The sequence below is a fragment of the Mustela nigripes genome, chromosome 6, assembly GCF_022355385.1.
Source record: "Mustela nigripes isolate SB6536 chromosome 6, MUSNIG.SB6536, whole genome shotgun sequence".
NCBI classification, from domain to species: domain Eukaryota; kingdom Metazoa; phylum Chordata; class Mammalia; order Carnivora; family Mustelidae; genus Mustela; species Mustela nigripes.
Genome location: NC_081562.1, coordinates 24567585 through 24622430, shown reverse-complemented (window position 1 = coordinate 24622430; position 54846 = coordinate 24567585). Strand labels below are relative to the sequence as shown.

The following is a 54846-nucleotide window of genomic DNA, read 5'->3' as shown; positions in this document are numbered from 1 at the left end:
ATAGCAGGTATCTGCTCTGACTCTATCTTTTCAGGAATTCATAAAACATGTGAATGGAACCTGTAGTCTCTAGAAGTTGTTATACATAAATATGTACTTTCATACATTTTTATCTCCCTATTGATGAATGAAGGGTTGGTGAAGAACCCAGGGGAGAAGAAAAGAGGCAGCTATTTCTAGAAGGGATTGTAAAGGTCTCTGAACTAAACCAATATAATGGGCCAACCAGGAAAAGAAAGTCAAAGCCAGTGAATGTCTTAGTTGTGTAAAATCAAAGTAGCGTGACTAAACAAAGTCTCTGTACTAAAATAGGGGGGGAATGTCATTGGATTGCATAGCAAATGCCAATTCACACCAAAAATATATGTTAAAAACATGAAACATATGTTCAAATCCAACTTCTGGCAGATGAAAAAGATGAGGGGCTCAGAAAAAGGAGGGCCTTAAAATGGTGATGTGTGACTTCAGGCCGTCATTTTCAGAGGTGGCAGAGGTCAGTTGTGAATAGCAAGGACTGTCATTATGCTCCTTAATCCCCATGCCTCAGTTTCCCCATCTTTCAAAAGGTCAGGTGAGAATGGCGCCTACTTCAGGTGATGGTTAGGTGAATTAACATGTGTCCCCCCGCCACTTTGGACAGTATCAGGGGCTCAGTGAGCACCACAGCAGCGTTAGCCCATGGGGAAAGCATTCTAGAGAGGAGGATGCCTGGTGTGTACAAGGAACAGCAAGGAGATCCGTGGAACTTCAGCGAGGTGAACAAAGCACAGAGTGACAGATGAGATCGGAGAGATGGCGAGGGCCCTGTGGGCCATTTCCTCGGTGAAATGAGAATCTGGAATGAGCCACTCTGCCTGCTGAGCTGGGAAGAGACTGTACAAGGGGGTGAGAGTGGAATGAGGACCCCTGCTGGGAGGCTACAGTCCCTGGGAGCAAGAGACCATGGAAGTGGCGAGAGGTGGTCAGATTCCAGAGAATCTGGAAAGGACTGGCTGATGGTCTGGGAGTGGGGTAGGAGATAAAGAGCCTGGGAAAGAAAGGATGGAGTTGCAATAGATGGAGACAGAGCGGCTGTGGGAGGAGGGGCAACTGGGAGCATCAAAGGTTCAGTTGGGAACATGTGACATTTGAGATACGTTAGACATCCAAGGGAATGTGGGTGTAAAATACACTGTTCTCCAAAGTGAACGCCATACTGGTTGATTTAATGAATGCTAGCATTCCTCTAACATTATGGAATTACTCGTGGCCGCGGAGTCAGATGTTTGATGTGTATCATCACAGGGGGGCGTGGATGACACTTTGGAAAGCACTTTGGAAAGAACATGGCCTTGATGGCAAGCAGGTTTGAATCCTGCGTCTTGCTCTTACCAGTCCTTTCTCTTAGGCCTATCTGAGGAAACTCCGTGCACCTTAGGTTCTTCTATACAGTACGGATGTTTTCAACCACAGGTAATGCATGCAATGTGCCTACTCACTCTGTAGGCTGATAGGGAAATAATTGCCTATAATTTCCTAAAGTAGATATTCCAGATCTGTCTTCTCTCTAGTCTGCTCTGTCTTGCAAATAACTACAAGCATTGAAAAGGAGGGATAACTGACAACCAATTATTGTAAGAAACCCTGAACTCAGAATTCTCGAAACTAATTCATTTGCGAGGAATCTCAAGCAATATCGGTGCAAGTGTGGGGAACCTGACCCACCTTTGTGGACATTCTTAACATTCCAAGCTTCGTGAAAGCAGAAAAAGAAGAGTAGGGTTTTACAATGCTCAACCCCAAAGTCCAAGACCAACTCCAAATACAATGAACCATAACAGTATCTACCCGATATTATCCGAAGCAGATTCTGTTTGATTTTCTCAACAACTCTCTCTACAACTGAGGGAAAATGGATTTCCAGTCTCTCAGTAGGACATAAAAAGTTTTGTTGATCTCCCATATACAAAGAAAGATTAGACAGATTCAGACCAAAAGCCTTGCGGTTTTTGCCCACCTCTTTTCCACCCACTTGGACAAATACTAGGAGAAGAGGCTGTAAACTGTGTCCTTGGATGGTGTGGAGAGACCAGACTTAGCAATTTTTTGTTTACCTGAGAGCCAGGAGCCAGTAGGTCCTTGGCCTGTTCAATGACCTGCCTCTTTCGATTAGGTCAGAAGCAGAGCACAGTGATGAGGAAATTACCTTCAGCTTGACCTTTAAGGCCCTGCTGGCGTATTTTGTGTAGACTTTCCTGTTGACATTTCTGACTGCCCCTTTTGCAAACTGAAAAAACAAAAAAACAAAACAAAACAAAACCAAAACCCCCCCTGGGGGTTGTAAAACATACTGTGTTAAGTGCTATAGGGATGTTGGTAATCACTGAGGAAATTTTCTATAATTATGTATTTTAAATTATCTATAATTATGTATTTAAAAATGACCAAGGAGGAGAGAAGCCCACCCTTGTCCTTGCTTGTGCAAACCTCTTGCTTGCAGGGGCTTCTCAGGCCATGTCTATGTCACCCACAAATCATTCCTGTGAATAGAGTGACCATTGACTTCCCCAAAACGTATAAGCTTTCAGTTCATGGTACATTCTGTGAACTCAGAAGGGGACCTCATGGCCGGAATCTTCTATTGAATTTAATTGACCAAGAAGAGAAAAAACAGGATTAAAATAAACTAGCTGCAGCAGCAGAATAATAATGATGATGATAATAACACCTATTATTTAGAGCTAGTGACTGGGCGAAGTGTTTTCCATTTCATCTTCTCTAAAACCCAAACAAGACCATAAAATAGAAAGAAACAATTACCCTATGAGAAGATGGATGGAAAACTGAGGTTTGGGAAAATTAAGGACATTTCCCAAGGTCAAACAGCTCATCAGTGACAGAGTGGGATTAAGACCAGTTTATGGAAGACCAAAGCCTTCTAAATTTCTATAATGACACTCCCTCCTTTACACCTACAACCTCTTAAATCTGCAAATATGCCTGTAATAGCAAATGGAACAGTTCAAGTCTTTAGCAGAAATGTTAGAGAGAAAATTTTAATATTTCTCTATGAATTAGTGACTTTATATGTTTGTGTTTCACTATTTCTATTTCTCTTGCATTATTTCTCTCTATATACCTTTCTCTTTAAAACTGTGTATAGGCACACCCATCTGTTTGTGATTTTATGTCTGAGCTGTGAGTAACGTATGGATTTTTTCCGCCCATCTGGTCTCTTTTACTCACATCCTCTACCGACTTCTTTTCCATTTTTTCCTTTCTTCTCTCTTTCCTACCCATTGATTTCTCTCTTGTAAGACCAAAATACGAAGCTAAAGTATATTCTTATTTATTGTGTTCATCTAGAGGATTTTTTTGCTTTCTCTTATTTTTAAGTGGCTTTTAAAATAACAGTTGACTTACTTTTGTATTTTATGATTTTACAGGCCTCAGCCTGCTTTGATGGTCTGTTATTCCTGTTTGTGAAGTGTCTCCCTTTAGACTGGCAGGGAAAGTGACTTTCCTGTCTCTATGTTCCACAGCCTAACACAGAGCTGCTACTAAAAGTGTATAAACAGAATAAAATAATTGAGAATTAAAACCCAGTGCCTGCCAGTGTTTTCACAGCAGCTGATAGGTGAGAAGAGATCCAGGTGAAAATTACCGACCATCTTCCTTAAACAAGTTTGATGCTGTCTCCAATCTTGGTGGCAAATTGAGAGTAGCACCCCCACATACACCCCCCCCCCAGATACAGTTGGGGTGAGGATGGGGGCGGACACCGAGCTGAAACCACTTTTACCTGCAAGAGTTCGGATTCAGGAGCCGGTCCAAACCTATCCTTCAGGAAGACGTTAGGGGACACCGGGCAGAGGCGCCAATGGATTCTCTGGTCTCGGCTCTATCCTCCCCCGCCAGGATCCCCCTTCATCTCGGGGACCTTCTGGTAGGGGGTTCCGGAGCGGAGCTGGCTAACCGAAGATTGTGCGCGGCACCCGTCACCCTGCGCCACGGCCGCGCGGACCCGGGGCAACTCCCCCCACGGCACCCCCCTGATCCCCACCTTCGGGTTCCTTCTGCCGACCGCCCGTCCCGTTCGAGCCGGCGGGGTAGAGGTTCCCCCACGCTGCCTCTCCTGGGTCTCTACGCCCGGTTCCCACCCCAGCTCCTGGGAGAGGTTTGCCCCTACACAGCCCCGCCTGGGCACCCCGGCCTCTCGGGGACCCCCCTCCCGCCTGGCCTCGGGTTAAACGGAGCCCACCTTCCTCTCTCCCGGTAACCCAGCGTCAGGTTCCTAATCTAGAAAGTAGGGACTACGGTCTCCCATCACATTAACCCAGAACATCGGGCGACCAAAACAGGAGGCGATTCCAGGATCACGTTTATTACGAATCCCCCGCGGGTCGTCCGCCCGGGCTCTGCAGCCGCGCCGGCCGGAGGGAGGCGCGCGCTCCTCCGCGGACGCGCAGGGCGGCGGCGGGGGCGAGGACCGGCCCCGACTCCACCCTCCCTGCCCCGCGGCGCCGCCCGCGGACCCGCACTTTCCTTCGCCCCGCGCTCCCGCCCGGCGGCCTCCCGGAGACCCGCGGCGCGCGGCGACATGGCCGGCGGCCACCGCCTCCTGCTGGAGAACGCGCGGCAAGTGGTGATGGTGTGCGCCCGCGGCGAGCGCTTCCTGGCGCGGGACGCGCTGTGCCGCCTGGCGGTGCTGGAGGGCGCCAGCCTCGTGGTGGGCACGTAAGTGGCCGCGCGCTGGGGGCGGCGGGCAGCCGCGGCCGGGCCTGGCCCCCTTTCCCTAACTTGGGCGCTGTGGAGGGAACCGCGTAAAAGCTTTCCTGCATCCAGGGAGCCACCGCAGGCCTTCTAGGCACCTGTGGCTACCTACCTTCGAGGAGCCATTCGGTGAAAAAACGCTCTCAGGCTGAACCCTCCACCCCCATCCCCTCTCCCCAGATCTTTGGAATCAGCATCTCTGTGGTGGAGTGCTCGGACTTTAAATTTTTTTTTTTTTAAGATTTTATTTATTTATTTGACAGAGAGAAATTACAAGTACACTGAGAGGCAGGCAGAGAGAGAGAGAGAGAGAAGGGGACAAGCTCCCTGCTGAGCAGAGAGCCCGATGCGGGACTCGATCCCAGGACCCTGAGATCATGACCTGAGCCAAAGGCAGCGGCTTAACCCACTGAGCCACCCAGGCGCCCCAGGACTTTAAATTTTTGACAGAACACCCTCCAGCCCACCCCACTTGGTATGCTAAATTTGAGAACCATGGAAGACGTTCAGATCGTTTAGGGTGAAAGGACTTTCAGGAAAAGAGGACATTTTCTGTTTTTTTTTTGTTGTTTTTTTTTTTTTTTTCATTTAACCCTCTGTGCTTCTTGCTAGACGTGAATAAAAGAACAGCCAGAGTTTGAGGTGGGGGGCGAACCCGCAGTAGGAGTGGGGTTTGGATGCTGATGTGAATTGGAGAGCCCCACGGCCCGCGGTTGTGCAAGATGGTCTCAGCCCATATCTGACGCTGCTTAGGGTTGTGCAAGAGCCCAGCTTTGAGGGGCCATGTGTTTTTAATTAGCAAAGGGGTAAAAACATTCTCAGTGTTACTGTTGAGAATTTGTTACAAACGAGTTAAAAGAACTGCACAGAGGCAGGAATCCAGGGCTAACTGAGGCCATACTCCATGGAGCTCTGAGGCTCTACTGTCCCGCAGCTGTGCCCAACCCTTTCTCACTCCATCATCCAAGATGGCTGCTCCACCTCTCCGTATGGAGTCTACCTTCCAGACGGTGGGAACAAGAAAGTGAAAACAGTCCTATTGGTTATAATTTAGTCACATGGCCCACCTGGTTGATGGGAAACCTAGAAATGTAGATTTCATTCTGGGTGTTGATGTGTTCAGCTTAGATTTAGGAATCTAGCCCTGTGGGGAAAGGGGAACGTTGATCTTGGGGGACAACTAACATTCTATACATATGAGTTGACTTTTGGGCTTGCATGTGGCTGGAGTCATTTTTTTTCTTCAATAACACAGATGCAAGAAGGACATAGGATAAAGTTGACTGATAGCAAAAGACATGGACAACATATTTTAAATCATTAGCCAGCTTTTCCATAGTAATTCCCCAAACTTTAGTGATTATTTCTTGATTTTTCTTCAGGGATGGGTTTATAAAAGCCATCGGTCCTGCTGATGAGATCCAAAAAATGTTTTCTGAAGAATCATTCGAGGAAAGGATTGACTGTTCTGGGAAATGCATCTTGCCAGGTATTAACCTCTTTTTTCAGTAAAGCCCTGCAGCCAGTTTTAGTAATGTAAAGAGGAAGAGCTTGTTTTAAATAGGGTGTCAAAATCATATTAAAATATAATAATAGCTACCATGCTTCGCATCTCTACTACTGAATGTCTAGCTGCTTTACAAACATGTTTTCATCTTGAATTCTTCTAACTGCCCTGTAAGGTAAGTATCATTATCTACATGTTACAGATTAGAAAACTCCAGTTTAGGGATGAAAAAATTACCCCAGATTGCCAGACAGGGAAAGGACCCCTGCTTCCCACTCACATGCCGAAGAGAAACCAGTTGTGTTGTGTTTAGGTTCAAAAGCTGTTGAAGAACTTTACGAATCTACTTCATATGGAAGGCAGCTAGGCAAGCTACTGTTTCTAATACCAGAATAGATTTTAAATTTACATGGAGTGTGAAACAAAGAACACATCTTTGGGCAGAAAAGTCGGGGAAGAGGGAATCCCTAGAGATTTTACTGAAGTTTATTTATATCTTAGTGATTGACACAAAATCACTTTGTTAACCATCATCTCCCACATTGTTTTATGGCTTCATGAAATCCTCTGAAACAAGTTTCACAAATTTTGAGTTCTACATAAAACAGAGAGGCTAAGATTTATATTTTTAAAATGTTTACTATGTGTATCTGATAGACCTTCTATCTTCCAGCTCTGGGAGTCAGAAAATGAAGTCAGAGTGAAATGTTATGAAAAAGAGCAGAAAATACTAGAAAACAATCTGAACAGAGATTCTTTTTTTTTTTTTTTAAGATTGTATTTATTTATTTATTTATTTGACAGAGAAAGATCACAAGTAGGCAGAGAGGCAGGCAGAGAGAGAGGAGGAAGCAGGCTTCCTGCTGAGCAGAGAGCCCGATGTGGGGCTCCATTCCAGGACCCTGGGATCATGACCTGAGCCGAAGGCAGAGGATTAACCCACTGAGCTACCCAGGGGCCCTGAACAGAGATTCTTGATCTTTGTCCAATTGCAACCACTAATGAGACATTTAATCCACAAAGTATTTTAAATATTCTGGAAAGACACACTTTACTTGAGTTGTATCTGGATAAACAAACGAGTCACACGATTACTTTATAGTTTCTCTTCAATTAAACTGCATTTCTTTTTTGAAGAAAGATTCATATTCCTGATTCCATATTTTTCCTTCTCATAGTTGGGAGAGATTATATTCTCTTTTCATACCCAGATTATTTCTTGGCGATGTAGTCCTTGGTTTTGCTCAACTAATAGATATGACATCCTGTTTCCAAAAGCTTGTTTAGTGGGCGAAAGGACCTGTCTTTCTTTAATGGATATTCTCATCATGCCAAATCACACTCTTCTGTTAAAGCCTTCTAGACCAGCCATGCAGAGAGTGTTGTTGTTTCCTGTCTGTGGAGGGAACCCATAGACAAATTCTTCTTCCTCCCTCCTCCTCCAAGATGGCTGACCATCATCTTGCTTTCCCAAGAGTGGCACGGGGTAGTCTGCCTACTATCTAAGGGCTTTCTATTTCTCAGCTTCAGAGATGATTTGATTTATTGATTACAGGTTTGGTGGACGCACACACACATCCAGTATGGGCTGGCGAAAGAGTTCACGAGTTTGCAATGAAGGTAACTGCCATAAATGAGGACACATCAAAATAAGGCACAAATACAAATCTTTTTATAAAGACTTGATAGGCTAACAGGCTTTGCAACATGTGTCTACATTTCTTTTTTTAAAAGATTTTATTTATGTATTTGAGAGAGAGAGAGAGAGTGAGAGAGAGCATGAGAGAGAGGGGCAGAGGGAGAATCGGACTCCTCAGGGAGCAGGGAGCACCATGCGGGACTCGATCCTGGGACTCCAGGATCATGACCTGAGCTGAAGGCAGTTGCTTACGCAACTGAGCCACCCAGATGCCCCTACATTTCTTTTTCATGTATATTTTTACTGGCTTGGACTATGGAAGATAAACTGGAAAAGAAACTAACTTATAACTGTCCAAATACTATGCACAGGCCCAGCAATCATTTTAGGTATAACAGGTTTCAAAAATGTTTAGCAATAGAATCCTTATATATGTATATATGTATGTATGTACATATGTATGTTTTAGAATCTTCCCTTAAAAAAAAAAAAAAAAAAAAAAAAAAAAAAAAGCTGAGCTGCCTTTGAGCACCTGGGTGGCTCGGTTGGTCAACTGTCAGACTGGTTCAGGTCATGATGTCAGGGTCCTGGGATCCAGCCCCAGGTTGGCCTCCGTACCTGGCAGGGTGTCTACTTGTCCCTCCCCCTCTTCCTCTGCCAGTCCCCCCGCACTTATACATATACACACACACACTCTCTCTCTCTCTCTCTCTCAAATAAATAAATAAAATCTTACAAAAAAACAAAAACAAAAAAAAAACACAAAAAACAGAGCTGAGCTGCTTTGCTCACTTTCTCCTCTCTGCCCCTGGGAGCCTTTCAAAGGGCTCCACCATACAGTTAGAAATTCACCATTCATTGGTTCAAACTTGGAAAAATATATTGCTGATCATAAAAATAAATTGCCTTGTATTTTTCTCACCCTCCCCCAAAAAATGACTTATTAAGAAGCATAAAGTGTAGTCTATGTCCTGAATCATTAATTAGCCAGGGCCAACCCTCAAATCCATGGTTGGAGCCATTTTCACATTGTTTCTTTCTAATAGATTTAATGTTTTAGAGCAGTTTTAGATTCATAGCCAAATTGAGTGGGAGGGACGAAGACTTAGTGGTACACACGGGGGCCAGTTGGGTTGTTGGAACACTGAGATACTTCTGGGCTAGTTGGTAAGTTGCTGCTGCTTCCAGAGACCCTCAGTGCTCTCCCATTTGGGCCATCCCTGCCGTTCCTAAGAGGCCCTGGCAGGGGAGGGGTCTCCATGGCCCTGCTACCCCAGCATCCTTTCTGGTCTGCTGGTGTCTCTGACCTATCAGTTGTTAATCATTTTGAACATCACCCTGGACGGGGATTCTGTGGACCTGCCCACAACCTCCCGCATTTGCCCAGCCTAAAGGCGAGCCCTGTGTTCAGTTGGCAGGAGCCACGTACATGGATATTCACCAGGCTGGAGGAGGGATCAACTTCACGGTGGAGCGCACGCGCCAGGCCTCGGAGGAGGAGCTGTTCTGCTCCTTCCAGGAGCGGCTGCAGTGCATGATGAGGGCGGGGACCACGCTGGTGGAGTGCAAGAGCGGATACGGCCTCAACCTGGAGACCGAGCTGAAGATGCTGCGCGTGATCGAGCGCGCTCGGCGGCAGCTGCCCATAAGCATCTCCGCCACTTACTGCGGGGCTCACTCGGTGCCAAAGTAACCTCAGCTTGCGGGTTTGACTGGGGGCATTGAAAACAAAAGAAGGGGTCAGGTGGTCCCTAAGTGGGGACGCACTGTGGGAGGGGGGAGGGCTAGGGAGTCAGACAGGGTGGAGGTGTATCTATGCTTCTGTTCTCGCAGAGAGTTCAGTAGAAGCTGTTAGAAAGGTGTTCTGATTGTAATAGTCGTCTCAAGGGTGGCTTTTTGTTTGTTTCTGTTTTTAAGATTTTATTTATTTGAGAGAGAGAGAGAACACACAAGCAGAGGGAGAGGGAGAAGCAGACTCCCTGCTGAACAGGGAGCCTGAGTGAGGCTTGATGCCAGGATCCTGGGATCATGACCTGAGCTGAAGATAGACACTTAGCTGACTGAGCTACCCCGGTGCCCCTTGCAAGGGTGGTTTTAAGGAGGCAATCCCCATCAGACCCAACAGTTTTACTGGTCTGCTAATGATGAAGAAGGAAGTGGAGATATTCAAAATTCTTTTGGTTAACAGAAAGCAATGTCCTCTACTAGATCCTTTAAAATGACAGATATTACTAAAAAAAAGAAAAAATTAAAAATTAAAATGACAGATATTATTTTAAATAGTTGCTGTGACCATATAATTGCACTTTAGAGATTAATATAACACTCCGTAGGTGATAGAGCAAATCTCTAGGTCAGGATGACTCAGAATAGTTTTTATTTTCATTCATCTTTTTGTTTAGCAGCAAACATGTTTGTTCTCTTGTTGTAAATGGTTTTAAGCTTTCCTTTTATCTAAAAAGTGTCTCTGATATGGCTTTTTTGTAGAGAATTCTGTCCTTTTCTGCATCTGCTTCTGCATCTTACCTGTCCCGGAATTTCTAGAGCCAAAGGCCCACAGTTCCAGAATTAAAAGGTTCAAAGGAAATCCAGGACTTGGGGGGCGCCTGGGTGGCTCAGTCCGCTAAGCAGATGCCTTCAGTTCAGGTCAGGATCCCAGGGGATCAAACCCCTAATTGGCTCCCTGCTCAGCAGGGAATCTGCTTCTCCCTCCCCCTGCTCTTGTTCTCTCTTTCTCTCAAATAAATAAATAAAATCTTTACAAATAAAATCCAGGACTTGAAAATTAACAGGACAAAGTCTTAGTGAAGTCTTGAGTTTTGATAACTTAGGTATGTAAGTACTACAGGCTTATTTGAAAGTTTCATAACATATTTTTACATTTACTTAGTTTCGTTCAATTTGGAAAACAAGTTTAATGTTAATTTTTTGTTTATCATTTCAGTCAGAGAAAATAAAAAAAAATTTTTAAAGATTTTATTTATTTATTCAACCCAGAGAGAGAGATCACAAGTAGGCAGAGAGGCAGGCAGAGAGAGAGGAGGAAGCAGGCTCCCCACTGTGCAGAGAGCCCGAGGCGGGGCTCGATTCCAGGACCCTGAGATCATGACCCGAGCTCAAGGCCAAGGCTTAACCCACTGAGCCACCCAGGTGCCCCGAAAATAAAAAATTTTAACATTAAATTTATGATTAAGAATTCAGAAAATTAAGTAGAAAAGAAAAATATTTAATATTTCCAATGATGTTTTTGTACATTTTTAGCATTTGTACTTCTGAAATTATTAAAGCTTAAACCGCACTGAGACTTGTGGGACATCCGTCTATGAAAACTTTTTTTTTTTTTTCCCCAAATGGAACATAAGGTGAATGATAGGCAGTGTAAGGTGGTAGAGAAGTCGTAGGCCTTGGAGCAATACCAGACCTGGGTTTCACTCCAGCTTTGCAACTTTCCCAGTGAATGATTTTGAGGGCATCACTTAACATTTTTGAACATCTGTAAAACAGCTAAATAACACATAATTCTTTATGATTGTCTTGAGAATTAGGGACAACATACGTGAGCGCCTGTCTCCTCACAGTTCACCTCTGTCTTCCCTCCAGTACGGTTTTTGCTGAGCAAGAAACTTTGGCGTGCCAACTACAGGACTAAAGTTTTACAGAAATTTTCTCCTTCTGCCAATGAATCTCTCAGGTCTGATCCCCAGTGACACGGTCTGAGCTCAGAGTATGCCAAATGATGGCTGCGTGACCTGCCCAAAGTTAGGTCGCCAGCAAGTGGTGGAGCTCTGTGTCTATCTGACTTCAAAAGCCCAGCCCTTTCCTATGTATAACTACCCTAGAATCTTAGAATTTCAGTGCCTCCCACAACCCTCTTTCCCATGCTTTTACAAATAGTGTGGAAGAAGAAAAAGGCAGAGTGATCACTAGGACCCAGCAAAGGAGCCTGCAACTGGATAGTTAGGGAAGCATTCAGGATGCCCTTTACGTGTCCTTGGCAAGCAGATTCAGTGTCTCAGCCCCCATGGCCTTGCCGGCATTCTCGAAGGCAACATGGCTGGGCCAGAGATGGATGAGCCCTTTGAGTCTCCATGTACAGGGTCAGTGCCTATAGTAGTCTTATCGACATCTCTGCTGTGTCCTCATTGTTAAGACTCTTGAGGTATATTTTGGATTATTTCTCTACTTTTTGAGGCTTGAGGTCATTTGCTCATGGTTCATCAGATTCTTCAAGGGCCAGAAAACCAATTAAATTAATTTTTTAAAATTTTAAATTAAAAAATTAAAAATTTTAAAATTACATTTTAAATAATTTTTAATTAAATTAAATTAAAAATTTTAAAATTAAAACAATTTTTTAATTAAAGAAGTTTTTGTTTTGTTTTGTTTTGTTTTTGCTTCACGTAATCTCATTTTCTCGCCCAGGGGGAAGACCGCATCAGAGGCTGCTGATGAAATCATCAGTAGCCACCTCCCGAAGCTGAAGGAGCTTGCCAGAAGTGGGGAAATCCACGTGGACAATATAGATGTGTTCTGCGAGAAGGGGGTCTTTGATCTCGACTCCACCAGGAGGATTCTTCAAAGCGGAAAAGAGATGGGATTACAGATTAACTTCCACGGGGACGAGCTGCACCCCATGAAGGCTGCCGAGGTGGGGTTGACCTTCTTCCTTTCACGCTATGGAAAACTTCATTAGTGGGTTCAGAGGTGGGAGGAACCTTACTGAAAAGACAGAGAAATGGGAATTTGTTTGAACAATGTGTGGACCGGTCCAGTCGAGCCTCAGAATCCCTGACCCCTGTTAGAAATGTACTTTTTTGCTGGTCGTTTACTTTGAAGATCGCCTGCTGGTGGTATTAGTGGAAAAAGAAGTACTTCTGTGATCTTGTTTAGCAAACCCACACCCTGTTTTGGTTGGAACAGAAAGCCACGCTGGCAAAGCGGAGTAAAAATTGCTCATGTCGTGGCTAGGGTCTCCTGGGGCAGCGGTCAGGGGAGTGTTGGGAGAGCACGCTGGTCATGGTCACGTGATGCTCTTCTGACCTGTGTGTCTTGCCCAGTTCATTTATTCACGCTTTCAGCAAATACATGAGTGTCTGCTCTGTGCCAGGCTCTGAGAATTCAGCCGTGAATAAGACAGACACAGTCCTCACAGTCGCGAATCTAGATGTCTCTCCAAACCCCAGAGCGAAATAAACAGCTGCCCTTGGGGCATAAATACAGATGTGTATAATGTGGGCATAAATACAGACACCCCAGATGTGTCCAGTGTGATCTCTTCACATCGCTTCCGGATCTTGGTCCTGTGTTTCTTGCCCAGTGAATGACCCCATCGTCTAGTACTGTCTAAGCAGAAAAACTTGGACATCACCTTGTCTCCTTTCCCCATCCCCTGTCACGTTTTGGTCAACCAGCAAGGCCTCCAGGTTTGCCTCCTGATTATGTCCAGGTCCACTTCTCTTCCCCCGACCACCTCGTTCAGACCACCATCAGGGGCTCTCAGCAGGATCTCCTGCAATGGCTTCTCTCCCCGTGTCCAATCCCGCCCGCTCTTCAATCAGTTCCTTTAAACCCTGCCTTCAGTGCATCTTCTCTTCCTCTCTGTTGCTGGAAAGCCCTGAAAGGCTCACCCGTGCCAGCAGGACAGATTCCCAACTCCGCAGCCGTAAGCTTACCCGGATCCCCCTCTTGCTCGCCTGCCATGTTCCTCTTTGTCTCTTCCCCCTCTCGCTTCCCCTGCCCTCTTTTCCGTGAGCCAGCCACCATGAACTGTGTTAAGACACTCGATCCCCCATGCCTCTGCACGTACTTTCTCTTGTCTGAACACCCCTCGGCTAACTCTACCTCCCCTCCATGTTTCTTCTTAGCTACCACTTCTCTGGGATCCTTCCCAAACCTCTGCAAGAGTGAGTTACAGAGCCTCCCCACACCTGTCCCACCATGTTCAAATTGCCTCTGCGCTCCCTCCTGGACAGTAAAGGGGCTGACAATTGTCCCCGCGCCTTTGCAGCTCTGTCCCTGGAGGTTAGCACAATGCCTGGCGGACAGGTGGCCTTTAGTGAGGACATAAATGGGGCATGTTTGTTGAATGAATGTGAACTAGGTGGTCAACAAGACACTTTTGGTGGCAGAGAGTACACTGGTGAATTAAACAGAGGTCAGTACCCGGGATGACCAAATCGAATCTGGGAGAGTGAAGGTGATTCCAAGGTTAGAAGGAAGCTCCACTTGGGGAACAGAGTCAGTCTGTGGGGCATCCCACTCCCCGGAGCACCAAACCAGAATTGCCCTTAGACCCAAGCTAGCTGCTGACGAGGGGCCAGCTCCCTCCTGCCCTGGTATGGCTGTGCTGCCTCCCTGGGCCATTGCTTAATGTCAAGAGTGAGTCTACTTTCCCTTCCCTCAGAATGCTTAACACAATCACCTTTCAGCCTGGGGCACTGTGTATGTGTGTGCATGCATGTGTGTGTGTGTGTAAATGTATCAAGCTGAGAAGAAACCCACTTTAATGCCATGTTTTCATTACCATCATAGCATTACCTCCTAGTTTTCTTCTCACAGTCGAGCCCAGACTTTTCATCTGGAGAGAAATCAAGCTCAAGTGCATATTCTCAAATGATACATATAATTTCACATTTTTCCAAGTTTGTTTTCTTAACTGATCTGTTTTCCCTGAGCGCAATGGCACTGTAAGATACCTTTCCTTACTGTGTTTTTGATGATGCTGTAAGAATCAGACTTTATTACCAGTGTCAGTCTGCATGAAGAATATCAGTGAGCACTTGGACATAAGGACAGTTGTTGAAGTAGCACACTAGCTAATTTTCCAATGGATGTCCATCACAAATCTTTTGCCCATTTGGGGGCTTGTGCTTGGCAGAGGCAGTTGCCAAGGCATTTTAGTAATAGATTGGTATTTATTTTTGCAGGAAAAACAATATTCTGGCCCTTTATTGATTGTTGTAGCTGTTGGTGAACTCTTCTCTCTCTGCCCATTCTGCTTAGCTCGGGGCTGAGCTGGGAGCCCAGGCAATCAGTCACCTGGAAGAAGCCAGCGATGAGGGCATCACTGCCATGGCAACGGCCCAGTGCTCGGCCGTCCTTCTGCCCACCACGGCCTACATGCTGAGGTGAGCTGCCTCAGTGGGTGCCAAGTGGGAGGACACAGACCCGGAGGCCTCAGTCTTATTTCATTGCCCTTCCACATTCCTTAAAAATGCAGATCAGGAAAACTGAGCTCTGGAAGATGCCAGTCCTGGAGCGAGGTTCAGGAGAGAGTTTAGACCCCAGTGACGGTTGAGTGGTGGGATTATTGGGAAGAGTGGAGCTGCCCTTTCCTTTTCCCACCTCATTTTTGGAATTTTCCAGTTAAAAAGTCAATATGTATTACTTTTATAATTACCAAGTAATGAAATAGGCTCTCCACTTTAAAAACATGCATCAGATGTTAGAGATACTGGACAGTGTTCGGAATGTGAAGGAGCTGTTTTCTAAGAGGGTGCAAGTGGGTACCACAGTCTTCAAAAATCCCCAGGCATGGGAGGAAAGAGGAGATGTGTAAGTATATTTTGCGAAATCTCCCCCAGGAATTTTGCTGTTTGCCCTCTATAGACTGAATACACACAGTCCATAGTCCATCTTTATGAATGCTGTTTCAGCTGTTGGACAGTGTCTGGAGGCAGTTTGGGTTGCTGCCCACTAGGGGGCACTACTGGCATCTAGTAGGTAGAGGCTAGAGACCCTAAACCTCCATAGCGCCCAGAACCATCTCCCACCACAGAGAATTATCCTGCCCAAGAACTACCCAGCCACAAATTATGAACTGTGACATGGTTGAGACACTCTGCCTTAGGCATTAGAAAAGCCAGGCTTGGAGTAACTTTTACATTTATTTATTTATTTTTTAGAGAGATAGGCAGTGAGGGCACTCCCAGGTGCCTGTGACCTGGGGGAAGGGGCAGAGGGGGAGAGAGAATCTAGAGATTCTTCATACCCAGTGTGGAGCCTGACAGGGGGCTCGATCTCAACACCATGACACCATGACCTGGGCCGAAATCAAGAGTGGACTCCTAACTGACAGACACCCAGGTGCCCTTCGAGTAACTTTTTTTAAGAGAGAAGAGAGGAATATGTCAGTGCTTTTCTCAAATATATTATGACGTTATACCCATACAGGTAATATTACACATTTCTCTTACTGTTACTGTTCTCTGAATTTCAAGAGTAAACTTCATGTAGATTGCAACCAGGACATATCATTCAATAGCCATTCTTGGTATCTTGGCATTCCCAGCAAATCTTAGTAGTCAGTCAGAGTCATCAATCGATACCTAATCCGGTTAATTTTCCATCACCAAGAAATAATGTTTGACCAAAAAAAAAAAAAAAAAATTCCTTTCCCTCCCCTTGAATCTCTTGAAGATGGAGCAAAAATCGGAGACTTGCACTGTGAAGGGCAGCTCGGCAGTAAAAGTCTGAACTTTGTCCCTGCGCCAGAGGTGGCTGTCATCTGTGCTCACCGCAGGATGGGCTGGCCAGCTGGACAACAGGAAACATCACCGAGGCCACCCTTCTCTCTCTGGCTTCTCTGTTCTCGTATTTTTCTGATCTCTCCAACAGGCCCAACCTGCAGGGCTCTCTGCCGGGCCTTGAATTCTCTCCTGACTCTCATTTCCAGAATAACAGTGGCCTTGTGCCGCTTCCTTTAATCATTAGTGTATGCATCTTTGTGTATACTCTTTAAATTGATTTAGGATCCATTCACCTCAGTTTTTCTGGAACTTCCTTGATACTTTTACAGCATCACTTTTTTTTTTTTCCTCCTTCAATATTTCTGGAAGAGGAGGGGAGGCCATCAGAATGAACTGTGCAGGGGCACCTGGGTGGCTCGGGGGGTTAAGTGTCTGGCTTCAGCTCAGGTCGTGATCTCAGGATCCTGATGGGCTCCTTCTCCCAGCACCTGGGAGAAGCCTGCTTCTCCCTCTCTTCCCCTCTTATGTTCTGTCTCAAATAAATAAAATCTTAAAAAAGAAAGAAAAGGAATGAACTGTGCAGAGATTTTAAGTTCTGCCTTTCCACACGCTTATCCCTGCTTCACCTACCTCCTCTCACGCATGAGGCTGATTGAGGAACATTATCTTAGGTAGTCCTGCAAACTGTCCGTCATTGACTGTGAATGTTTCAGGGGCCTCAGTCTTGGCCTGTAGATGTGTAGATTCTCAGACAACTGATTTCCATCTATCCCCCTCCCCCAAACCCTGGGAGCCTTGAACAAACACCAGCATAGTTTCTGACAGCTCAAAGTTGTCTGCCTAAGATGACCCAGGCCCCCTTATAGCGCCTGCCTGAGGAAGCCCAGCGTGCCAGGAGAAGGTACTGCTCATTCCCACAAAACCAGCTGGTTGGCAGATAGGCCCCTGGACTTCCTCTTAGAGCAGTTACTTTACAAAGCTTGCAATTATAAATCCTTTCTCTGCAAAGACTTATATCTAACATATAAGTCTTTGACCACCCAGGATTGCCTCCTCAAGGATCCGCCCCTTTTTCCTCCCAACTTCCTCTTTCTTTCTCTAAAACGCCCAGTTATCACTGCACAAATCAAAATTGAGTCCAGGCCACACTGGACCCTTTTCCCTTTCGCAGTAGTTATTACTGAATACTGTCCTCACCCTTTGAGCTAGTGTTTGGCTCGGTTTATCCCTGACATGGCTTTTGAGTCACGTCCTAAAGAATAATATTTTGCCAAGGAAATCAAGGAGACACGCAACCCAGGAAGAAGCGCAGCCATTTTACATATTAGAATCTTGGGCCTTCAAGGTTTTAAAGGCCCTACCAGAAATGTTTGAGGCCCCTCTGCCCCTGCCCAGGAGGGGGAGAGATATGAGTTTTAAAATTGCAAACTGGAAGTTAATAAAAACAACATTATTTTAACCTCATTATTTATATTTGAGAGTCAAAAAAAAAAGTGTTACACTTTTAAAAAAAATGTTAAGTTATGTTTTTCTTCCTTAGCAAGGATCTCTGGAATATAACTAATATAACTAACTAATAATAACTAATAACTAATATAACTAACTAATAATATAATAATAAACACTCCCAAATTAAAGAAGTAAGTTATGGGCAAGTCATTTCAGAAGCAGAGATAAAAATCAGGCATCCTGGGGTTCCACCTGACTTCACCACTCATCCCTTAACCTTGAGTGTCTGTTTCTTCTTCCAGAACACAGAGGGGTTGGATATCTTGAGTCGGTTTCTATTGCAAACATCTAGTCTATAGAAGCTCTACTTCCAGAGACTTCCATCTTTCTTTTTTTTCCTTCCTTTTAGATTGAAACAACCCCGCGCTAGGAAGATGTTGGAGGAAGGGGTAATTGTTGCTCTGGGCAGTGATTTCAACCCAAACGCATATTGCTTTTCAATGGTAATTATTTTTAATGTCCCTTTCCAAGTGGAGAATCAGTCTTCCACTGTGTGTATCAATAATTTAAAAATAGCTCCCTAACTATTAAAATGTACAAAAGATCTAAGAAACGATTTTCTCGTGCAACAGGAAAAAAAGTGTAGACAGCAGGGTCCTTGGCTATTTCCGTGCCACAAGAATGCCTCTAGGCAGAGAGAGAGGAGAGAAAGTTCTATGTGCATAATTTTTTGATTCAGCCTTGGGCGTGGTGGTTTGATGATAACTTACCTCCGTCTTGGAGGACAGCACAGGCTCAAAGAAATTTTAGTAAATAAGTGTGGAGGTGTGCTTTCATCTTACATAGACAGTGGTCTTGAAAAGTTGTAAATAAACACTCAGTACCCAGGGGTTCAGCTGGGGTAATCTCTCTAATAAAGGAATCTTTTCCAAAGCGTAAGAATCTTTACATGTACATCAAAATGTTCTCATACCAGTGTAGCCGGTTCCTCCCAGATATTTCATTTCCATTATTGGTTGTGCTGCGTTGAGAAATGTCCTAGGTAGCAGCTACCATTTTGTTCCTTTCCTCTACTGCGGTTCTTGCCTGCCTTAGCCGGTGGTCATGCACTTGGCCTGCGTGAACATGCGACTGTCCATGCCGGAAGCCTTGGCCGCTGCCACCATCAACGCAGCCTATGCCCTGGGAAGATCTCACACACACGGATCTCTGGAAGTCGGCAAACAGGGAGATCTCATCATCATCAATGCGTCCAGGCGAGTGTTCTCCCAACGGAGCTATTTTATTTTGTGCCCCTTGGGATACGTAGGCTAGGTTTAAATGGCTTTTCTGCTCGATATTAGCATCTGGTCCTGAAGCCTCTGCAGCTCCCCAGTCTCCTTTACCATCACCCCTTTCCAACCAGCAAGTCTCCCTGCGGGTCCTAGACCACACAGGGTAGACCAGCTTGTCCGGTCTCTTCCTCTGTCTTCCATCTGCCCTAGATCTCCAGGGTTTTGTTCCGTTTACCCAGACTTTGGACTAGGCTTGTGTTCTTGTTTTTCTGCTGGCGTTCTGACCTACAGCCGGTTCTGGGCGGTGCGTGTCCCAGCTCCTGCTGGCCACCCTGCATCTGATTCATTACCTCTCTGGCTTCTCACTCCTACCAGATCCCAAAAGCCTTGCTTCTGTTTTCCTGCCCCTGGGTTCTTATTACTCATCCACTGTCTGCTGCCAAGAGGGCCTCCAATGTAACAATTTGAGTTTTATTTTTCTCAGTCTGAAAGTTGTAAATCCTTGACCTAGGAAGCCTGTTGCATTCCTTGGTCCTCAAGTTCCACTGAAGAAATCGACTTTAATTCTACTCTTCACTCTCTCTATCGAAAATAATGCTGATGTCACCTTTTACATATTACTTGATTGGATCAAATATTTTCAGGTCAAATACTTCAGTAATACCATTAAACAATATTGAAGTTGTAGACTAGTTGTCATAGTAATCTAATGTTTTTTTTTTTAAAAGCCCTTTATCATTGACGAGGTATGAAGAAGTTTCTAGAGAATGTATTTCCACATTAGCATTTATTGACATAGTGATCATTTTGACATGTAGGCATTAAAATATGTTTGATTTCTTTCTAGATGGGAGCATTTGATTTACCAGTTTGGAGGCCATCATGAATTAATTGAATATGTTGTAGCTAAAGGAAAAGTCATCTATAAAAAATGAAAGATCTGAAAGGAAAGAGAAGACCTTTCGACTACATAAGTCAATGCCGTTGGAGTCCAAGTTAAAAGACCATAGTAATTTTCCAGAATGATGTCACTTAAATATATTTCAGTGCTTTGTTAATCCACTTGAAAAAACCCAAGTCATTAATTTCTTTTAATTTAACACATGCACCTGGACATCTAAGCAGGTAAATCATTTGGATCTCAATCTCAGAACATGAAATCCTTTCACAGAGATTTGCTACAAATATTTTGAAGATTCAGATGGTAGGGTATCATCGGAATGCCTTCATGGGGAAAAGCTGATTGGCAGTTAGGTAGACATGGCTTGAAATTCCCATTTTGTTTGTGCTTTTCAAGTTTCAGTTCTTAAACAGTACTTCGCAAAAATTAGGGGATGGTGAGAAATCCAAGTGATATGCCCCAAATTAAGCAAATGTAGCCTTCTGTTATAAGCAGGTAGTTTGTCCTTTTCCCACATGGTTTGCCTTTCTAGAAGCTCTTCGAATGCATGAGTGTCCCTTGAAGGAGGGTGTCCTTCAAGTTCTCATTTCTTCTGGACTCTACCAGTAGCGCTTCACAAGAGTTCAAGACCCATCGTTTTATACGTGGGGACGGGGACTTCCTAGAATGGATGCATTTGGACCAAATCTGATAATGTAGTTTTTAAAAATCTCTCTCAAGAGTTTGATTATTCACATTATAAATGTATGACAGAATGGATATAGGTCTCAATAAATACGTGTTGACACTGTTGTTGTTTCCAGTCCCAGAAGTAGATGGGTGGTATTACTTATTACAGCTTTTAAGGAAATGAACCCAATTACATAATTACACACAAAGAAATCATGGATGACGATATGAATAGGTGTTTCTAAAGCCATATGAGCTTCCTTGAAATCTTTTAAATGTTTCATCATCCTTATCATCCCAACAGCATTATTAAACTTTGTGCTCTTTATGAATAAATGATTTGAGAAGCGAAGATTCACCAAAGTCTCCTCCCTTTCATGTTAACAGAGGCTGAATCGATGAGGCTTTCCTGTGTTCCATTTTAGATGCTCCTTGTTGGGAGGTTATGGGTAACAGTGTGCATGGCTGTCACTGTCCAGTAACATGGGGCCATTGGAGCTTTGTCCCTCACAGGCTCAGTCAAGGAGGGGTGTGGCAGGCATGTGGTTGCCATATGGGTGATGCCTCCCCCATGACCACTGATACAGCAGTAGGAGTTTGGGATGCAGGCGATAACTACAAAGACCAAATATGAGGTCTGTTCAAACCCGCAAGTCTATCTTGATACCTCCGGAATAAGTAGGGGAAGTGCATCCTATTCTCTGTCTGGGAGACATTCGCTTGAAACAAAGAGCGTTAATGTCTTTTTCAACTGAAAGCAGAAGAGGATACCCACCCAGAACTGCCTTGGTTCTTCCAGGCCGGTGTCCTGTTAGTCCTCGCCACTTGGGAGCTTGCTGGAAATGAGAGCCTCGGCCCCACCCCAGACCTCTGAATCCGAGTGCGTTTCTTAACCAGCTGCCAGGTTATTTGTACCCTTGTTAAGTGCCGCAGTCTCAACCCTAGCCACACCGGCTGTCACACTGTGCCTCAAAACGGTTTGCTTTTGCTGTTCCAGGCTTTGCAGCCTGTTCCTTCTGCCTGGACTGCTTTCCTTCTCTTCTTTATGCGGGAAAGCAGAGCTAGTCCCTCCCCAACCCTACAATGCACCCATCGTCCATGCTAGCCTTCATGGCACGGTGTTTTAACTGTCTTTCCCTTTAGAATGGAAGTTGGTAGAGGGCAGGGCCCTCCTCATGCCCCAGGATCTCGCGTGGTGACTGGTTCATAGCAGGTGATCAGTAAATGAATTCATGGATGGCTGTACAAACATACTGGTAGTCACAGTGAAAATTACTTAATTAAAACATACCAAGTAGGCCAACCCAGGAAGACAGTGTTAAGGAAAATACTTGTTTTGTGGATTGAAAGGAGCATATGAGTTCCTTAATATAATACCAAAGGATGATGCTTATGGGGGAGTAAATTAGAAAAGCAAAACCAAAGAAACAGTTCCATGGTTAGGTGGAGAGGTGGGCTGCCCTTCTTAGCTTTGGGGGTTGGCAGGATTTCGATGAGAGAGCCAGGCTCCAGGATGGAACATTATGAGGTGCTCAGAAGATCAGTGAAGAACCCTACTAGCTCCTTGGGGAGCTAGGGCTGGGTCAGATTTCACAGGGCTTTGAATGTCAGCCTTGCTAGTAGGAGTCTCATTCTTCAAGGCAGGAAAAGCCACTGAAGATTTTTGAACAAATTAGGACCAGGACCAAGGGTACTGTAGGAAAAATGAGTCTGGTTTTAGTGTGCACAGTAGGCACTCAAACTTGTGTTGCATGAATGGACTCTGACAAGATACCTTGAGCCAGTCCTTTGGTGGAGAGAGCAGGAGGTATCAGGTGCTAAAAGTCCAGCTGGAAAGCCCTCGCAGAGGGCAGTGAGTGAGATGTGAAAACCGCTACTCTGTGCTCCCCAGTGAGCTAGATCAATGTTTCTTTTCTCAACCTTTTACAGTTGTCAGGCCTTCCCTCACCCCCACTAGGAGGAAACTTAAATTTCTCCCTAAGGAATAAGATTTTGTTAGATAGGGTTGAACTTTGGAAGACCACAGACCATCATAACATGCGAGTTCTTCTGCCTCCCAAGAACCAATTTTTGCCTCCGTGTGCACAATATTACCCCCCACTGAATTGAGGGGGGCACATGCCAGATGCCATGGGAGAAAGACGAGGTAACGTGGCATGCTGGAGGAAACACACATCTGGGGCTTGACATCTGGGCTTTGATTTCTTTCTTTCTTTTTTTTTAATAGTCTTTTTTTTTTTTTAAGATTTTATTTATTTCACAGAGAGAGATCACAAGTAGGCAGAGGGGCAGGCAGAGAGAGAGGAAGGGGAAGCAGGCCCCCTGCTGAGCAGAGAGCCTGATGCAGGACTCGATCCCAGGACCCTGAGATCATGACCTGAGCTGGAGGCAGTGGCTTAACCCACTGAGCCACCCAGGCGTCCTGGGCTTTGATTTCTTCCTGAACTCCTCATCTGTAGAAGTTGGATTCCTTCCATCTCTGAAATTCTGGTGCTAGACTGTCTCCTGCCTTCAGGGAATTTTTGATCCAATGAGGGCGGTAAGACCGGCATTCAAGAGTAGAGTCAAAGCCAGGGTGCACTGAGAGCGGGTTCTCCTAAAAGGAACTCTGGTGACGCACAGTACTTTTGAAATTGAAATATGTTTTGCCAGATAGCCCCGCAAGGATGAGCACCTTGGTCTTTATTACACTCAGCAGTAAAAGAATAAAGTCAATGCCAGCCCCTTAGATTTTGATCTGGTGGAAAGTTATTCCAAAATATGAAGGCACATCTTGTCCAAGTGGTTCCCTTGCAGCTACTGCTGGCGTCAGGAACCTGGTGCCCTGAGTGTGGGAACTACCCGTGAGCCACGGTGGTCCATCCTGGCCCACCCACCCTTGAGATCTGAGGTGTCCCGCGCTGGCAGAGTTTCGTTTCCCCTGCTGGACCATTAGCACGAGTTCTCAAGCTCTCCATGATGATCCTGGCCGCTACTTCCCAACCTTCCCATCTTCCTGCTTGCACATTGCCCCTGTTTGTTTAATCCTCTGGGCCCGCTGCCTACCTACCCTATACGCCAGGAGGGCAAAGACCAGGGCCATCTTGGTCACCGTTTATTTAATGATAGAAATGGACAAATGGAGACTTGGTTTCCTGGCACAGATGTCTTCTGACATTGATGTTTAGCTTCCATTTCTCCTTTTCCTCCCTTCTCTCTCTGACTGCCATCATTCAGAACCCAGCTCAGTCACCTCCTCCAGGAAGCTTCCCTGATGCTCCAAAGGGGCTGTGGTTATATGGACACACGCTTGGCACAGTAATGGCCATTTCGTGTTCCCAACTGGGTGAAGTCATGCCGTACCGAAGTACCGTATAGCCCCATACGGCACCTCAGAAATAGCAGTGGTAGGGACGATGCCAACAGCTATGGATTTCAAAATCTGACTAAGATCTGCTTGTAAAAATAAGGAAGCATATTAGATCACCCTTGGAAATTCACCAGACAGACAGGCTTCAGGACTGGTTTACCCAGCAGCTCAGTAATGCCGAAGACTCCGATTCCCTCCTTCCTTCTGCTTTGTCACCCAGCCTTGGCATCACCCCACGGCCGGATTCCTCAATGGGCTGGGCAGGCTTTCAACAGCCCTCAGGATTCTGTGCCTCCTTCTCATCCACCTCAGATAGGTGAATGAGAAAGCCTGGCTACCATGGCTCTCAGGAGAGAAAACATTCTCTCAAAGCTTCCAGTAAAAGTCATCTCCGTCTCATTGGCCCAAATCGCGACCTCAACCATTTCTTGAACTGATCACTAAGCCAAGGGAATGCGACACCTTGTGACTAACCCGGCCTATGCTGCGGCCTGAAACACATCTCTTGGCTTTGATTTTTGGTATATTTTTAATGTTTACATTTAGTAAGTTAACCCCTTTAACCAAATAACCTCCCAAATGCAAAATGACTGTGCTCTTCATGAGATAATGAGAAGGTTTAATAAAACAGTAACAATCCCATGACCAGATACAAAGATGAGGCTCAAGTTTAAAGTAGTAATGAAAAGCGTCTTGAAAGTTTCAGGTTCTGTGTTTGGTTTTACCTACGTGGTAGATTGTTACAGTGATGGACCGCAGATCACATCCCAACGCCATTGAGTAGCACTGTCCCTGTCTGGCTTGGGCTGGGCAGGGTGACTTGCTTCGGCCACCAGGACATTAGCAAGTGTGGCACTGAAAAGCATAAGAGCCCAAAGGCTCCGGGGCTTGCCCTCCAACTGCCCTGAGATGGCAGGGGAAGAAGCCCAGGTGAGCCTGCTGGGAGGAAATCGAGATGCTTCTAATCCTTCCTTCTACTCTCCGGGGAAGGAGAAAGGATACCGAAACCAACCACACTCTTTAAAGATGTGTGGCGATGTGCTAATAACATTCATTGTCTAAACCTTTCAGAAGCTTGATTAACTGCAGCTCAAATAGGCTTTCCCCAAGGAGGCACTACACTTGGTTGTAAAAATCTAAGAACATCGTGACAACCTAAGACAACAGACGGAGTCTTTCCACGGTTACCTTGACATTTCTTGGCGGCATGTGATAACCTGTTTCTCACGGAGCTGCCTCGAAAACTCGATCATAAAATGCCCGGGAAGACCACAGTGGCCTGTAGGGACCCAGCCCTCCCACACTGGAGTGAAGAGTAGCCATCAGACGGCTGGGTTTACTGGCCCGACTGGGGTTCGTGGCAAAGCATGAACTCATTGTGCCTGTTGATGTTTTGGCAAAGGACAGTACCCAGAACAGCCTTTCCATAAACAGGCTCTTCAGCCCATTTTGGTCACTGAATTGCTGTGGGCAGTGGTTTTCCCTTGGGTGTCCACCTTTTGCTGGAGTCCGACCGCCATCTAAAGAGAAACCCTATTGCGAAATACACTGTTGGACCCATTTTAGGCTGGAAGCGGGTAGGCAAGCTGGCAAGTGTATCTGGCCTACTGTGGTTGTTGGAGCCGTGGCTCTGGTCTCCTGCACGGGGAGCCCCTTGCACGCAATTGCACACGTAGGTGCAAAGTCACAGAGTTAGCTTCGCGCAGCGAAGAGGTCATCTGACTCATCTTTCGTTTGCGTGATTATACTTAAGTCTTCCCAGATGGTCCTTTGTCTTCTTTTTTGAGGAAAAAACCGATTGGGTAATACAGCCCAGGGCCCCGTGTACCTTTGTCAAGAGTTTCCCCTATTAAGAGTTACCATTACAGAGAAGGGGTTGGTTACTTCTGAATGTAAGATTCCTTATTTGTGAGACAGGAGGCTTCTCAACGCAGGGTTGTTAGAGGACTGTGAATAAAGTACTAACCCACGGGAAGAAGGTAATAATACTAACCTCTAACTCCAGCTTAAGAATCTGAGATTTCCTTTGAGATGTACAGTGTTTTGCCAGATGGCCAGATAGAGATGTATAGTGACATTTGACAAATATCAGTAAGGGCCACTCCAATAGTAATCCTTTACACAAAACCTCTCGACCTATTGACTACACTCTGAGGCGATTACTAGAAGAAAGAGACGCTTCAGGACAAATTATGACTTCAAAAGAAGTTGTTGATGAAGGCCTAGTGAGAACATTCATCATATCATGGTATAACTCAATCAGCCAAAGTTATCTAGTGGAGATCTGGTCAAACCGTAAAAGAAGAAGGAGGAGGAGGAGGGGGAGGGGGGTGCGGGAGGGTGGGGGAGGGGGGTGGGGGAGGGGGGAGAAGGAGAAGGAAAAGAAGAGGAAGAGCTTCATAAAAGTCTAATGTTTTTGGGAAAAAATGCCAATCTGTTTCAAAATTTGAATTCAAGTAATATGAAGTGGTCTGTGGCCTATTGATATTGTTAAGGAAGAGAGAAAACTATAATCTGAAAACAACTTCTGTGTCTCAAACCAGGTCAATAAGAACTCGGTGCTAGAGTGAGCAACACTAACCAGCCTAAGCAAAGGAGGTTGTAGAAGGACCGAACAACATAATGGGTTGATCTATTTAGGAAAGTCCTCAGGTCTCTTCTTCTGCATAATATTGCTTGCTGTTCAACCAAGGACCCTCTGATCCACTGATCCATGACAAAGCCTGTCAAAGATCCCCGGACTCGGGGATTTTGGTGGATTTCTTATGTAGAGATTCCAGTGAAAAGGCTGTTGGAGAAACCGGTCTGGATTCTGGAATATGTTCCATTCTGTATTTTTCGATGTATGGGGCAGCAACCTCCCAGACCTGAGAGGGATAAAGCAGAGTCAGAATGTTGACGACACTGTCCTCACACGTCAGTCAACGTCAGCTCAAAACGTGAGGAGCTGACCAGGCACCTAGCAGCTGTTTGCTTGCTTTCCTTCGACACACAATCTGTATCCATTAGTCTTTGGTTGCATTAATAGCTTTTAAAATACAAAGTCAAAGCCTTTCTAAAGTTTCCCGGGAGGGTTTTCAGCTGCTTACTCTTTGGAATCAAAACAAGCCAACACAGAAACAAAACCCGATTCAGTGTGGACAGAATTAAGGAGAGTTGCTCAAAGGTATGCATGTGCGTTTTCTAAAGCAAGCTTTGAATAGGGCAACAGATTTCCTTGTTTGCTGGGTTTCCATGGCACATGTGCTTTACTCCTTATGCCCTTTAAAAAAAAATTTTTTTTTTATTTACTTATTTTGTGAGAGAGAGAGCATGCATAAGCTAAGGGACAGGCAGAGGGAGAAGCAGACTCTCCGCTGAGTAGGGAGCCCGATGCAGGGCTGCATCCCAGCACCCTGAGATCATGAGCTGAGCCAAAGGCAGACCTGTAACTGGCTGAGCCGCCCAGCGCCCTACTCCTTCCACTCCTGCTGCTCCCACAGCCGCCTGTGGGTCAGCGGCATCGGCCTCCCCTAGAACCAGAGCCCCAGGAGATTCACATGCACAGGGAAGTTTGAGAAGCGGCGTTTCAGACCCTTGCTTGCTCTACAGCGCCACGCACCAGCCGACTCTGTTTCAGGAATCTGCTCTTCTGAAGTTCAAGTCCAGTTTTTGATTCACAGCTGCCTTTTTTTTTTTTTTTTCTTTTTTAAGATTTTATTTATTTGAGTGAGAGAGAGAGAGCCTGATTGGGGTGAAGGGCAGAGGGAGAAGCAGACTCCCTGCCAAGCAGGGAGCCCCATGTGGGTCTGGATCCTGGGACCCCAGGACCCCAGGATCATGCATGACCTGAGCCCAAGGCAGACATTTAACCGACGGAGCCATCCAGGCGCCCCTACAGCTGCTTTTTATCAGCTTGTTGCTAACAAGCAAGGAGCATTTCCTATCCTTTTGTATTACCTTAGAAAATGTATCCTTGCAAAGGCTAACTTCCTCGAAAATATCCCTGCACCTCCACGGTCTCTGCGGTGTTACTTACAAACTGCCAGACATGCAAGCCCCCTGGGTGTCCACCGAGGGGTGTATGGCAGCGCTCCGGCCGGTCTTCAGGTTATCTTGAGTCAAGGTAACACACTTCTTGCTTGCTGACCTAAGGCCCTTGATCTGTAACAGAATTAACTGATTTTCTTTGAGATTTGTGGATTTCTGGCCTTGGGGAATGAAGGACCGGAACTTTCCCAGGCCCCAGAGGCCAGTCAGTCTGTTGGGAACTGCCTTGGCTTTCGGACTCACCCAGCAATCTTCATCAAAATGGTTTACTTTTTTAAGGTCACACCCATAAATGACTTTCCTGACTGTCCCTTTGTGCATCTGTAGCTCTTGCCCTCCTTTGTAGAAAGAATAGGACACTCTTGCTCCACCTCTGGGTACCAAGGAACTAGACCTCTTTGCTCAACTGACCTCCACCCTGGGCACCAAAAAACTAGAATTTGCACAACCACCAAGCACCAAGATGACTCTGTAGCTGCCATCACCAAGTCTGCAGGTAGGCAAGAAATGTCACAGACCACTGTACTCCCTTAGCTGATTAAACCCCTTTAAATAACTCTGGGCCAGGCAGAAACCTGGGAGTGGACAAGAGTCCAGCTTCTCCCCAGGTGGCTGGCCTCATGAACAGAGAGCTCAAAGTCCTTTCCCATCAAAACTCATCTCTCGGGCGCCTGGGTGGCTCAGCGGGTTAAGCCGCTGCCTTCAGCTCAGGTCATGATCTCAGGGTCCTGGGATCGAGTCCCGCATCGGGCTCTCTGCTCGGCAGGGAGCCTGCTTCTTCGTCTCTCTCTGCTTGCCTTTCTACCTACTTGTGATGTCTATCTGTCAAATAAATAAAATAAAAAATCTTTGAAAAAAAAAAACAAAAAACTCATCTCTCGAGTCTTGGTCTTTCAAGGGATGGGCAGCCAAATTGGGGTTTCAGTAGCAGATGAATGGATAAAGACAATGCAGGGTGTGTGTGTGTGTGTGTGTGTGTGTATTATTCAGCCGTAAAGAAAAAGGCACTCTTGGCATTTGTGACAATCTTAATGGACTGTGCGATCAGTATGTTAAGTGAAATGAGTCAGAATCACAGATACTATGATATGTGGAATCTAGTGCAACGCCAACAAATGGAGCTCAGAGATACACAGAACAGACTGACGGTTGCCAGAGAGGGTGGGTAGAAGGTGAGCAGTATGGGTACAGGGTGTCAAGAGGTACAAAACTCCAGTTTTAAAATAAATATATCCTGGGGATAGAATATGCAACAGGGTGACTATGGTTAATTACACTGTATAGTCTATTTGAAAGTTACTAAGAGAGTAAACCACAAAGGGTCTCATCAGGAAAAAAAAGAAACTGTAACTGAGTATGTGACAGATGTTAACCAGACTTATCGTGGCGATCGTTTTGCAAAATACACAGATATCAAATCATTCTGTTGTTCTCCTGAAACAAATATAATGTTATATGTCAGGTCTATTTCAATTAAAAAAGGCTAACCTCTCACCCACCTCTCTACAAGCACCAAAGTTGGCAGCATACAAGGCCCCTCAAAGGGTGTATAGGGCACAACCTAGGAATGACAGCCGTGAGAATCAGAGGGAAAAGTCATTCCCCAAGAGCAGAGCAATGGTTCCAGGGGAAATCAAGAAATTCTAGAGAACATGAGGCCCACAAATCACAACAAAAGGCTCAAAGAACTTTAAAAAATATATTTAAAAAATAAATCAGCCTGGGGGTGCCTGAGTGGCTCAGTCAGCTAAGCATCTGCCTTCGACTCAGGTTATGATCGCAGGATCCTGGGATCAAGCCCCCAGTTGAGCTCTCTGCTCAGCGGGAAGCCTGCTTCTCCCTCTCCCTCTCCCCCTGTTTGTGTTCCCTCTCTTGCTCTGTCTTTCTCTGTCAAATAAATAAATAAAATCTTTAAAAAAAAAAAAGTCTGCCTATGAGGCATCTGTCTCTATCAGATAAATCTAGAGTCAATGAAGCCAGAGGAAATAAGCAGTAAAGAGAACCCATATCTCACCCAGGATGACGGCCGGGACACACCACAGCGCTAGACAGACCCACAGACCTTTGAAGTAAAACCCTAGGACTTGGGGTGCCTGGGTGGCTCAATGGGTTAAAGCCTTTGCCTTTGGCTCAGGTCATGGTCTCAGGGTCCCGGGATGGAGCCCTGCATCGGGCTCTCTGCTCGGCAGGGACCTGCTTCCTCCTCTTTGACTACTTGTGATCTCTGTCAAATAAATAAAATCTTTAAAAAAAAAAAATCCTGGGACTTTGTTTTGTCTCCAGGTCCGTTTCATCACTGGGTTCGGTGGAGGAGGCGGTGGTAACATCATGGAAATAGAACGTGCTTTTGAACAAAAGAGAATATTTTTGGTGAAGGGGATCCATGAACCTTTCATCTCATTTTCTCCTCAAGAGTACCTGTCCCAAACTCCATTTAAAGTCCTTTCAGTTTCTAATTGCTAGATAGTCAATGTTCGGATGCAACACAGGACACTTAAGAGTTTGTCAAAGAACTTTTTAGTTGCCTTGGAAGTTGCTCGAGTTCCTTTTTGTTCACTTCCAAGGAAGAGACAGGAAACAAAAGAATAAGGTAGTATTTCTGCATTCCCCACTCCCACTTTGCTTTCCCATAATGACCCCAAACTAAGAAGGAAGCCAAGTGGCCAACTTGCCTTCTGCTCGACGAGCAGCCTGTGTGCTGCCTCAATGTCTGGAGCCATGAAGCGATCTTTTATCCAGGGCCTGCACGGAAAGCACATCAGACCATCAGCCCAACACGAACTGCGGCCAGGGTTCACAGTCCTGAATGATGTCACACCCGGGGACCTGTTTGCCTTTACCTTACAACAGAGCGCACGAGGTCGTAGACCTTCTCCAGAGGAGTGGTTGTTCTCAGGGGGCGTAGAAATTCTATGCCCTGGCAGGCTGCGAGGAGTTCGATGGCCAGCACTACGAGAAAAGTGGAGGCGACAGCTGTTTGAAGCCGACTTCGTGCTGCGGGGATATCAGTCACGTGGAAGGTGTCGGCCAGCTCTCGCCAACTGAGAGGTGGTTGGCTCTCGGTCTTTTGGTAGAAAGAGCTGCTTTGGTATTTGGTTACCATTCAAAAATGTCCTCTTCTACCCCACTGGCTGGATCTTTAACGTTTAGAAGGAGAGTGCCGTACAGGTAAATGTCTCAGGTAAGTACAGGTAAGCACAGGTAAGTGCTCTCCTTCTGTCATCTGATCAAGATGGATGACATCGGTGTCCTATTTCCATTTGTTTTTAGTCTTGCTGCTTCTCTTGGGGCTGAAATACCTGGCACATAGACTTTCGTCAAAGGACTGAAGGAGCCAGGGAAGGAGCAAATCAGTCTTTTGTTGCGCTGCATAATTCTACAATGTTCTTTCAAGCCTTCAAACTCAAAAGCTCCCAAGCCCACTAAAACTCAAATTGTAGAAACTGGTATCTTGCCAACTTTAGGTTTCTTGATAAAACTGTCTTTACTCCCTAGTTAAGAACTCTTATTAAATGTACCATACACCTTGCTATCAGCTTTGAATATTGAAATCTAAATTTCTCGACTTTTGGATTTCATTATTTGCCAAGAAAATAACAAAGAAGCTTCAGGTTGATCAAACTATTTAAGTGGTCAACTGAAATGGAGTATTAAAAAGATTTGGTGTCTTATCTTAAAATTTATGAAGCACACTCCAAACTCTGGTGAGTACAGACAGGACACCATGGGAGGGGATGAAGCAATGGGATCCATTTTGGACCTGGAAGAAACTTCACATCTTCTAGTGCAGTCCCCTCACTTTATGCATTAGGTATTGGAAACTTTAAGAAGTTGAGCTTGGGTAGAGAGGGAAGACATCTGAGATGAAATCTGCACAGCAACCACGGTAGAATGCAGAAGTGAACCGTGTGAAGGCCTAGGGGAACAATGTTGCAGGCAGACAGGCCAGCAAGGACACAGGTGCTGAGTTAGGGATGTGTCCTTGGTGGGTACAAGAATAACACGGTGGTTCCAGGGTAAGGAAAGGAATGGAGACAGGGGTCAGCAAGAGCCAGAAGCCAGATCATGCGTGATCCTTGTAGGCTGCAGGAATGGGGCTGGACTTTGGTTTGAGCACAAGGAACGAACTGGCAAATTTTCAGCAGGAACACAGTGTGGTCAAAATTACAGTTTAAGAACCTCACCCTGATTATTGCATGTGGTAACTGTAGAAGAACAGTAGTGAAAACAAGGAGACCATTAAAAAGGAGATGACAGAGGCTTGACAGAGGTGTCTTTTGATGGTAAGTCTGATTTGCTGATGAATTGGATAGAGGATCTGAGAATGGACAAGCTTTCGGCCAGAGCCACATGTTCAGTGGGGACATTAGGAATGCACCGTGGTAGGCAGATCATGATAACAGGTGTTGAGGAAGGTGTGGAAAACTCAGAACTCCCAAAAACTGCTGCTAAGAATGTAACATGGTAGAGTCACTTTGAGAAACAACCTGGCAGGTCCTCAAACAGATGAACACAAGTTACCATATGACCCAGCAACTGCACTCCAGAGAAATGAAAACATTATATCTGCTCAAAAACTTGTACACCAATGTCCATAACAGCAGTATTCATACTAGCCAAAAGGTGGCCAAAACTCAAACATCTCTCGCCTGATGAATGGATAAACAAAATGCAGTATAGCCACATGACAGAATATTACTGGGCCATGAAAAAGGAATTGACCACTGACATGTGCCACCACATGGACGGACCTTGAACACATTGTGCTGACCAGAAGAAGCCAGTTACACAAGATCAGATATTGTATGCCATTTCTATGGAATTTCCAGAACAGGCAAATCCATAGAGAGAGAGAAAGGACATCTAGGGGGCCTAAGCCTAGATGGGAGAATGGGCGAGTGCTGGGTCAAGGGTACAAGGTTTCACAAGGTTTCTTTTTGGGATGAAAATGTTCTAAAATTGATTTGTGGTAGTGATGGCACAACTTTCTTAATATGCTAATAACTACTGAAGTGTACAATTTAAGTGAGTGATTGTGGTACGTAAATTATATCTCTCCCACATTTATCTTAGGATACCTCCGTCCTTGCTTATCTGCCATTTCACCTTCTGCTGTTTTGGTTTGATTTGCTCACAATCAATCACGGTCTGGAAGCAGGTGAGCCTTCTGATGGGTCGTCAGATGCCTCTTTCTGACGAATCATCGAATCATCGAATCAGCGGAAAGTCAAGAGTAGCCTAAAGCTACCTCATAACACCTGAGGCGTTCGCTCGCTTCATCTGGCCGCCTGCGCATTCTGTTGCCCCCCCTTCGTCACAAGAAGGGTGGGTAAAGCACAGTAAGCTATTTTGAGCAAGCTCGCATTCACCGAACTTATATTTCAATATATCGTTTTAACTGTCCTACTTGATTAGTTACTCTTGTCAATCTCTTACTGTGCCTGATTTAGCAATTAAACTGTATCCCAGGTATGTCTGTACAGGAAAGAAACGAGGTATACACAAGGCTTGGTATCTTGAGGGATCAGGCTTCTCCTGAGGGTCTTGGAACGTTCCCTCCCCTCCGGGAGAGGGGAATTACTGTAATGATATTCTTTTGTCTTCCAACGGCTTCTGATACAATTGCAAAAACTTAGTAGCTTAGCTAACAATGCCTAAAGGAAGGCAATTCATCTTTAAAAAAACAAATAAGCAGTAATTAAGGTGGGGAGACATTGGCCTAACACAGCTCCACCCTAGAAACTATCTCCCTAAAGATATGGATCTGAATCTTGTTCATTCTTCCAGAGCCGGTGGAAAATGTGGGGGACAGAGATAACATGCAGGTAGCAAGTTAAAAGTAACACACGAGGAGGCTAAAATCCAGGAGGGTAAAAATCCAGAATGTTAGACTCTTGACAGAAGACTGACCTGATTTTTTTAACTAGTATGTGGCATGGAAAAAAAAAAAAAATGGAAGAGGGGAGTGTTCTAGATGAAAAGAGGCTTACAACTTTGACCATCAAATTTAAAATGCGGACCTCAAATCTGGATTTGAACAAACCAACTATGCAGGCATTGAGAAATCGGGAAATTTTGAGTATGTACTCAACTTAGTATGTGATACCAAGGCTCACTGTTGATTTTTTTGGATATGAGAATGGCATGATGGTGGATTTAAAAAAAAAGCATTCATATTTAAGGGACAAAGTATGCAGGAAGAAAATAACGTGATGGGATTTGTGTGAAAATAACTTGAGAAAGTCAAGGAAAAAAATGAAGCAAATGTGCTGTTGAGTTGGTATACAGGAGGTTTTGTAGCACTAACCTCTCCACTTTTGAATATGTTTTTAATTGTTTAAAAAATTAAGCCGACCAGCAAAACTGCTTAGACAGCAAGTGTGGTTCCTAATTTTCAGCAAGCTTCAGAATCACCTGGAAGACTTGTTAAACCCAGATGGGTTCTGCTCTCTTCCCTAGAGTTTCTGATTTAGCAGGTCTCCGGCCGGGCCTAAGAATCGACCCTTCTAACAAGTTCCCAGGTGATGCCACTGCTGCCTGGAGGGATCCCACGAGAAGAACCGCAGATGCGGTCGTCCGTTGGTGGGGCGCGCCATCCCAGACGGGCTGGGTTTACCTTGTTCTACGTGCTCGATGACCCGAAGGGCCTTCCTTGCTGCCCATCCTCCCATGGAGACGTGGTCCTCCGTGGCGGCGCTGGTGGAGAGAGAGTCCACAGACGAGGGGTGGCACAGAACCTTGTTCTCAGACACTGCAAGAGACCAGGGCAAGGTACGTCAGCTGCTAATGGGAAAAATTGCCTTGTTGGCTTCCCCGTGTGCTTAACAGCACGGAGTGTCCTCTTCAGGAGCTCTTGGTTGGTACTGAAGCACCAGATGGTCCCAGATTATTTTGGGAAAAGGAAGCAGGTAGGGTTGGTATTAAATGGAAAAGGAGGGAATAGTGAGTTCTGAGATGAGACCTGATAGGAACCCTATTACAAACCCTATTTGAAAACACTGGAAGCGTTTAGCATGCCGGGAGACTAGGGGAAAAAGTCGTGATGGACTATACCAAGTACTTGAGAACAATGGACTGATTGTGTCCGCAGAGGAGGCGTTAGAATTCAGGGTGGTATTTGGGGGTGGAGACTGGGCCCACAGATCTTGCACAAGGAGATTTCATAGATCAGACTGCCCAGTGGGGGGATTCAAGCAAGGGCTCCGTGACTGGTGACTGCCGGACGCTTCTTGGGGAGGGGGAGGAATTCTGGAGATGGCCTAGATCAGACTTTATTGTGCATATGAGTCACTCTTATCTCGTCAATATGCAAATGTTGAGTTTCGAGTGGGGCCTGAGATTGGGCTGTTCTAACAAACTCTCGGTGGATGGCTAGATTTTTGGCCGGGGGACAACACATTAAGTGTGGAGGAGGACCTACATTCTAGAGCACCGCCCCTGTTCCCGGAGCCATGGAGAGAGTTTTCTACCCTACGTTTTTGCTCACGAGAGTGGCTGGGTGGGGTTCTGTTGTTCTCCCTGCTGTAAGGGATCCTGAGATAATCTAGTGATGTAGACCAGGCGTTTGGCTCGTCCTAGACCAGAACTTTCCAGGTTTCAAACACAGTGAGTCCCAGGTCCTGGGACCCAAAACCTGCTTTAATGGATACAAAGTCTGTGGTGGGGCTTATTCAGAAAGAGAAGTTACTCGTCCCTGAAAAAGACGAAAAGATTATAAGGAAAGCAAGTTGACAAGCAAGTTGACAAGTTGACAAGTTGAACAACTTCAATACGCAGTTTAGGGGAAAACCAAACACATTCAAATGAAGCTTTCCAAAATCCCTAATGTTTTCTAAATCAGTTACCATGACCTCCCTACGTTAGTATGAGAAGTTGCTACCCTTAGAGGAGTATTTTAATAAGGAGGTAAGTGAGCAATTAGAAGATACTAGATAGAGGACACGATAAATTCAGGGACTCCTTTGGGTTGTGGTGAGTTTTCGTGTGAGGTTTCAGTGAGGAAGGGGTTAGGAGTAATATTAATAACAGCTAATATTTATTTAGTGCTTACAACACGGCTGGGCATAGTTCTAAATAGTTCTATGCATTAATTCATTTAATCCTCAAATCAGTCCCATTAGGTAAATTCATCACCCCCATTTTACAGAGGAGTAAACAGAGAGAGGATTAAGAAAGTTGCTCCATATCTCACTCCTGATAAATGACCGAGTTGGAATTTGGTCCTAGAGTCTATGCTATTGATTAAGCACAGGCTCTCCTGCCTCTTGGGTAGGTTTGCCTGAAAAAAATACGGAATGCTCAGTTAATTTTGAATTTCAGATAAAAACAAATAATTTTTTAGTACAAGTATGTCCCGAGTAATTCAAATTTAACTGGGCATCCTGCATTTCCATTTGTTAAATCTGGGAACCACAGTTTAGGATTAAATACAGATTAAAATGAGATCCACATTAACTGAAGCTAGAGCATGGATTTGAGAACAAAAATGCCTGGGTTTGAATTCAGTTCCACTTACTAGCTGTCCAGTGTTGGGTAAGTCACCTAACTTCTTCGATCTTCAGGTGTTCATCTGTACAATGGCGCTAATAATATTACACACCTCGTGGTATTGTTGTGACCATTAAGTGAGCAAAGATGAATGAAGCCCTTAGTGCGTCCTTTGTACTGGAGCCTGCTGTGATGTGTTACACACAGTTTGGAGTCAGAGATCAGCCACACTGAAGCTCAGTTTTCATGGAGGGCATCTTCTCATAAGCATTTTTGCACATTGTAATCACATATTTATGATCTTAGTGGCTAGTGTATCTAATAGAATGTACCCAAAGCTTAATCATTCAAGTCAGCTCAAGTTTCGCCATTAATGGTAGACACCTTTGTCTTTTTCTTTCTGCTAGTCTTCAAATTGAGATTAGGGAAAAAGCTACCAAGATGAATTTCCTTTGTGATATCCAGTTGCGTCCTACAGAGAAATTGTGGAAACCTCATCATTTACAAACTCATTAGGTATTAGTATGTTTCAGTCTAGCTTTGTTTAGGTTTCATTCAGTTTTTTTCTTAAAAACGTTCAAGAGACTTCCCTTCTGCCTTTCTGTCGAGACAGGTGGGATGCAAATGAGGTGGGGGGAAAAGATCGCATTCAAGGACAAAACTGGACACTTTCAGATGAAATGGACAGGCGGTATTCTGCGGCGGTATTCTTACCAAGGGCTGCCGCGGTGCAGTGCGCAATCATGAACCCGGAGTTGAGACCACCTTCAGCCACCAGGAAGGCAGGCAGCTCGCTGAGGGAGGGGTTACAGAGTCTTTCAATTCTTCTTTCACTAATCGCAGCAAGTTCATGGACTCCAATGGCCAAATAATCTAGGGCCTAGAAAGAATGTCTCAGTTCAAATTGGAATACGCTTGGCTTAAATCGGAATATGTTTTCAGGATCAGGAGCAATTCTAAAAAGCTTACTTTGGCTGGGTATTCACCATGGAAGTTTCCTCCAGAAATAGTCTCACCTCTGCTGGCGAAAACCATCTTACAAAGCAGGTTAAGGCTAATTTTTAACACTCGCAGCCCTTGTACAAAAACGGGTGGAGGGAAGGAGTATCTTTCTACAAGCAGTTGGTGACATAAAGGGACACAAAATCAAACACAGAAACAACAAAACAAATACCCAAAACCTTAAAGATGAATCATGCACACCTAACTAGGGGCCAAGGAAACATGGAACATGAAATGTTTTTTGGTTTTTGTGTTTTTTTTTTTCTGAAATTAGAGATTTCTCAAACACCATAACTATTATAATCTAGTGGTTAGTAATTTCCCTCAAAAGTTTGTGTCTGTCACTAAGAACAGAGACCAGGACACCAGTTTTATTTCTTCTTCTTGTGCTTGGTAGAATTTGCTGAATGGAAGACTTTGTTGATGAACGACCACCAAATAGTCTGAAACAATCAATTCTGGAAAGATTTTCAAACTATAGTCTACTCAATGGTCCTATAGCAGCATCCATAGCAAAAGGTGGCCAAGAGGCTGTTGTAAACTGATCTCAGTAGGAGCAGATCAGACTCACTGCATCTTACTGCCCTCAAGGATCATCCCATTCTGTCACGTGCTTCGCTTAAAACAACAGGCGCCCAGACAAAGGCAGTAACAGACCCTTCTTATAGATTGCAAAGAGCTGATTTATACCTACTGGACTAGAGAATGCTTATTATCCATCAGCTAGGAGCTCACTCTGTGCGAGGAAAGTTCTGACTTCCAAAGAGCTGGAGATGCATGTATTACATTAACTTCACCAAGCTGGGAGTTACCCTTTTCAGTACATACAACCGTGAGCCTCTTGGGCCCAGCGCTGGCTCTTCTCCACCGAGCCACCCCCAGTCACAGGCCCTAGTCTTCTCTCCATTCTCTGAATCCTGATAGCAAGTAGTCTTTGCACATACTTGGAACTTAAGCATGTTCAATGGTTCTCCAGTTGTTCCAAATTTGTTTGTTGGCGATCAGAGTAAAGCAATCAGAATTCAGCCCCCATAGGTGTAATAGGTGCTCTATTTCTACAATAGAAAAGTTGAGAGGAATATTCTTTTAACTAACACCAATATTGCAGGGGAATTCCCAAATATTACCTTATTGGAAATTCATTGGTAATTAAGAATCTTTAATTGAGAAAGGAATGTACTTTTGGCTGAAGTTTTTGCTGGGGCAAGTGATGGGAGAAGAACTTAGTTAGGAATTCGCCCTCTCCCACCTCTGCTAATTTAATGGTAACTCTTTGTTTTTGCTCTATAAGATACCCTTTCAAGGCTAAATTATGGAGGCACCTGGGTGGCTCAGTTGGTTAAGAGTCTGCCTTCAGCTCAGGTTGTGATCTCGTGGTCCTGGGATCAAGTCCTGCATCAGGCTCCCTTTGCCCCTCTGTCTTGCTCATTCTCTCTCTCTCTCAGTCTCTCTCTCCCAAATAAAAAAAAAAAGTCTGAATTATGTAAGTGTAGAATGGATATCTCTCCTCTACAAGAACTGATAGATGAGACAAGACTTACATAGACTTCTTGAAAGTGCTACTTCATTTGGGGCGGCCCCGTGCGTGGAGTGGTGTTGAGGTGAGTGAGTTGAGAATTATTGAGTGTGGGTCTCACTTAACTGTAAAGCGACCTGACACTGACGACATAAAACACACATTCTGAAGGAAGCTTATCAGAGAAACCACACTGGCAAGGTCCTGTGATAAATCAGTCTTACCCAGCTCCTGTGAAACCTGTCTGCTCACCTCAGCTAGGAAAGGCTTCCAAGGTTGTTAACTCAGCACTTTCTTCAGTGTTGAGAACTAAGGCAGATGTGGGATAGGAAAAATATATTGCTAAGGGCCTGGGTGGTCTTCAAAGGCAGTATTGAGTATTTCTGTGAAGACTTTGCCAGTGTGACTCCTGACAGATCACATCAACATCTGGAGGGAACTATACCATCAAAGAACATTCCAAAGCAGAAATAAGATGGCTCTGCGATACCCACACCATGAAGAAAAGAAGGGCTCTACCTTTGACAAATGAAAGCACTCTTACTATTCTTTGTAAAATTTGGGAACACTGATTGGAGTAAAATCCATGTCAAAAATAAAAACTTGAGGTGGGGAAAGCCATAACTCCTTGACAATACTTTGGTAAGTGTTAACAAGTTGCCTTCCGTCTAATGAGTCACTAGAACCAGGAAGGCTTGCATAAATGCCAGCCTGGGCGGAGTCCCCACAATCCCACTTGTGACATACGTCTTCATTCTCTATCAGCAATCTCAGCCCTGGATTTTAGGGCAAACATTTTCCTGAACTCTCTCAGCCAATGCTGGAAATACATCCGTTAGCCTTGAATGGGTCCATTGGGAAAGCACAGCATGTTAGATTCTGAAGTAAAATTAGGTTCACAGACCTGCTTCTGTCACTTGCCCTCTGAACGTCAGGTACTTAGTCTATGAAATGGAGTGACAGAACAGAGTTGCTACACAAGATGATCACTTCAGCGGACCTAAAAATCACCAGTTGGAATTCTACAGCTACAGCTTAGTACTCAGTCAAAAGATACAGGATTATCTGTTGCACTGTTGAGTTCTGTGGTAATGATGTTCTTCACGAATGCTATCGTGTCATTCACTATACCGTGGACCTAAAATACAAGATCAGATGAGTGAAAACACGGATAATGGTGTCTGTCACACGGAGTCTGATGTTTGTCTTAGAATAGCAAGGATCTTATTAGGATAGCAAGGAAGCAAGTTTTAAACTGGGATTTATTTGGGCTATGAGGCTAACTTAGCAATTCTTTCCGGTAGATATTTCCGATCACCTAACTAGAATGGAACTTGCTGAGTCAAAGGTAATGCGGGTGTTTGCTCTGGGGAGGATTCTTTACTACACTCTAGACTAGAGTCTGGCACCAAATGAAATACTGTTTCATTCTTGAGAAGTATATTAATCTCTCATCCAACTAATTGCCACACACAAATGAGTGGTAATATCTGCGATGCTGAATGCCTCACTCCAGCCCAGGTCTTCTGCATTGTTTTAACTAAAGTTAAGCCTCACAGATTTATTTATGATGGTTTATATCTGCTGATCAAATGCAGATAAGGTACAACCATAATGTGCCCTTGAATTATGATTCGCCCTTCCTGTGGCCATCTTTGTCAGGCTGGTTCTTGTGGTATTTAAAAGGGAGAACCAGTTAAAATTCCATTAACAGGTTAGGATGATGTTATTACTAAGAATTTTTAAAAGTTATGTCACTAAACCAACACAGCAAGTTGTCTCTTGTGCTTCTGTACAAGAGAATTGAGCAAAGCAATTTAAAAGGAAATTATCCTAGAGAATAGAAGCTCTGTGATGACTGGACAAATGGAAGTATGATACGAGTAATTTTTTAAAAAGAGGCAGTAAATGGGGTGCCTGGGTCGCTTAGTGGGTTAAAGCCTCTGCTCTGCCTATGATCTCAGGGTCCTGGGATGAAGCCCTGCAGCATGGGGCTGTCTGCTCAGCAGGGAGCCTGCTTCCTCCTCCCTCTCTGCCTGCTTCTCTGCCTACTTGTGATCTCTTGTCTGTCAAATAAATAAATAAAATCTTAAAAAAAAAAAAAGAGGCAGTAAAGAAATTTGGATTATAATTGACCATCACATGACTTTTTAACACTCCTCTTTTTCTGTCTGCGCCCTGAATTGGAAAAAAGAAAAGATTGTTTTGTTGGTTTACCTGTGGACAGCAGCGTAAGGTGTACGCATCCTGAACCCGATCACAAAACCTGTGACTCTCTGTGGAAGGGGAAGGCAAGGGACACGTGGTCAATTTTTTCCACAAAACACAACACCACATAAGCTCACTCACATGAACACGCCCAGACCTGCTATTTCAGATGGGTGGTGATCTGAGTCCAAGAGTGACCGAAACCGGAAAGCAACTTCAATTTGCCCACGGTGAGGGCGAACCGCGTGAATGTCTAGAATTGATGAAAGAGGAACAGTCTGAGCAATTCTTGCATTAGAATGAGCTACCGTCGATGGGTCAGGACCATCTACAGTGCTGACACAAGCCCTCAAAAGTCCCAGAGGTTCTTACCAGCACTCAGAAGCTTAACTCCAAAAGCAAGATTTTCCTCACTGACCATATTTTTTCTACTTTAAATGTCTGGGTGCAAATATGTGTGGAGCCCACTGGGAATTTAACTCAAGACCCTGGGCCTACCCTAAAAAGATTTGGGCTGATAATGGAAGGGAGCTCCATAGGGGGGCCGATTTCTGGTAGTTTTCAATCATTTTTAGACCGTTTTTCTGTCCTACTACCTAGAATGGTAGGGAGTCTTCCAAATTCACCACTTTCCGGATAAGCTATAATTTCTGTAGTTTTTCCCTCCCAATTTTCTAATGGGGACCAACACGAATCCTACTCTCATTCTAAAACCCTGTGAACAGATTCCTAAGACATGCACAGTTGGATGGGAGTCAGACCTGAGTGATCCGGAATTCTGGGTCAACTCTAGAGTGAGCATCTGTCTGTAAAATGGGGTCATTTCAAGATCAAGTGTGGCATCACTTAGAGAAAGCTGTAGCAATACTGTGTATGCCATAGGGACTTGGGGATGTTCCTTTTCCCCTACCATCCATCCCCACCACTCTCATGTCTAAAAACCGGGTCCAGCCCACCCAACCAGCTCTGGCCGACTGAACAGTAACCCAGTGGAAGAGCCATGCTGACCGGTATCGAAGGCTTTGGTGGTGCCTTTCAGCACCTCCAGGGTCAAGGCCGCCACGATGTCGGCCTGGCGTGCAATAGCACTGGCTCTCTCCACGGCTTCACAGCCCAGGGAGGTGATCATCTGTGTCCCATTGATGAGCGCCAGGCCCTTTGGAAAGGATGAGAGAAGTCCTTTTTGGTAGTTGTTGTAACCCACGTTCAAGCTGATTTCGTATCTTATGCTTCCGTAAGAGAAGAGTTAACCTGTCAGCTGAATGACATTTATTTATGTTTTCAAAAGTGCAGGGCAGGAATGCTTAGTAGGCACTGGAAGATTAAGTGCCATCATTTGTGAACCGGTTAGCATAAACCTGGCAAGTGAAATATGTGTTAATGTCCCTGTTCTCAAGGTAGCCATGGCCCTCCAGGCAGACTGCATATAAAATCTTCAGCTCCTAATGATGCTGCTTTTTTTTTTTAAAACTGGTCCTCATTGTGGACAAGACATCTTAAGACATTTCTGGTCCAAGATTCTTGGTGAAGAGCACCCAAGGGATCTTGATTCAAAGCATCTGTTAGGGATCCTTTGGGATCCCGATTTGGAGTTTACATTCTTAGGTAAGAGAACCCCTAAGCATCTGCGGCATGAAGAGTCTTTTGAAGGCTTGGGGAGGAGTCCTTTCTTCAGGGACAAACTTTAAACAGACATGAAAGCCACATTTACTTTAAGAAACCAGTGAGATGGGTATGAAGACTGAACAGTCTATAGATAAAGACTTGTTAAAACGAGGAAATCTTCCTCAAATCTCTTTACCTCTTTTGGTTTCAAAACAATTGGTTTCAATCCATGAGCTTCCAGGACCTGCAGAGTGATTAAGAAGATAAAAATGGGTGTCAAGTGAATTTTGAATTTCAGTTTTTCTATTTCTAATTTCACAAGGAATGGTTAAAATATCCTTAAGCCTAAAGATCTGTCTTATAAAAATTAGACCTACATAAATTGGTTCTGTTCATCTACTCTGGTCTACTCTCTTGTTCTATTCTTTAGTCTGAAAGCCGACTTCTAGTTCACATAATTTTTATACTTAAAGCAGGGGCTTTAGTGTCTGAAGATATAACCCTGCGTTTGGGTTTCTAGGTCCTTTGTACTCAGCTTCCATGTTAGGGACTCACTTTTTCTCCTGCTGCTTCCTCAGCACAGATGAGCACCTCTACTGTATTGAGGCGTTGTTCCCGACTGTCCGCAATTCTCTGCCTCCAGAGCTTGACCTAAAAAGTCCTCCACCCTCAGCCTACTGATCTAAGCACTGGCAGAATTATCTTCTCCCGAATAAAGGAGGTGAAACAGACACTGTGCTAAGGACCCTCGAGGAAGGAAGGAAGGCAGAGTCAGCACCATTCACCGTGTCTATTTCATAAGTGTATTGGGGGTACTTGTTACTCACCAGACTGTTTTGGGGTGTCAGCCTAGGGCTGGCCTAGGAAAATTGAGACAGACTAGCTCAGGAGCAATTCCAGAATGAGAGTATGTTAAGCAATCTAGGAAGCAGGAATTGCATGGGGTTTGCTGGAAAATGAGCACTGAAGATGCTAGGAGAGCAGAAAAGAGGGGCTCAAGGCATTTGGAGGGGAGGGGAAAGACCCAGGGGACTCCTTGGAGGGAGAAGGAGCAGGAGGGAGTGGGAAAGAGAAAAATGAGCATGTGTTGGTCCCTCTGTCCCAGACACAGCACATCCCACTATAGAACCAAGGGGGAGGAATTCGACCAACAAGACTCTTAGAAGCCACGCTGAGTTTAGACCTTATTCTAAGGACAATGGAAGCATTACAGGCTTAAGCCAGGACATGCTGAAATGCGCTGTGTGAAGGGGGCTGGGCAAACACTGTACACAGAGAAATAAAGATCAGGCTGTAGGGAACAAAGGTGATCTGGAATCTATACCCCGCCAAGGATTATCTGTTCCCTTAACTTCTTCCTTCCCTTTGGTCCTCTGCCCCTTCACTGAGGGGACCTGTCAGCAGTTGACCTGAGCTAACATGTCAAATAATGCTGTGGGCTGCTCTGATGGAATCTGGAGATGGATGAGGAAGACATGAAGGTTTTACCAAAAACAAGCCCTTCTGATTCACCACTGGAGTAGGAGCTTGGGGGGAAATGGAACCAGCTGTCCAGAAACCATACAGTCAGGATTGTGAGCCATGACTCTGCACTGTGAGACCAGCAACTCAATAAATGTCCACCAGTGTGTGACCTCCTGGATAGGCCCTGGAAGAGTTTTTGTTGCAGAACAAATTGCTGGGATCAACACTGGTCACTATACCTATTCACCAAGGTGACCACCAAGTCCAGAAGCCCGATGGTAAAGAATGGGAGCTTAGAGCCTCGCCTAGTTTGACCCGTAAGCTCCAGTTTTCATTTATGAAACAGGGATAAAGGTGGCTCCCTCGGGTCGCCTGGGTGGCTCAGTGGGTTAAAGCCTCTGCCTTCTGCTCGGGTCGTGATCTCAGGGTCCTGGGATCGAGCCCCACATCGGGCTCTCTGCTCAGTGGGGAGCCTGCTTCCTCCTCTCTCTCTCTCTCTGCCTGCCTCTCTGCCTACTTGTGATCTCTGTCTGTCAAATAAATAAATAAAATCTTTAAAAAAAAAAAGGTGGCTCCCTCATGGGGCTGCCATGAGGACTCAATGCTATGAAGCAGGCACCTGCAGCCGGCGTCCGGCTTAGGGAAACTACCGCGGATGAAAGTTGTTCGGAAAGTCTTACGTATTTCGCATCAGCCCAGCCACTCTTTGGAGACCACATCCTCCCTTCTCCAATGAGCCCAAGAGCAAGATGAGACAGTGGGGCAAGGTCTCCACTGGCGCCAACGGTTCCTTTCTCTGGAATGTAGGGCAGGCAGGAGGCTGGGAGAGAAGGAGGCACCCGTTACTTCTGGCTATCTTCATTTTACCAGTGAGACCAACCTCCCCCAGCAGGGGCTAGCATCGCTTTGTGACACAAATACTGGGGAAAAGCACAACTAGTGCTTAAGGGACCTGACTGAGCTGCTATTAAAAAAAGGGGGGGAGGGGGAATAAAGGGGATGGGCCGGATGGAGCACCCTCCCAGTAGCAAAAAGCCATCTCTTGTAGCCACTTTAAGTTTAGACTGTAAAGACCTGTATTCTGAAAACTATAAAACACTGATGAAGGACGTTGAAGCCAACACACACACAAAAATGGTATATTTCATGGAATGGAAGAATTAATATTGTTAAAATGTCCATACCACCCAAAACAATCTATAGGTTCAATGCAATCCCTACCAAGATACCAATGGCATTTTTCACAAACTAAAACAAAGAATCCTAAAATGTGTATGGAACCATAAAAAGCCCCAGTAGTCCAAGAAACCTTGAGGAAAAAAAGAACAAAGCTGGAGGTATCATAATCTCGGAATTCAAAGTGCTCTGCAAAGCTGTAGTAATCAAAACAGTATGATAGTGACATAGAAATGGACACACAGATCAATGGAACAGAATAGACAGCCAGAAGTAAATCTATGCCTATATGGCCAATAAATCTAGGACAAGGGAGGGAAGAATATACAGTGGGGAAGATAGTTTTCTCAATAAACAGTACTGGGAAAACTAGGCCACTTTCTCACACCATAAAATTACGTCAAAATGGACTAAGGACCTAAATGTGAGACCTGAAACCATAAAACTCCGAGAAGAAAGCATAGGCAATAACTCCTGATATTGGTCTTAGCAACATTTTTCTAGATATGGATCCTCAGGAGAGGGAAACCAAAGCAAAAGTAAACTATTGGGACTATACCAAAATAAAATGTTTTCACAATGAAAGAAATAATCAACAAAATGAAAAACAACTTACTGAAAGGTAGATGTTAGCAAATAATATGTCTGGTAAGGAGTCAATATCCAAAATAGGAAAAGAACTTACAGAACTTAACATCAGAAAAATGAAATAGTCCAATTAAAAAATGGGCAGAGGACCTAAATAGATATCTTTTCAAAGACATCCAGATGGCCAACAGACACATTAAAAAAATGCTCAGCACACTCATCATCAGGAGAATACAAATCAAAACCTCAGTGAGATATCACCTCACACCTGGAAGAATGGCTAAAATAAAAAACTCAAGAAAAAACAAGTGTTGATGAGGAAGTAGAGAAAAGGAGACCCTTGGGCACTGTCGGTGGCAATGCAAAGTAGTGCAGCCATTTTGGAAAACAATATGGATTCTCAAAACATTAAAAATAGAAATACCATATGATCCAGTAATTCCAATATTGGGTCCAAAGAAAATTAGAACATTAATTTGAAAAGATACATGCCACCCCTATGTTTACTGTAGCATTATTTACAAGAGCCAAGATATGAAAGCAACCCAAGCATCCATTAATAGGTGAATGGATAAGGAATAGGTAATGTGTAGGTATATATATATATATAGATATATACATGTATGTATACACACCCACAATGAAATATTACTCAGCTATAACCAACAATGAGATCTTGCCATTTGTGACTCCTGGATGGACCTGGTGGGTCTTATGTTAAATAGGACAGAGATAAATACCAGGTGATTTCATTTATATGTGGAATCTAAAACAAAACAAAACAAAAAAACCAGAAACAGACCTAAATATAGAGAATAAGTTGATGGTTGACAGAGGTGGGGGCACTGGGCAAAATGGGTGAAGGGGAGAGGAAAGGGTATAGGCTTCCATTTATGGAATGAGTAAGTCATGATGATGAAAGGTACAGCATAGGAAATACATATTTTCTTAAAGTTTAGACTCTAGACTCTATCCTCAGGACAATGGAAAGCATTACATATTTTAGCCAGGACATACTCAGATTTGCTGTGTGAAGGTGGTTGGGGTTACACTGTATATAGAGAAACAAACCAGATCAGGCTATATGGAAGAAAGGTGAGCCCCACCACCATAAGGATCATCTATACCTTTAACTTTTTCCTCTTTCTTGGTTCTCTACCCCTTTGTATTCACTGTGTATGGACTAATCAGACCTAGAAATTTTTAGAAATTGTAGCAATATATCTTAAAGATCAGGAACCAGCTATTGTTCATTATAGTCTTGTTCCTAAGAACAAGTGAGAAAAGATCTAAATATAGACTTAAGGGACCATATGGCCAAAGAGTGTGTGTAGCCATTAAAAGACATTGGGGGGAAAAAAAAAAAGTTATTGGAGAATGTTTGGAAACATGTAAATATTTATACCAGAAAAGTAATATAAAATGTTCTAGAAGGGTAAGACACAACCAAAGTATTCACAGGGGTTCTCTAAGGAGGTAGGCTTAGGGAACGTAGTCTCTTTTTCTTTTTCTTTTCTTTTTTTTTTTTTTGCCCAGATTCCTAGGCACCCAGCCTGCTACCTCACCACCACTTATAAACAGACATGTATTGCTTTGGAAGAAATTCTCAGTTACCAAGAAAAAAAAAATCTTCTTTTTTCTAAAGTAAACTTAGATTCCTAATAACAGTGTGTTTTCCAACTGCTAAATAATGTCGATAGGATAAAGTGCCATCCATAGGCCAGCTTCCAGATCATGGTTCACCCAAGGGAATTCTCAGAACTCTAGGCACCCAGAGGTGCCTATATACATTTATACCTTCACCCCAAAGAGTTTCCTGAGCCTGCACTGATTTATTCTGTTCATCCTTATCTGTGAGAAGGGATAGTGGCCTCCCAAGCATTTCAAATCTTGTCTCCATGTTGGACTTTTTCAGTCCTGAGAAGTAAGTTCCAAAGAGTGGAACCGCATTGTATCCTGGCACCAGATGGCTTCCTGGTCCAAAAGCCTTTGATCTCTTTACACTTCCATTCTATCTTTGCAAGAAGTTGAATTGCAGTTATTTAAGTCTGGCTATCTCACCATCTGGGGAGCATTAAGATTTCAGATTCCTAGACACTAACTGGAACTACTGAAATGGTCTTTGGGATGAACATCCAGGAATCATGGTGTTTCCCAGATGATTTGATGCAACTTCTCTAACCACATCGGGGCATCATGGAGTTCAAGGTTCTGTCCAGCTTGAAGCTCAGGGACAGACATGAGGGGTTTGTTCCAGACATAAAGGTACAAATACTAAGTGAAGGGTAATGAAGAATGAGTTGAAAGTACAAAGGATTAAGTGTCTCTGTCCTCACCCTCACCCCCCCCCCCCCCCAGTTATCCTTCTCCTCACCAAGCCCATTTCCATTATTTTATGTCGTCTCTGCTAGTTCCTCCCTATGCCATCAACCAAGACTGCCTCTGGTACATGCCCAGCCTCAATGGAGGGTCAACCTGGGGATCCATGGCATTACCGTTAAATACTTCAATAACTTGCTTGAGGGTCTCCAGGGAAATGCCACTGTACCCCTTGGCTAAGACATTGATCCTTAAAGCCAAGAGCATCCGACACCTCTCAGGGATTAGTGGTTTCCCAACACCTGCAAAACAGAATTAATGTTTTTCTCCTAGAAAATCGAAGTCGTTTCTACCTCCATCTTTCAAATCTTTCCCCAGTTCAGTCCAGTCTCCTGCCACCTGTCTCTTCCTGACTCAGATAGTTGGACTGCTCTCCTAACTGACTGTCCTGCTTCTTAAAGTCCCATCTTCTAGAAAAATGGGAAACCTCAGTTTTGCCTTTTTGATTCTCTTTCCTAGAATGTTTCAGTGAGCCCCACCTTCCCCAACACCCTTAGAATAGCAAGCAGCTCAGATTCTTTTTTTTTTTTTTTAAGATTTTTAAATTTATTTCTTTGACAGAGACAGATCACAAGTAGGCAGAGAGGCAGGCAGAGAGAGAGGGGGAAGCGGGCTCCCTGCCGAGCAGAGAGCCCGATACGGGGCTCGATCTCAAGCCCCCGAGATCATGACCTGAGCCGAAGGTAGAGACTTTAACCCACTGAGCCACCCAGGTGCCCCACCAGCTCAGATTCTTGACAGACTTTTCCATCTCACCTCATCCTGATCAACTCATTCCCTGAGTTCCAGCCTTCACTCCTTCCCTGAATCCACCACTGTGTTGGCTCGGCCATGTACATGCTCCTGCCCCAACCCCATCCCTCCACTGGGCCCATTTCTTTCCTGAGATTCAGCTGAAACGTGGTCTTGTCTGACGTTTTCTGCTTCCCTTCCTCCCCTGAAGCAGAACTGGCACGAGTTTTCAGGATGCACTAGCTACTCGCGGCTGTTACAGGATGCCTTGCACTGTGCTGTACTTTAATCACCAAATCAAATAAGACTAGAAGTCATTTGATGTTTGAAATGACTTACCTGAAGAATGTGAACGTACTAAGTTGACCTGAAGCTCTCTGGAAGAGAAAGGGAAAACCCCTCTTAGAGACCTCGCAGTGCAAGTGTCCCCTCAGCTGCAGAAATGAAGGGAAGAACAGGTGAATCTTTGGAGAGACAGAATAAGGCAGTGTGATGCGATGGAAGAAACCAGCAAGCCTGTGTTTTCAATGCCAACTCATATGCAAGTGAACAGGAGCCTTATCCTCCTCATCTGGGAATTGGGGCAAATGTTAATTACTTCTCCTGTTGAAAGAAATTCCAAAGATGGGGACAGGGGGCATGTGAATGTACGTTTGCTGGGGGGAAGGGGGATCAGACTTACTCTAGCTTATTGACCGGAATTACAGTTCTGGCAAATTTCCCAAAACCTGTAGTTATACCATAAACAACTAGGGGGGGAAAAACAACAACAAACAGACATTGTACCATTAGATGCAGGTCATTTTTTTTTTTTGTCAATAAAAAGAATTATATACACAAAGAGAAAAAGATACCAGTTTTTTCTTTCACGATGCTATCTATGACTTCCCTGGATTTTTGCACCTTCTTTTCAGCAGTTGGGGTGAGCTAGGAAAACATTGGTCAAAGCTGAGCACGTTGAAGGCTCCCATATGCAGTGAAAAAGGTCAGAGGACATCCCTCCCACTCTCCCTGGTACCTTTATTTTGTAGCGTCCTTTCCCCAAGTTGACCAGATCCTCTGTGGTCAGGCTGTCCCCATCTAAGGCAATGTACTACACAAAAGAAGGGGACCTCGGTGAGCTTGAGCAACTGGGCTGCTTGACCAAGAGAGTAGGGAAGCCTCAAGCAGAACTGAATTTTGACACTCAAGAGATTTTATTTCTGCTCTGAAACATTAATGTGCTAGTGAAAAAGCTTGGTCTAGAAGAGGCTGAATAAAGAAAGCAAGAAATAAGCATAATACCTTTTCCTAACTTCACAGAGCAGGATAAAGCCCTGTCCTAACTGATAGCGTTTGGTCATAAATTCTGCAGGCCCCAACCCTCCAGAAACGAGCACGACTTCATTTTCTTTACAAAAAGAGTGTTGGCTTGAAGCTTACCTTTTCAGGCTCTCGGTACTTGCTATATCTGAAGCCAGGTAAAGGAATACACTGGGGAGTGTGAGAAAGCCCCAGCCCAGTCCCGGGCGGGAGTAGCCCCCAGAGCAGACCAGCCAGCCTGCAGGGAAGGATACAGGTAAACTCCTTCTGGTTGTGATGGGATGAAGTCGGGAGACATGGCGTCGCCTTCTATAACTGAAACGAGAATACCAGAGAGGCTCCTTTACAGATGGCAAGGGAGAGGCTCTTTCAGCGTTGCCGGCAAACCAGGAGACCACTGTTCCACGGCCTCGCACCTCTATAGAAATGCCTGCTTTAGAACAACCTCATGGGCTTTCAAGTGCTCTTAGCATCTTTTCCAAGGAGGAAAGCAAAAGGTAGAGATGCACGTTTCAGGTGTGGGCAGGGTCGTTAAAGCTCTCACCTGCACCCCCAACCCCCTCGAATGCAGCCTCTATGGCATACCAGGGGCAAGGGAAGTCAGCTTGTTTCAGGGTCTGTCGCCTTGCTGTAACAGGTGAATGGGAAGCCTCCCCTCTCCCAGGCATGTGCCTGCCCGCAGCCCACCGCACCTGCCCGGGGGTGGCCGCCGAGCCTCCTTCCCGGGCACACATGGACTTGGCCACTCACCCACTTCCACGAACTCGTTGTCCTCCAGGGCCACCTCCAGCAGGTCCTCGTGGTCCAGCAGGCCCAGGCCCTTGCACCGGCGCACGAGGAAGTGCACATCATCCACGGAGGCAAAGCCACCATTGTCTGGCTTATTCTTGACGTACCTCCTGAGAGCCTCACGGCCTAGCCAGCCGATGGTGAGCTGCGCATCCCGGCAGGGCACGGCCAGCCATTCTCCGCGCACGTGCACCGTGTACCTGGGCATGGCTCTGCGTCCCAAGGGGACCCGGACACCCGTTCCTCTGCCTGTGGCGGCTGCCGGGCGGGGAGAGTTTTATCTGGGAGTGACTACTGAGGTGTGGGCCGGGAGGAAAGGGGTGGACTTCCAAAACACGCCCCCTCTCTTGCTTTTACTCATCCACACATTGGACAAATATTTATTGAGGGCCATACCAGTGTCCCTTTGAGTTTTCACAGCTGAGCTTCAGGCAGGAGAGCCCGAGCAGGGTAGCCCTGCTCACACAAAGCCCTGGCTTCTCCCATGCTGGGGGTGCTGGTGCCTGCTGGATGCCCCTCTCCTCAGGGCCCCCAATTTCTCCCTCCCTTGGCTTCTGTGTTCTCCTCCACTGAGGGCAGCTTATAAACACCATGTTCCTGTTTTTATCTGGAATTACTCAACTGTAAAATGCACCTTCTGGTCCACGGTGACACCAGGGAGTGTGGTAATCTTCATTTTTCTGTTTATTCCACAAACATGTGTTGAGCAACTACTCCCTGTCACCACCAAGGTTTTCTAAAGCTGTCCTCCCACAAAGGGAGACTGCAAAAGTCAGAGATCATTCTCACAAGGAAAGGTCACCATCTGGATGAGCGAGCTATATGGCTTGGAAGTTAACAGCTCACACAGCCGTGGGTAGAACTCCAGCTCCACTATTTCTTAGCTTGGAGCAAGTGAAGTTATTAATTAGCTTTTGTTTCTTCTTCAAAAGGGGAAGAGGTAGACTGCCTCAATGCTGTATTTTCAGTATCTCCTTGGGACCCAGTTCTGGCTCTGCCATTTACTAGCTGTATGACCCCTGGGCAGGTTATTTGATTTCTTGGGGTCTCCGTGTCTTCATCTCTAAGCTGGAGATAATGATAGCACCTATTTCAAAGGGCTTTAGGAAAGATTAAGTGAGTTTGTTATGTAAAGCCCTTAGTGCAGCACATGGTGCCTTGGGAATGTTCCAGAAGTGTTTGTGATTACTATTATTTGCACTCCAATGCTCTGTATACCTATATTGCCTTCTAAATGTTCTTTCATCTTGGTACATGGATATCCCTAATCCAGTTAAGTATCTTCAGCAGTTAACTGCTCCCTGCACCCAACTACTTCATTACCAGTAGATTAGGGAAGTCTGAAAAGCATGAAAAAGGAATCAAAGAAATGTGGGCCCTGTTGTAACTAAGCAGATCTTAAAGTCCAATACCCTATCTTCTGACTATGAACTTCTAGCCTTCTGGTTCTCCCCTTCCTTCAGTCATCTTTGCCCTTGGACCTGACCTCTGATTGGCTCCTTCTTTCTTCGCTCCATTTCCCAACTCACTTTCTTTCCTAGGAAGTTGGTGTCCTAGTTGCTTACCTGGGCCACTCTTTCCTGAGCACTTTGAAATCCTTTTGTAACCCTAAACCTATGCCTGCACTGAGTAAAACTCAACCCCTGGGTCATCACAACAAACTGGTATCTGTTTCCCCTGGTGGAAAGTTCTGCTACAGAAAGTTATATGATGGTGTACATCATGGCACTGTCTTTCTACGTGCCCCTCTCCCTCAGCAAGTTTCCAGAACATTCACCCTGCTTCGCAACATCCATCTCCTCTAAGTTTCAAAGGAGGAGCTTACCTCTTACCTCTCTGAGAAAACCGAGGACCTTAGATGTGAAGCGCAACTTTCTACCCTCCTCCATTCACTCAGCCAACAACTAGTTCTCAAATCTGTTATATCCCAAGCACTCTGCTAGGTGCTAGGGAATGAAACATTCTCTGCCTTCGTGGTGATGGATCCACTCATAGAGAAGACTAGTAAGATGTCGAAGGATCCACTGTGCTGTGAGAAAACCCAAACTACTTGGGCATTCCACGGGCCAGTCTCAGCTGAGCCCAGCTCTCACATAATCTTAGGCCAGACATCGGACATGTGAAGGAAGAAGCCTCTAGATGCTACCACCTCCCACAGGTGTGAGTTTGAAGATTCCAAGTTCATGCCCTTGACATTGTGTATATACCTATACCCATACTTGTTACCCTTTATCCATCTGGAACACTTCCAACTTCCTTTGCTTAGCCAGGTCTTTCTTATCTCGTAAGCCTCAGTGTAGGCCTTCTCTTCCCCAGGACGCACTCCCTAAACCCTTTGGTTGGATTAAGTGCCCCTTTCCCAGGTTGCTTTAGCATATTTGCTCTTTAGGCATATATAGAAATTACTTCTCTTTGTTCACCCAGAAATTATGTGTATATCCCAGCCTAGCACAAAGACATTCATGATATGCTTAGTAGCTGAAGTCATCTAAATGTGGACTCCACTGAGCTTGCGCCGGGGAAACCTGTGCTGACGTGTGTCTCTAGTGCCCTCTACCTTCTTCACAGCCTCCTTCACTGCCCTTGCAGGGGCCCTGGCCCTGGTTCACTTCCTGGCTCATTCATCAGTGATCACAGGAACATGACATTAGCCCAGAGCACGGGAAAAGCTTTTGGGGCCGGGGAAGCCTTCAAAAGCATCATCTGAGTCCGTGGATTGGCTAAAGTCTAATCACGTAGAACCTGATTATATACCAGGGATGTGAGCTGAACTTTCGCCTGTGATCTTCTTGCCATGGAAGGCAAGTGAGAACAGAGCGTAGAGAAACAGAACCACTGCGGTGTGGATGTGTCCAGGAGAGAACAGCTAGGGACAGTGAGCACGGGAGTAGCTCAGCATTATGGGGACGGACAGGAATCTGTGTCTTTGCAACCTGCCCCACTTTTGGGGTGTTTGCTCCTATTTTAAGACTTCTGTCACTGCATTAGCAGTCATTGTGTATTTAATGACACCCCACCCATGCTTATTCTCTAAGACCCCATTCTTCTTGCTAAAGGTAATTTGGTCGGGGTGGACTCAAGCTGAGTCCCACCTCTGGGAATTGGGTATCGAGACAGTCTTCCCGTGGGATAAGAACTGTTTACAGCAGCAAAGCTGGAGGGTAGCCAGACTCCACAGTATGGAGGAGAGAAACAGAAATGAGACAAGAGAGTATTGCTTGCTTGACAGTTCTGGGTGTCAGCCCTCTTCTGTCTGTCCATAGGTTCTGACAACCTCCCCTCCTCTGTATCTTTAATCCTTCCTTTTCCTTTTCTGACTTCTGATCGTTTGGGTTTTGTCACTTAGAGTCAAAGAATCCTAATACAACTGTGGTTCCCAGGCTGTGTGCTGAGGTGCCCTGGGGTGCTACATTGTACTCACGGGATGCTTTGTTACTGTCTTATTTGGCTGAAGTCGTCCTATTATTCCCAGTATGCATTATACGTGTATATAATAGATATAATCATTGTATTATTGCCTTCTGTGTGCTGTATGTGCTACATGGGTGAAGGATGTTTGGA

At 45.0% G+C, this 54846-nt stretch overlaps 2 protein-coding genes across 3 annotated transcripts; one reads left to right on the top strand and one right to left on the bottom strand.

The window, feature by feature from the left end:
- Positions 1 to 4514: 4514 nt before the first annotated feature.
- On the top strand, positions 4515 to 20782 carry AMDHD1 (amidohydrolase domain containing 1). 2 transcript variants are annotated; one of them, XM_059402318.1, is made up of 9 exons: positions 4516 to 4716; positions 6135 to 6241; positions 7815 to 7879; positions 9310 to 9587; positions 12321 to 12546; positions 14901 to 15025; positions 18225 to 18318; positions 18911 to 19071; positions 19937 to 20782. In XM_059402318.1, exons 1-9 carry the CDS (start codon positions 4580 to 4582, stop codon positions 20022 to 20024), a joined length of 1281 nt encoding a protein of 426 aa, XP_059258301.1. In that variant the 5' UTR covers positions 4516 to 4579; the 3' UTR covers positions 20025 to 20782. The 2 variants fall into 2 exon arrangements, with proteins under 2 accessions (XP_059258302.1, XP_059258301.1); XM_059402319.1 differs by lacking the exons at positions 18225 to 18318; positions 18911 to 19071; positions 19937 to 20782 and adding an exon at positions 16317 to 16896 and having other exon boundaries at positions 4515 to 4716.
- A 3824-nt stretch (positions 20783 to 24606) lies between these two features.
- HAL (histidine ammonia-lyase) lies at positions 24607 to 51820 on the bottom strand. The gene is made up of 20 exons (XM_059402317.1): positions 51247 to 51820; positions 50751 to 50811; positions 50617 to 50644; positions 50213 to 50287; positions 50049 to 50121; positions 49877 to 49943; positions 49534 to 49571; positions 48579 to 48704; positions 45000 to 45139; positions 43052 to 43099; positions 42259 to 42406; positions 41408 to 41503; positions 41260 to 41318; positions 40100 to 40180; positions 37494 to 37559; positions 37239 to 37404; positions 34654 to 34788; positions 30878 to 30986; positions 30710 to 30779; positions 24607 to 26875 (listed from the first exon to the last, which is right to left on the bottom strand). The coding sequence occupies exons 1-20, from the start codon at positions 51491 to 51493 to the stop codon at positions 26735 to 26737; spliced, it is 1974 nt and encodes a 657-aa protein (XP_059258300.1). The 5' UTR covers positions 51494 to 51820; the 3' UTR covers positions 24607 to 26734.
- Positions 51821 to 54846: the final 3026 nt, after the last annotated feature.

What these genes read in the sequence shown, in the direction of transcription:
- HAL (XM_059402317.1), bottom strand. Translation starts at nt 51,493, where the DNA reads ATGCCCAGGTACACGGTGCACGTGCGCGGAGAATGGCTGGCCGTGCCC. An exon ending in ACAGTGCAACAGATAATCCT is followed by an intron (nt 37,560 to 40,099) that starts GTATCTTTTGAC and finishes CTGCTTTGTAAG; the next exon opens with ATGGTTTTCGCCAGCAGAGG. An exon ending in CATCGAGCACGTAGAACAAG is followed by an intron (nt 30,987 to 34,653) that starts GTAAACCCAGCC and finishes CTTTTCTCGTAG; the next exon opens with TGCTGGCCATCGAACTCCTC.
- AMDHD1 (XM_059402318.1), top strand. Translation starts at nt 4,580, where the DNA reads ATGGCCGGCGGCCACCGCCTCCTGCTGGAGAACGCGCGGCAAGTGGTG. An exon ending in GCCAGCCTCGTGGTGGGCAC is followed by an intron (nt 4,717 to 6,134) that starts GTAAGTGGCCGC and finishes ATTTTTCTTCAG; the next exon opens with GGATGGGTTTATAAAAGCCA. An exon ending in ACCCCATGAAGGCTGCCGAG is followed by an intron (nt 12,547 to 14,900) that starts GTGGGGTTGACC and finishes CATTCTGCTTAG; the next exon opens with CTCGGGGCTGAGCTGGGAGC.